The sequence below is a fragment of the Heptranchias perlo genome, chromosome 26 (assembly GCF_035084215.1).
Source record: "Heptranchias perlo isolate sHepPer1 chromosome 26, sHepPer1.hap1, whole genome shotgun sequence".
Classification (NCBI taxonomy): Eukaryota; Metazoa; Chordata; class Chondrichthyes; order Hexanchiformes; family Hexanchidae; genus Heptranchias; species Heptranchias perlo.
The window spans coordinates 23,523,694-23,595,782 of NC_090350.1; the positions used below are offsets into that span (position 1 = coordinate 23,523,694).

A 72,089-nucleotide genomic window follows, 5' to 3' on the forward strand; every position below is an offset into this window, starting at 1 on the left:
TTCAGCTTACTACTTAAAAGCCATGTAAAGCAGCTGAGGTCAACCTCAAGACCTTATGCAAATCAGCAGTGGGATCACTGCAGTATATTGCCTGATTGAGACTGTGAAAGACAATCTTACAAATAATGAGTGACATTTTGTTTAATCTTTTTAACCTAATTTTGATCAGTCGATCTGATGCAATTAATAGGTTGACAATCAATCTCTTGATTCTCTGATTAAAATTCTGCCACTCTAATGACAAATGAATAACTTCATCCAGAAAATAAGTGAAATAAATTTTATTTGCAAGGAGTCTGCACATTTCTCTGACCTGCAGCAGAATAAAAAGAAACAAATGTGTAACATTTTATAAATTTTATTCTAATAGAAAACATGTGTTCAGATCTTCAGTAAAGTTGGCTGGATCCAGCACAACACTGGGGAAATCGGGCGAGGGGCGCACCCGTCCATTGTACAGTGCAAATGTAAAGATCCTCTTGCCTCATTTAGTGAATTTCAGTTTTAAAGCTTTTATGTAATTGTGAAGAATGAAAACTCTTTCCAGTTGCTTACCTACGTGTGTGTGATAATGATAGAGTATGATAACATTTGAAAAATTGACTTCAGTAAATAAATTTGGGGTGAGTTTTATGCTCAGCAGGATGCAGGTCAATGTTCAGCATGAAAATATTTCTTCACTTTTTGCACATGTCCAATCATCAAGCACTCCTAGGTAAGTTTTCGTTGCATGGATCAGATACAAAGTTCACTTTCCTTAGTGCTGCTGCAATAATGCATCTTAACACAAGAAATGCTGATCTACACTCAGAATGAGCTGAGTAAGGCATTTGCCCCCACCCTCCCCTGTATTGTTCATGAGAGAGATAGATGCAATTCAAATAATTTAGCACACAAAATCAGAAAGATACTGTAAACTAGCACACTGTAATGGTTCTGAAAATTCTATGCACAGCATTTCAGTAATAAGCAATTTACAGAAAGTGAAAAATTAAGAATTTTCTACTTTCAAAATTCACATGACTAAGCAATTTTGTATTATAAATGTGAACTAAGTGTGTAAATTGTGTGTTCATGCATGAGTGTGAGACTATATTTTTAAGCAGACTCCAGAACTTAGTGAGAACCTCAGGCTTTATTCTGAGCTCATATACATAATAAATTTCAGCAAGTAAAAAAAAAAGCCAAAAAATACATGTCTGAAAGTTACATTATATGTCTGACACAGAAATCTGCTCCATATCATGAACACCATCTTTATCAATGATCCGAACAGTAAAGGAGGGAAGATTCAGAATAAATCGTTTTTGGATCTGAAAAAGGACAAAACAATTACAAGTGAATCCAACAAAACTAACATTCTGATGAGTGATGATTGACAATTAAAGCATTTTATCATATACAGGTTCAATACAGAAATAATTTCCTGCTGCATTTATGAAATCTGTAAAGATGGGCCACAATGGAGTAACAGGACACAAGTTCAGTTGCTATTCCTGATCTCAGTTGTGCCCGAAAAGCAAGTTTATACTGTAGGAGGAATTCTTTTAAAGCATGAACTCTGTCTTCTTGCCCTGTACAGAATTTTTTTCTTAAACAAAATCTGTTAATAGATGGATCACAGCTACATGCTGAAGGGAGAGCACGCAGTTCAGGTCAGGAGGAAACCCACATTCCCACTCAATTGATGTTAGGGAAGCACTTGCATAATATGAACACACTTGAATGCCTATCCATAGCAGACGATAATTTCAAAACCCAGCAACAGCCAACACTGTGTTCAAAAATAATGTCTTGCTCTGCTATGAACACACCCACTGCTGCCTGATCAGGGAGCAGCATTACAAGGGCAATGTGGGGACCATCATCATCAGCTAATGTCATGTGTGAAAATATAAACATATGCAGAAAATTTCAGAAATCCCACAGCTGAATATTGTCCTTTGTATAAAACAAATTTTTCTATACAACTGTATTCAGATTTGGACCTCACCTCTTGCAAGCACTTCTTCAAGAGCTCCACTGCCTCTTCGCGTGTGAGATCTGCAAACACATTGTTTCAATTTTTGAAATCTTCTCAAATAAAAACAACCCCCCCCCCACATTAAATAAAGTCCAGACTTGAAAACAGAAGTCATCTGACTCACAGCTGAACACAGTCCATATGTAAAGCAGAGGTTTTAAACAGAGTCAGGCCCACTCAAACCGCAAGCTGGAACGAATCAATTAGTTTTTGGAAATCGAAGCGCATCAGAATCCGCCTCCTTTTCCTGGTCCAAACTCGGGGAAGAGGACAGGCACCTCTTAGATTCAATTTATTACAAACAAACAGTGTGAAAATGAGCTCCATCTGCAGATGCCGGCTGCAGTTAGCGCACTTCTTTCACCGGCCTCCCGCTGAGCATTAGATTCATCAATGCAAGTGACACGTGCTTTTTACTTCTAAGAGTGCAGATCTGTGCTTCCTCTGCCATTAGGATCTGCGATACAGTCAATGCCACTTAACACAGAGAGCAAGTTTATTCATTGCACGTTTTAAAAGAAACTGCAAGGTTTTTGACTCTTCAAGCACGAGTATTTTTTTTTAGAATGGAGTGCAAAAACATGACCTTTGCTAGTTAAAATTCCAGTAATGGTCAAATTCTAATGTGATTCTAGAATTCCACTTTAATTGGGCTAAAGCTTTTCTGTACATTTTATTAGCTGATACATTTTTTTGGGTATGCACACTCAAATCTAAAAGATTTGTTCTTCCGTTAAAATTGTTTCAGAAGGATTATGGCTCATAGATGGACATCTTAAGTGGTTACAATGTGTTTTGGAATTTACAAAACAAGATTCAAATATAATTATCATGGGATTGTAACTTGTGTTCAAGAGGGTAATGGAGGAAAAATGACCAGGGTACAAGTTTTAAACTCGTTCTTTCCCTCTTTCTCTCCCCTAAAGAAAAACAACCTCTAACTCACCTTAATGGCAGGGATGTCTACACAATCTCAGTTTCAACTGAACTGTATGTTGGCAAAAATTAAATTTAAATCGCTGACTACAACCAAATTCACTTAAAAAAACCCTAATGATTCATTTTACCCTAAACAGTTTAATTCTTAAATTGTTTAGTACATAGAAAGTTCATTTCAACCAGTTTTTCACAGCTGGCTTCACTAAATGTAAATTGGCTGCTCCAGAGGAAAGAGTTCACCTCCTACTTGAGTTTGACTCTTTGGACCGACTCAAAGTTAACAACGGAGTCAGAGAGCAGCTCGGTTGTTGAATATTAAAATAGAGATTAAGTTTTTTAAAAAAATCAATAAGCCATAGAAGAACTAGACTGATTCAATCAAACAATCAAGAAGCCAACATTGACTATATCAGCATAATTAAATTGCCAGCCAACACAGAACTTAAGGGACCTCGGTGACTGACATTAGCAAATTGCAAGTCTACTAGTATAAACAGGACAACTGCACATCACTATTGTAGTGTAAACCAAGGTTTTTTCATGTTCAGAAAAGCATTTTCAGTCCTGTGATGCAAAGTAGCTGGGAAATAGGGTAAGTACATATGAACTTACAGCGATTAGCATGATTCTAATGTTCTTTTCACCACAAATCACACCCACCTGGTTTATAGTATCGGTCCAAGATACTGAGCGTCAGAAAAGCTCCATATCCATGAGCAGCGAAAGGTGTTTTAGCCAGAGCTGCCAGATAGTCCATATAGTACAGTGCAGGGCCCTCATGTTCATCACAGCCAGCTAGAAGCATGTTCACGTGGTAAGGTGTCTAAAAAATAAAGTGGGTTAGACTCAGGAGCAGGGTAATCACCACTCAAAACAAACGGACTCAGCCTTCTGAGAAGCAGCACTTTTAAATTCTGGAAATAAATTTCATATGTATTTCTCGCATCCTGACATCAATTGGAGCTTGTAAGCAATTTTTTAAAAAAGGAAATGAACTAAAATTTAGGATTAATAAGGTCCGTTATCAGACAGATAGAATCATAGATGACCAGAATCAAAACACTAATGTACCAGCAACTACAGTTAATCAAGCACATGAATCAAAACTGTTATACAAGTATCCTTATCAGGCTTAAAATGTCAACGACATATTTGAAGAGCACCGTACAAGCATACACACAGCTACAAATTAGTTCAAAAAAAGTAGCAAATGTTCTGAACTCACTTGTGGACATGGCTCCCCATCCCAAAAATTAAAAAATTGTTCAATTCCTGAACATTCTGATATTGTGCAGTCATTTTGACATAAATGAATAAAATTGAACCATTATTTGATTTTCCTTTGATACAAGTCAATGTCTGGCAAATATATAGCTGGTTTTCTGCTAATTCATTGACGGGGATTAAACCTTATAATGCTACAGCACTGCTAACATAACATGGGGTCTGAATGCATAGTACACTGCGTTACTCGTGTTTCATTGACACCATACCACTGTACTGTGGCTGCCTCATAACGAAGTTTAAAAAAATCAATATGAAGACGAACAAATAACTGGCATTTAAAACAGTTTGTAATTCTTGAGTTTTGTATACAGTCACAACTGCTTAAGCCTGACTTGTGGTTTATGTCTGTTCAATATTTTCTGGAAGAAAGGGAGGCTATCTTTTCCTTTGTAAAAAGATGGATTAGGAGCAAATTATTAACATGGTCCAGAGTTGTTTTAGTCCTGTACATTGACAATTGGCACAGCTACTCTCGTACATACAAATCAGAGACCAACAATCTCATACATATCCAATTTAGTCCCATACATGTAGTTATTTTGCATTTGTCCAAAATATTTTCCCGCCCCTGGTTTCAGCTTGTGACAAATGGCTGATGGTGAACCACAGGTGAGTGTGTAACTTTAGGTTGTCAGTAATCAACAGTGGGCTTGTGATGTCAGTTGTGCAGCCGAACAATAATTATAGAGAACTATAATTACAAGGCAATCAAGAGGGGAATGGGAAGGGGGTGTTGAATGCACCATGTGCTACAAAGCAGTACAAAATGGACACAAGTCATGCTCCTCAGGCTATGCATGTCCCATTGGCTTAAAGGGTCACGCGAGGCAGAATAGCTAATGCCAATCTGAGACAAAGGGAAAAAGTCCAGACCATGCACTCGAAAGGCATATGAAACTTATCCCACTGAACAGTTTTCAAAAATGGTCACTGCACAGGTCTTAAGGTGGTTTCACAGAGCTTCCAGCAGTTCTAGATTACTGCTTAAAAAAAATTTGGACAACCAGTTTCTCAATTTATTCTAAAATATAGCTTTGATGTTAATTAAACGATCTTAATATGTTTAAATGATGTTTTTATATCCTGGATGCTGGGGACTGTACTAAATTCAGTGCATCCATAGAACAGGTGGAAGTTGCACTGAAGAAAGCAAGCAGAGTCACCATATGAATGACGGATAACAAAATAATCTTTAAGGTTTAAGACAGCATCAATTGAAACTCAAACTAAGGTCGAAAAAGCTGCCGTTACATCTAAATCTCACTGGATTATCAATGTATCAATTTCAGGACAGTATTATTTCTAACGGATTTACTATCAGTCACAGCTTTAAATAAAAAACTTCAAAATTGAGCCGCTGAATGTATTCAGTTTTTTTTTAAAAACACTGTTTTTCATTATCAATTCTTTAACAAATGCAAGGATTTGTTAGGCTTGATTAAAGTAAAACAAACACCAGTAGTTATTAAAAGTTAGCAAGCAAACTGTGTGAAATTACACAGGCGCAGCAGCCAAGCTAACAGAGTTTAATAAAGAAATTTAAAAAACAAATAGGAAGAAAAAGAGAGGCAGGTTACTGACGAGTTTCTCTGCGACATCTGGTGAAACAAACTCACAGTTCGGGCAGAGAGCAGAGAGTGAGGAAGTATCCCACCGAGCAGGGGAGTGGGAGCGTTAATCTCATATTGGACCTCTTCCAAACCCCAGCAGCCATAATTAAATCTTTAGAAACTCGCACCAACAGCCGGCACAACTTGAGAAAGAATAAAATACTGACGAGGAAAGTTTTACTGACTGACTTGCTGACCAATCACAGCACACCATTCCAATGTTGCAAGAAACACCCATTTACTGTGCCAATCTATCTACTTTCTAATGTATCTAACATGGCAATCAAACCTCTTAAAACAAAACAAAGGCACATCAGATCTTTAGCCTCCGCCTTTTTTGGGTGAGAGATGAAGAGAGGAAAAAACAAAATCATAATCAAGGGCTGCATGTTCAGGGTCAGAGAAAACCAAGTGACCTACAACAGAACTTTGAAGTTGCCACTTTACCTTCGAACAGAAGGTAATGACAAAAGGTTTGAAGTATTGGCTCTTCAGCAAGGATTAATCTTAGTAGAAGAATTGGAATAATTAAGCATCTGGAATAAGCAGCAATAAAACCTGTTCCAAGCTGTAAGTTTTGATCATACCTACATCTGCTTTAGGATCAGTTTCACTTCCTGCCTAATCAAACACTAATATGATTTCAATACGTTTAGCATGTTACATATCCTGTATCAAAATATTCTGCAAGTTGGATTTTAAAAAAAATGATTAAGTTAATTATACCACTAACAGCTGGTAACCCCAACTCTTTTCCCAGTTTTCTCTGATTCCTCCACTCCTAAATGAGGAGATTCATGCAGGGCTTGGTGCCATACCATGATGTGCACCAATGGGGAGTTCAAACTCCTTTTTTTGAATTTAGATTTATTCCCCATTTTTCTCCAGTAAGCACTACCCATCTATACTGGGCCATAATTTGCAGGGCATCTAATGGTGTTCATGTTAGTTAGACTTGCCCTTGCACATTTAGGTTTTAAAATTTTTTGCATGGCAAGTTGCTGAAAGTGCGAGCTGATAATGTTGCAGCGAGGGAAACAGGGCATCTGGGACCCAAGTCGACAGGGCAAGCAACTGTGCATCTTCTTAACCAATCAGATTGAAGGATTGTGAAATTAACAACACAAGGACTGAGAAGGATGTGTAAATTAAAGTGGGTGATTTCAATGTCAAATCAGGGACAGAAAGAGGAGGGATTAAGAGAGAGAGAAAAAAAAGACAAAAGTAAAAAAATAAAATTTACATTTTTAAAATCTCCAATTAAAACATGAAGGTCTGAGACTCCACACTTGTAATAGTTAATTTTCAGTGCCAGAGGTTGATTGGCAATAATTAACACTTAGCATGTCATTTAAAGGCTACTTAGCCTGAAATGGACAAGACTTAACTTTCTGTGGCAAGTTGAGTTCGTATCTACCGCGCAAATATAGCAACTTCGGCGTTCAAAGCATTTCAACGATGAGGCAGAAAGCGAGATGCCACTTTCGCGAAGCTAATGGCGGGGTGGTGCATCTTGGACAGCAACTTTTGGATATTTATGTTTAACCACGCACCTGTCCCTCGCCTGAAGTTGCTGCACCATTTGCGCATAACTAATAGTGAGTGTTATTAGCCTCAATGTTATTTTGACAGCAAAATCTGGACCATGATTCTTCTTGGTTGAAAAAACAAGTTGGCTCAGCTACAGATATCCCATGGAAACAGTCAATACCACTTCTTGGTCAACTAGGTAGCAACGATACCCCCATGCAGTATCTGAAGGAACCTGAACTTTAGTCTAACAGGCAAACTTGCCTCCATGGAGAAGTTTGAGTGGAAATGCCAGTCAAGATGGAGATTTGAACCCAATGGTCCAGCTTCATAATTAGGAAACATCAGATGTTTTGCCCCTCAATATTTGGTGGGATGAGAAGAGGACAAAATACATGCTTAATGTCCTTTATTATTCTCTAGATAAATACAAGTAGCTTTTACATTGCTCAAGACCCACACCAATGCCACAGATTCCAGAAAGCATAGGTCTCGTACAGCGGGCTGCAAGTTCAATACAAAACTGCTGGGATTCGTTAAGATCCCCTAAACACGTGTCTTCCTGGCAGCCAGCTTTAATGAGTCCTTGCAGTTTTACATTTGCCTTGCGGCCAGCTGCACAAGACCCACGCTTCTGGGAACTAGTGGCACTAGCACAGGATCTCATAATAGAAAAGCAGCTACAGTTTCAACACAGCTTGCCAATTATATTGTGTTGTTATAGTACAATATCCTTCTCCCAGATGAGATCCACTCCTGTTACTATTTGAAATCAGCAAACAGTTATAATAGATGTACGCATTGGTGACATTACAGGTATAAATGACCCAGACACTTGGTCTTTCTTCAGAGTCAGCACACATGGTGACATAACTAGGCCAGTGATGTGGGAAGAAATCAACATTTGTAAACAGTAAACAAAGTTGATGCTATTTATTATTGTATAATCATCCCTGCTATCTTGCTCTTCCACTCTCCATAGTAGCAACCCAACCGCATTTTGTTATTAAAAAAAGCTAATTCAGCAGACTTAACAAAAGAAAAGACAAACCCAATTTTTACCATTAGGGAAGCTAAGACACCCTTCTCTTACCCCATCACATCCAGTTTGACGGGGTAGGGCAAGGTCAACAAAGTTTCCTACTTTTTTTTAAAAAGAGAAAAAACTCAATTCATTGAAACGCACGCACATACACAAGTACCTACACTTACCTCAGAATTGGAAAAATGAAATACATTCACAGAAGTTAACAATTTTCCTCATCAAAAAGGGGCAAACTACACAAGAAAATAAATATGCAGACCCTCAGAAATGAGAGGGTTCCTGCCAAATCTGTAGCCTTATTTTCAGTATTAAATTTTACAGAAAGCTACATTTAAAACAGCTTTTCCAAACTAAAACTAAATTATGAATATTCAGTAGCATTATTCCTTATGCAGTTTATTTGTTTTAATTGCAGAGACATTAATCTTGGAAGCATGCTAAATTTACTTTGCCTCATGAATGTCTAAAGCATCCTCAGTCGAGGCCAGTTTCTAGACTTCGGACATTAACATATTGTCCCTCAAAAGAAAAAAAATTTCCTCACAGTACAAATGAATTTTACAATTGTTGGGAAATAAACCTTCATTCAAACTTGTAAAAAAAATTCTAATAAAGTAAAAGTGAACCCTGAGAGTACAGATTACTCTCCCAGCAACTGAATTAACACTTCTCTCTAGAAACTTAACTAACTGTACTTTACTTCTGAACAATTAAGCACAAAGCAGCACTCGCCTAGATTGTTCTGAAAGAATGATGTGGAGATGCCGGTGATGGACTGGGGTTGACAAATGTAAAGAATCTTACACCAGGTTATAGTCCAACAAACCTGGTGTTGTAAGATTCTTTACAGTTCTGAAAGAACACCAGATGTGTCACAGAACCTGTCCCCATTACAGTAAACATGACTGTTCAATCACTGATGATACTGCTTTCAAAATGGCAGATTTGTTGAAATTATTCTGGATGTGTGATTTTTAAAATCAAGAATAGAGTTTCAAATATGCCCATGGTAGCTGCTGGGAACAAAGACGGACTTGCAGAAATTGTTTTTCGATACTGACAGACAAGTCAGGTCTTCCTATAACCTAATGCATGCTTCATCCTCTACATTTGAAAATGTGCACAAAAGGGACAGAGTTCCAGAAGCAGGAGAAATGGTGGATGAAGCTTTGCAGGACCAGGAGCTTGTGTTCCTGGCAGAAATAGCAGCAATTCAGAGTGTTGCACCAGTTATAATTTTGTAGACAAATGACAACCGGGACACATCTAGATTATAAGGTTGGATTCTGACATAGTATAGGCTCATTCATATTAACTCATTGTTCTACTGGATTTTGCATAGATGAACTGGGGACAGCTTGTTCCTCAGGTAGGGCTTTAAGAATTGGAGCAGTTCCCTTTCTGAATTGGAAAAGGTTTACCTGTTTCTCTCAAATTACCATGGGCTTTTAGAAACTGGACAGTTTAGTTTTCAAAACTAATTGTAACAGATTTAACAGGAATGCACCTTTAAAAGATGCAGAAGATATTCAGCTTTTAAAAAGAGCTAAAAGTAACCATAGAGCCAAGTTGTAGTAATACCAAATGGCCCCCCAAAATTTCTTACAGTAGGACAACCCCCACCCACCCACTCCAAACCCAGTGGACAATGGAAAAGAGTGGACAGAGGAGTCCTCAGATTTGGTCCCACATGTAATATACAGTAAAACCTTAGGCACAGGAATGAAGACAAATACATCACAAATAAACTGAACTTAATTTTTTGGAGGTTGAGGCTGATTTATGACATGAAGGAGGAAACGGGCCTTCCTGGGCTTTGCAACAAGGGGATGTTTCACATAAGGCTTTGTTCCGCAAAAATTCTGGTAGATAAATTGGGAGGATAGATAACTGGAGCAAAGATAATGGACATTCAATTATATTTTATTAATGTATTCAATATTTTTACGTTAACCACTGTACAAACATTGAATGAATACACATACAGCATCAAATCACACCATCTAGTACAGTGTGACAGTTCCTCCTGTTAAACATTCTTTCAACAGCTTTTAATTAAAATGGTTATAGTTAATGATTCTCTATGTGCCATGGATTACAGGCGCCTTGTTATCTCGACACTTTACACTTACTATTTTCTGTGAAAATCAAAATCATTCATTTCAGCAGTGTTTTCGAAGAGAAAAAAGGGGCCAAGTTAATAAATGAGAACGTTATTACATATCATTATTCAGAGTAAGGATTAACCGTCAGAAGACTAATTTGTTTCTGACAATGAATGAGTTTATAGTCAGGTTTTCAGCCAGATTCAGAACAGAGATGAATACAGCTGAAGCCTGTTAATTGGGACATAATGGTGGAAATTAAATGAGAATTTTTACAAATTCAAAGTTTAATAATTAAGATAAAACTCTAATCTTTGAAGTTATTATCTGCTAGAAGCTTTGTAAAATCGGTTGTTTAGACTTTTGAAAACAAATTTTCCTGGCATTTACTGTACTTAAACTCTCTATAGCTTCAAACTGTATTTTATAGTAGTGTATTCAAGTACGTCCTTTGATGGGTCCAAGTAAAATATTTCGTGACATTTTGGAGTCTTAAAAAAACAGATCAGAACTTCGTGTAGAAGCTGCAAAGTTTTCTTCCATTTACACCATAAAAAGGCTATTCATACCATCCATGAGGTCTATGAACTGTAAATAGTTCTTATTTTTCCACACCAGTGATATATATTTGGCTGTAGGGATTGGAACTACTTTCCAACTTAGTTCTTCAGCTCCCATAACTTTGCCCCTCTCAGCCTCTGCTGCAGCTGTAATTAAGTAGTCACAGAGCACAAGGAATTTAAGGTTCCAGAATTCAATGTGAACGCATTTAAATACAGGTTCAAATTCACTATCAACTGTCACAAGGTAAAACCCACGATCACCACATTCCGTAGCCACCCTTAAAAATAACACGAGTACTATTAAGTACAAAATACTGGTTTCCTGTATGATTTGACTTGCAGCCACAAGTATTGCTAATACTTCTCTACAGTGGCTGATGGTAAGCTTTAAAATGCATATTTTCTGCAGAACCTATCAACGTTGTGATTCACTGCTGAATCAAGATGTATGTGGATCTCAGACTCCCCATACATTTAATACTTAATCTCCAGTTTCCATCTTGAAAATCCCCTGGCCAGAACAATCACCTAAGACCCAAAAGGCTGCTCGGGGTATTAATGTTCCTTGGCAGTCACATTAATTCTCATGAACATTAAAAATATAAAAAATGTTCAAATAATATTTAAACATGATACAAATCACATGAAAAGTTGATGTGATAATATATTTCTACAAGGTGCTGAGTACCTTTTTGTGAAATATTTATCACAATTGTCCTCCATATCTCTTTATGCTAGATATCATAAAATGAGCTGAGAGTTAACTTGATGAACAATGAAAAACTGAAAGGCTACTATTTTTTTCAGATGCTAATAAAATCACAACTATTTCATACATTGAACCTCTATGACTGCAGTTAAAATTGTCCTTAAAAGTGGTCTTTAAAATGGATGCTTTGATGTCACGGGAGTAGGTGTAAGATACAGAAATTAAGTGGTGCAGTACGTTAAGGGTACAGCAAGAGACAACTGCAACAAGATGACATCTCATGAAATTGACCTTGGTATTTGCGAACATAAAGACTGGAGAATTTACAATTAAGTCAATGGGTAAGTGACTTATACCACCGTTACCATACAAGATTGACTCAAACTACAAAAGCACTGGAGGAGGCAACCCGATAACAAACAACCCTGTGTAGGAGGTACCAAAATCCTCCTTGGGAACGGATTTTACTGTGTGCCTGACAGCAAAACTAAATGGCAGGTATGGTGGAATTTATGTTGAGTGTAGGGCTCTGGCTGAATTTTTGATATTGCTGTCCTGTATGGATCGTCCCCGACATTGGCGAAGGCCCCAACCACAATAACAAAGCTGGGAATGTAACTCTAACAACTGCATATGCACAATTGCTTCAAAGCTGCATTCGTGAGTTCTGAGTAATTATGCTGATGGCAAATTTGTTTCACTGTACAGGGCCATTCAGCAATGGGAATTTGTACAATTACAGATTTGGAAGTGGTTCCATAGAAAAGGTACTAATGTTTCGTAACTATTCCATCAAAAGAATACCAAATAACAAGCTTCACACATCCTATAGCATTGGATCAAAACTTTTCTGAATAGGTTTACATAAGCACTCGGAGACCCTGAATCAATCCCTCAAATTTTAAATATCCTAGGAGTCAAATGGTGCCAGAGGAAAATTATTCGAAATAAGAAAACCTTCCCACTACTTGGAATCAACATTTTCATTAAAATGGTTCCAGGCCCCAAAAAAGGACACATGGAAAAAGATAGGCATAAATATTAAATATTATTCATGAAATAATTGGAACAAGGATTTTTTTTACAATACAGTTGATGGTATTTTCAATTCTTCATGTCTTAATCAAACACACTGACTTTTTTGTAGCTTTATAAATGGGAGACAAATGCTTCAATTATTGTCTAGTAAAAGTCAATTTTTCTTTTATTTAATAAAAAATAAACCTTATGGTACTGTAGCCAGAGATTACAATCTGTCATCAGAAATCAGTTTTCAGGCTTTCAATGAAACTTTATTACAGTCTTACTCATCCTGAAACAGATGAATGCTAAATACATTGAAATTAAAGCAATATTAAACACAACAAATGGAGCAGAAATGTTCCTGCAGTGTTTTAAGATTGGTGTTGAAACCAAACACTGCTTAAATTTTGCATTTATTTATATTTAGTAATCTAAACAATTGTAGCTTTGGTCATCTCAACGTATATCAGGAAATAATAGCAGCTTCACTGGGTTAGACTTTGTTCATAGATGCTATTTAACTTGTACTTTCTAAGTGGCAGATATGAATAAAGTTTCGTTTTTTTGGTGTTGGGGGTTAGGGGAGAGAAACTGGGAAAATGCAATTAGTATTAGTAAAAAAAAAATAGTACCACAGAAATTAATGGGACTGACAGTCGATAAATCCCAAGGACCTGATGATCTACATCCCAGGGTTTTGAAAGAGGTGGCTATAGAGATAGTGGATACATTGGTTGTCATCTTCCAAAATTTTATAGATTCTGGAATAGTTCCTGCAAATTGGAGAGTAGTAAACGTAACCCCACTATTTAAGGAAGGAGAGAGAAAACAGGGAACTACAGACCTGATAGCCTGACATCAGTAGTAAGGAAAATGCTAGAATCTATTATAAAGGATGCGATAACAGGACACTTAGAAAATAATAATAGGATTTGGCAGTCAACATGGATTTATGAAAGGCAAATCATGTTTGACAAACCTATTGGAGTTCTTTGAGGATGTAACGAGTAGAATAGATAAGGGGGAACCAGTGGATGTGGTGTATTTGGATTTTCAGAAAGCTTTTGAGATGGTCCCACACAAGAGGTTGGTGAACAAAGTTAGAGCACATGGAATTGGGGGTAATATACTGGCATGGTTGAGAATTGGTTAACAGACAGAAAACAGAGAGTAGGAATAAATGGGTCTTTTCAGGTTGGCAGACTGTGACTAGTGGGGTACTGCAGGGATCGGTGCTTGGGCCCCAGCTATTCACAATCTATATCAATGATTTGGATGAGGGGACCAAATGTAATATTTCCAAGTTTGCTGATGACACAGAACTAGGTGGGAATGTGAGTTGTGAGGAGGATGCAAAGAGACTTCAAGGGGATATAGACAGGCTAAGTGAGTGGGCAAGAACATGGCAGATGGAATACAATGTGGAAAAATGTGAAGTTATCCACTTTGGTAGGAAAAAGAGATGCAGAGTATTTTTTAATTGGTAAGAGATTGGGAAATGTTGATGTACAAGGACACCCAGGTCCCTTTGAACTTGAGTCACTGAAAGCTAACATGTTCGTACAGCAAGCAATTAGGAAGGCAAATGGTATGCTGGCCTTTATTACAAGAGGATTTGAGTACAGGAGTAAAGATATCTTATAGCAATTATATAGGGCCTTGGTGAGACGGTACCTGGAGTATTGTGCACAATTTTGGACTCCTTACCTAAGAAAAGGATATACTTGCCATCGAGGGAGTGCAACAAAGGTTCACCAGACTGATTCCTGGGATGGCAGGATTGTCGTATGAGGAGAGATTGAGTAGACTGGGCCTGTATTCTCTGGAGTTTAGAAGAATGAGGGGTGATCTCATTGAAACATTCAAAATTCTTATAGGGCTCAACAAGGTAGATGCAAGGAGGATGTTTCCCCTGGCTGGGGAATCCAGAACCAGGGGTCACAGTCTCAGATTAAAGGGTAGGCCATTTAGGACTGAGATGAGGAGAAATTTCTTCACTCAGCGGGTGGTGAATCTTTGGAAATCTCTACCTCAGAGGGCTATGGAGGCTCACTGAGTACATTCAAAACAGAGATTGATAGATTTCTAGATATTAAAGGCATCAAGGGATATGGGGATGGTGCAGGAAAATGGCTTTGAGGTAGAAGATCAGCCATGATCTTGTTGAATGGCAGAGCAGACTCGAGGGCCCGGATGACCTGCTCCTGCTCATATTTCTTACGTTCTAATTAATTCTCCTGCTCACTTTCTTGCCTCAGTGTTGTTTTCCTCCAGAAGACTTACGATAAATGGATCACTGACTTCTCCAGCACTACCATCAAAGCTGCTTTACTATCCAATGGGAAGCATCTTGGTAGGCAGGATTGGTCCATTTTCTGGTCTTCCAAAATGAGTTGGCTGATTACGATGACATAACATACCCAGAGTTTCAAACAAACTCGCTGGTAGAGACAGATTTTGAATGACAACTGAGATTAGAATTTTAAACCAGGATCTCTACATGAAGTCTAATGCTCTACCACACAACACAGCCATTCACTGGCTGCCAGTTTGGTGATTTCTCACTTCATGTCATGTTTAACTATTCAAGTGGCAAATACATTACTTTTTTGATCAAACAGGCCAAGAATTTTTGGATTTGGTAACTAGCTTGCAACATGTTTGGTAACAAGCAAAATGTTTCTGGCCAGCCGTGAAACTATTCTTACCTCATCCTTATAAAGTGAAGGGCAAGGCTGGTAGAAGTAGGGAACCTTGGATGACTCGGGAGATTGAGGCCCTAGTCAAAAAGAAGAAGGAGGCATATGACATGCATAGACAGCTGGGATCAAGTGGATCCCTTGAAGAGTATAGAGATTGCCGGAGTAGAGTTAAGAGAGAAATCAGGAGGGCAAAAAGGGGACATGAGATTGCTTTGGTAGATAAGGCAAAGGAGAATCCAAAGAGCTTCTACAAGTACATAAAGGGCAAAAGAGTAACTAGGGAGAGAGTAGGGCCTCTTAAGGATCAACAAGGTCATCTATGTGCGGAACCACAAGAGATGGGTGAGATCCTGAATGAATATTTCACATCGGTATTTACGGTTGAGAAAGGCATGGATGTTAGGGAACTTGGGGAAATAAATAGTGATGTCTTGAGGAGTGTACATATTACAGAGAGGGAGGTGCTGGAAGTCTTAACGCGCATCAAGGTAGATAAATCTCCGGGACCTGATGAAATGTATCCCAGGACGTTATGGGAGGTTAGGGAGGAAATTGCGGGTCCCCTAGCAGAGATATTTGAATCATCAACAGCTACAGGTGAGGTACCTGAAGATTGGAGGGTAGCAAATGTTGTGCCTTCGTTTAAGAAGGGCGGCAGGGAAAAGCCTGGGAACTACAGAGCCTGACATCTGTAGTGGGTAAGTTGTTAGAGGGATTCTGAGAGACAGGATCTACAGGCATTTGGAGAGGCAGGGACTGATTAGGAACAGTCAGCATGGTTTTGTGAGAGGAAAATCATGTCTCATGAATTTGATTGAGTTTTTTGAAGGGGTAACCAAGAAGATAGATGAGGGCTGTGCAGTAGACGTGGTCTACATGGACTTTAGCAAAGCCTTTGACAAGGTACCGCATGGTAGGTTGTTATATAAGGTTAAATCTCACGGGATCCAAGGTGAGGTAGCCAATTGGATACAAAATTGGCTTGACGACAGAAGACAGAGGGTGGTTGTAGAGGGTTGCTTTTCAGACTGGAGGCCTGTGACCAGCGGTGTGCCTCAGGGATCGGTACTGGATCCGCTGTTATTTGTTATTTATATTAATGATTTGGATGAGAATTTAGGAGGCATGTTTAGTACGTTTGCAGATGACACCAAGATTGGTGGCATTGTGGACAGTGAAGAAGGTTATCTAGGATTGCAACGGGATCTTGATAAATTGGGCCAGTGGGCCGATGAATGGCAGATGAAGTTTAATTTAGATAAATGTGAGGTGATGCATTTTGGTAGATCGAATCGGACCAGGACCTACTCCGTTAATGGTAGGGCGTTGGGGAGAGTTATAGAACAAAGATCTAGGAGTACAGGTTCATAGCTCCTTGAAAGTGGAGTCACAGGTGGATAGGGTGGTGAAGAAGGCATTCACAGCATGCTTGGTTTCATTGGTCAGAACATTGAATACAGGAGTTGGGATGTCTTGTTGAAGTTGTACAAGACATTAGTAAGGCCACACTTGGAATACTGTGTACAGTTCTGGTCACCCTATTATAGAAAGGATATTATTAAACTAGAAAGAGTGCAGAAAAGATTTACTAGGATGCTACCGGGACTTGATGGTTTGACTTATAGGGAGAGGTTAGATAGACTGGGACTTTTTTCCCTGGAGAGTAGGAGGTTAAGGGGTGATCTTATAGAAGTCTATAAAATAATGAGGGGCATAGAAAAGGTAGATAGTCAAAATCTTTTCCCAAAGGTAGGGGAGTCTATAACGAGGGGACATCGATTTAAGGTGAGAGGGGAGAGATACAAAAGGGTCCAGAGGGGCAATTTTTTTCACTCAAAGAGTGGTGAGTGTCTGGAACGAGCTGCCAGAGGCAGTAGTAGAGGCGGGTACAATTTTGTCTTTTAAAAAGCATTTGGACAGTTACATGGGTAAGATGGGTATAGAGGGATATGGGCCAAGTGCAGGAAATTGGGACTAGCTTAGTGGTATAAACTGGGCGACATGGACATGTTGGGCCGAAGGGCCTGTTTCCATGTTGTAAACTTCTATGACTCTATATAAAAAGGAGCTGACCAAGTTGCACAGAGCAAGTTTGACTGACTAGAAACCTGCTACACAGCTTGAATTAAGGCCAATGGCCGTTAGAAGAGCTCCAATCCACTTGGCCGTTACATATGGCAGTTTACAAAAAAAGATGACAAGCTTGCTCACTACTAAATCTTATATTCTAGCTCTGATAGATTACAGTAAATTTGGATTTCAGTTACCCATCTTGATAGTTAAGGATCTGATTTTATGGGGAATGCATAAATAACTGCATCAATGTGACAAAATATTTGACTGTTCAGCTCAATTTCAAAAAACGCTGTTTTCAAATTATGATTGTATGGAGTGATTTCTATCCTCCACAGTATTTCTAATGTACCACAACTTGAATGCAGATGTTTCACGTGTGGCAACAACTTGTTGCCCAAGATTCAGTTTTGATAATACTATTTAAATTCTACTAAAAAAGGTTGAAATCTTCCCCAAATTCCCTGAAAGAAAACCCCAAATATCCTGGCTGGTTTCTGGACTGGACCTTTGTGTGTGTCTAACTGTTGCCACTGAGACAACATAAAATGAACAATGACATGTTTTTAACCTTGGTCTATTAGCTGGAAGATTGACATACGTATCAACTGAGATACATAATCTGAACGAGCTGGGACTTGTTCAGTGTAATGTCATCATGTTACTGTTCACAACTCTGTGTGCACATTTAACGAGGAAAGAGCACCATTTTGTCGATAGGTTAATGTAATCCAAATATTTCATCATTTTAATAAAGAATGGAATATTTAAATCATAGTTGCCAATCATCATCACCCCAAAACGTCTTCTCAAATAGTCACTGGAAGACTGGTTTCACATCAAATCCACAAAATACTTGTTTACTTGGATAACCGAAGCACCACTTGGGGAAAAATGCCATATTGTGCTGACATCAATATATTTCAAAAATTACTGCAAAAATATTAAATCTTAGTGTTGATTCCAATCATGCTTACTGTTCCAAAAATACAAATTTAAGACTCCAGAGGTTAGGACCCTGTCAAACATATTAAGTATCATGAATTTTATCACTCACGGGGGTGGGGTCAAGTTAATAACTGCAGCTGGTTGTGCCATCTAGAATCCAGAGCAGGCAGCGACCACAGCTCTGGGAAATAAGTGCCGTTCCATCCTTTAGCTCACTCTAAATACATTCTTCCATTGAAATCACAGTTCCAATCCACCAGGGAAAATTAAACAGCTGGCTAACTAAAAACGTTAGGTGTCAAGGGAGGGCAAGGTTCAGTGCCAATACAACATCATCAATTATGGATAATTTAATTGGGATGTTTTGCCCACCCTTCTGTGCACAGTGCAATGGGGGGGCTGATGAGACTAGCTGATTAGGTGTCTGACACTGATCATGTGGTTTGTAACATATGGCACAGGTAAATGCAGCGAATGCTTGAGTCTGTGCTCCCTTGCCAGAGCACCGCAATCGTGACTTGTTACAAGTGATTAAAATAAAATCAGTGATAAGGTAATTAACAAGGTTTTGGTTAGTGGAGGTCGCAAGGTGCAGCCGAGGTCCCCAGTGTTTGATCCCCGCAGTCTGCCCATGCCTGGACTTGCCCGACAGCGTGCCTGCTCCAGATGGACCACATAGCAGGGAAAGTACTGGCACAGGCAGATGTGTTTTTCTGGAAGGGGGGGTGGCATGTGGTTAAAATACTTGCTCCTGCAGGTGGTGATACCTTGAAGCTGGTGCTGAAGTCGATAGCAACATAACAAAACTTGCACATCACAAAGACCTTTTATCAAGAGAACGTTACAGTTTTAAAAAAAAATTCTTTCCAAAATTCTAATTTTAGCACATGAAGAGGCACAATAGATTTTTTCTATCTTTTCATTAGCCCCATTAAGAGCACTTTTGGATATCTTTTCAAGAACTCCATGCACTACAATAGCGTACTTCCTTGAATGAAGTCTTGGCATTGAAAACACCAAAAAGCACATGGAGAGCCTGCTATAGCTATCCATGTAGAATTTTCCTCCTTCAAATTATAAACATCCTCCATGCACTGTGAGAGAACCTACCATGATATGTGCATGCTTTCTCTGGAACCTAAAAATATCATGACACTGAAAATAGGTAGTACTGCATGTGGTCTCCTCCCCTGTGTCTTATAAAGCCCTAGGACCTGTATCACTGTGCCAGTTCATTTCGACCTGGAGATGGACTGAAACTCACTTAACTATAATCCCTCCTTCCCTCCACAGCAACTAAGCACCTCCAGTGCCTGTAGGGATGGACGGGTAAGATTACGTGTGGAGTAAGCATGTTTTTCAAAGAATAAAGACGACCCTAATCTATCTTTGTTTGTTTTGCATCTGCCATATATCGTAGCATATGATAATTACGTAGCATAGGGCAATTTTAGGATTATAGGTGCTAAGTAACAGCTGTAAGGATCATGGATAAACACAAAATGACAACAGGTTGCAACATTTTCAAATGCAGTGATACAGGAACAGCAGCTCACTGACTTGTTATATAGTCATAAATTGAAAAGTTTTACTGGTAAAACAGACTGATTAAAAAAAACTAAGACAAGGAAACACTGGAAATAACAATTTGGAGTGGCATTCTGCAATTCAATGGTAAATGGATCTAAATACACAAATGATAAATTAAATGATGTCCCCTGGGTTTTTTTTTGGAAATGGAATAAAAACATAAAATTCAGATCTTAAAATCTTTAGAGATTACCCTCCCCTAATCATCAATCAGGAAGCTGTGATGATCTAATCTGATAGCATCACTCAACATATCATCAATGTTACTTCTCAGTCAACTCCCAAGACAGCACATGCTTGAGTAGGACATTTACACACCCATTTCCTCCAACAAATCAGGTGCCATTACCAAAAGCCAGCTCTCTGGGAAAGCTGCAGTATGAATGATGTATGAACTAAATCTGCATTTGGCACTGTAAGATTTGAACATCCTTGTTACCAGACAGTCCATGCTATAGTACTTCGGGTAAATAAAGTTGCTTGAGTAATTCTGTGAATTCCCATAGGTTGACATTTTGTGACAAAATGGAAATTACTCAATGGGCCTAATTAGCTACAAGATCAGAAAGAGAATGGAAGCTCCCTCTCACACTCAACGAATCCAAATCAGCTGATCTTCAAAGAATGTTTTATCTACTCACAATTTAAAGTAACACCCAGAGCAAGATTCTAGAATCGTCTTTCCTAAAGTTACATAATATTTATGTAGCCCCATATTAATCTATTGTCATTTAACATTTTTCCTTTCTTTGGCAGTCTCCAGGACAGCAATACCAATTCCCCCGCTTCTAGACAGGCTACGGTATCTGAACATCATTTGTTTGAAACAGGGAGGTTTCTGCCAGCAATTACATGTGGAAAACAGGTCAGATTTAAAATTATTTTTTATATGCTTAGCTTATAGGGAATGATTAGAACTGAATGTACGGATAATACGTATTGCTTGACTGAGTCTTAGGCAAAACATACATAGTGGGGAATAAAAAGCATTTCATGTAATGTTTCTTAGGTTGAATATGTGAATACCTGCAATTGCTTACTTGGCAAGTTTCTGAATGCACCAAATAGAAAGCAACAGTAATTATGCATCACGATATGGTGTATTATATGGTATGAACAATTCCTTTGGTCATCATTGGCAGTTGATGGGGTGGACAGGAGGGCTATCAATATTGTTAATGATGAAGAAGTCATGAGTTTAAAAAAAAATGAAGAGTTCAGCTCCAAGTTCCACTCACCCAACACTCCTGTCCTGACTGACCTATAATCGGTTCCAGGTCCTCCAATACCTCCAGTTTAAAATTCTCATCCTCATATTTAAATCTTGGCCTCGTTCCTCCCCATCTTTAACCTCCTCCAGCTAGACAACCCCCTCTGGCCTCTTTATCTTGGAATTCCCACCCTAAACCCATCCCCCTCGACATCCTTTAAGATCCTCCTTAAAACCCAACTCTTTGACGAAGCTTTTGGTCACCTGCCTCCCCCCCCACCTCCTCCAATATCTCCTTCTTTGGTTTTACATCCATTTTTGTCTGATTACGCCTGTGACATTTTTACATTAAAAGCACTACATAAATGCAAGTAGTTGTTGATGCTTTTTAAATTACTACGCTTTTACTTACAGCGCATATCGTCAAACAGATAAGCTTGCCATGTGAAGGTTGCAGCGGTATCCAAAACGTAAAAACATTTTAAAACCTCCTGGTGACCTATAATCTATTTATTTTGATGTTTCTCATCTTGTATTATAAACTGAACTGAATGATCATGAGTATTGCTTTTCATAGTGTTTAGCTGACGAAAAAGAAATCATTTAATGATAATGGGATCTGTACTAGATATTTTAAACAGTTTTATTAAAAAATTCACTACTGTTGTGCCACAATATGCAGGTTTACAAATTCAATTCCACAGGAAGAGGAAATCACACATCTGGTTATCATTGACCATGCTCACTCTTTTCTCTATGACCTCTTTTGGAACTGCAGAAGCTTAGGAACAGACTATCATAACTACCTTTTTAAAGATATTTTCTCCTATTCCTATGCTGTCATTTGTGTTACTCTAGCTCATCGACCCGTAAGCTTCAACAATGTTATAGCGCAGGAGAATGGCTGCAGATAAATATCTCTTTCCTTTCCCTCCCCTCCCACCTCCAGAAGCACTAGGATTTCATTTGGCACCTCCGTATGGCACTTTCTCCTACACTGGGAATTCACTGCTTGGGATGAAAATGGCAGGCATATATCTATGTTTCACTACGCTATGCTACAAAAAGAATGATATTAGAAAGGATTCCTTGACATGTTGGTTAGAATGTGGAAATCTCTGCTATAAACCTTTGTTAGAGTCCATTAGGATTTTTAAAATGGAATTTGATAGTTGGTTGAAAAAAAGGACTATTAAAGGGTATGGGGAACGAGCAGGAGATTGTGATTATGGACCAAGTGGTTCATGTGGAGAAAAACACTGGCATAGGTGTGTTAGACCAAATGGCCTGGTTCTGTGCTGTAACATTCTATTCTATAGATCACAGCAGCTTCAAAGTTGAAATTATAATGGATTCACTCCTTCAACAAAAGTCTAAATTCATTCTTATAGGAAGTCTGCAACACACTGCAAGTTATCCATTGCAGTCATGCTCCGTTCACTTACCCGGCTTCGGAGGTACTCTGCCAGGTTTTTGCGAGTGAAGTTGGCAGCTGCTGAAGGAGACAGTTCATAACCTGCAAGGATGAAACAAAGATGAATGGTCTCCAACTTCCTTGCGCATTTTATCACTAAATCGATATTTAATTTGGAACAAACCACACATCAAACTGCACTCATTGTAATTTTTTGTTTATAAATCCAGATCTCCTGTGGCATTATTCGTGGTAAATCAAAGACGACACTGTTTTGTAATGAAAGCAGCATTGTACCATGTAATGCACTGTGTTATATAATAAAGAAAGGATAAGTGTATGTGTTTGGGTCAGTTGGTAAAACAAACAAACCTGTTTTACCAACTGAGCCAAACAGACACAATCATCCTTTCTTTATTATATAACAGTGCATTACATGGTACATGGTAGCAGAAGGTTGTGGGTTCAGGCCCCACTCCAGCACTTGCACGTCATCTGGGCTGACACCCTTGTGCAGGACGGAGAGAATGCTACATTGTAATTTGGATGAGATGTTAAACTTACATCCCATCTGACAGTTCAACTGGATGTAAAAGTTCCGATGGCATTATTCAAAGGAGAGCAGTGTCCTGGCCAATATTCCTCCTCCTAACACCCCAAGCAAAAACAGATGAACTAGTCATTTATCTTATTTGCTGTTTGTGGGATCTTGCTGAGTGCAAATCTGCTGTTGCGTGCAATTGCATAATACTAGTGAGTACATTTCAAAATTCATAGGATATCAGGCACTTTGGGAACAACCCATGGATATCATAATGCACTGCATAAAATGCAATTTCTGAACATCTTGATAACCCTTCCCCACTGAGGTAAGCTGTTGGCCTTTCCGTTTAGGTCAGCAAAAGCATAGAAATGACATTCATATGGCATTCCTGTGTCAGGGGTTCTAATAGCAAACAGAGGAACATCATAGAAGTGCATTACGCATTTATTGGCTACAGTTGATTCTAAGTGGGAAAAGATTCTGAATAGGCACATACTGCTATTGCTGGAACTTATAATTCCTCAGCACAGTGAGAGGTTAATTGCTGCTCAGAAAATTACCATTGTCCAAATGTGATTTGTCGGTGTTTTATAAACACATTCAAAACTAACTAGTTGAAAGTGCGACACATTCGCGTTTGAGTAACGTAGTCATAATACTTATATAAGTAGGTATTATTATAGAATTTTATTGTATCAATTTGAATTTTTTTTTAAAATTCATTCATATGGGATGTGGGCGTCGTTGGCGAGGCCAGCATTTATTGCCCATCCCTAATTGCCCTTGAGAAGGTGGTGGTGAGCCGCCTTCTTGAACCGCTGAAGTCCGTGTGGCGAAGGTTCTCCCACAGTGCTGTTAGGTAGGATTTTGGATTTTGACCCACCAATGATGAAGGAACGGCAATATATATCCAAGTCAGGAGGTGTTGTGTGACTTGGAGGGGAATGTTCCGGTAGTGTTGTTCCCATTTGCCTGCTGCCCTTGTCCTTCTAGATGGTAGAGGTCACGGGTTTGGGAGGCACTATCGAAGAAGCCTTGGCGAGTTGCTGCAGTGCATCCTGTGGATGGTACACACTGCAGCCACAGTGCGCCGGTGGTGAAGTGAGTGAATGTTTAGGGTGGTGGATGGGGTATCAATCAAACCAGCTGCTTTGTCCTGGATGGTGTCGAGCTTCTTGAGTGTTGTTGGAGCTGCACTCATCCAGGCAAGTGGAGAGTATTCCATCACACTCCTGACTTGTGCCTTGTAGATGGTAGAAAGGCTTTGGGGAGTCAGGAGGTGAGTCACTCGCCCCAGAATACCCAGCCTCTGACCTGTTCTTAAATACTGTGGCTGGTCCAGTTAAGTTTCTGGTCAATGGTGACCCCGAGGATGTTGATGGTGGGGGATTTGGCGATGGTAAAGCCGTTGAATGTCAAGGGGAGGTGGTTACACTCTCTCTTGTTGGAGATGGTCATTGCCTGGCACAAATGTTACTTGCCACTTATCAGCCCAAGCCTGGATGTTATCCAGGTCTTGCTGCACGCGGGCACGGACTGCTTCATTATCTGAGGGGTTGCGAATGGAATTGAACACTGTGCAGTCATCAGCGAACATCCCCATTTCTGACCGTATGATGGAGGGAAGGACACTGATGGAATCACAGTTAACAAAAAAAGCTGTTATTAACAGACAAAAGCAGCATTTGGAAATTATGTCCAAATCACCAGATCACTACTGTTTTGAAAGCTGTATTTGAGAAAAAAAATTAACCACCACTTCCTCCTGAAACTGAGCAAGTTGTGAACGGCAAGCTGAATCTCTGGACACTAATCCTGTTCAGTTATTTTGGCAACCCTTAGGTTTTGTTACTGATTGAAATCAAACTTTTCTGTGCATTGGCTATTAAATTAGAGCAATAGGGCAGCGCTGGGACTGGGCCAGATAGTGAGCAGAAATCACAACAGCTTGGTAAAGAAGCATTTCATGCACACGGAATAGAATGTCCCACGACTCTGAGCAGAAACCGTACAATATGGATATACCATGCAGTTTCAATACATAATGCACTTTGAGAGATCCCCACAAGCCCTGCTCAAGTTTTATGGAAAGCCACTGGGTGAGCCTGGTGTTTTGCTTAAATGTTCTAAAACTACAACGGAGCAGGTGTGGAAAAATGTTTTACTTGTGTGGCAGGGGACGGGGTTAAAATAGAAAAGACAAAGGAACCCCATAAAAATATGCAGCTTCTGTATTAATTTTATACTTGTGGTGTTCTATAAGATGAAATGCATAGAACAAATACAATTTAGTAGGAAATTTCAGTGATTAAGATAGCTGCCCATCCACCTGCCTGATCGACGAAAAAGAGATATGGGTTGCTACACATTTAATTGCAACTCTCCGACAAATATCCAGCTCTGATCAAAAAAAAATCCAACAGGAGACAGACTGAAATGTGAATTGAGATGGCAACATAGGAATAGGAGTATGCCATTTAGCTCCTCGAGCCTGTTCTGCCATTCAATGAGATCATGGCTGATCTGTGCCCTAACTCCTTATACCTGCCTTAGCCCCATATCCCTTAATACCTTTGGTTAACAAAAATCTATCAATCTCAGATTTAACATTAACAATTGAGCTAGCATTAACTGCCGTTTGCAGAAGAGAGTTCCAAACTTCGACTACCCTGAGTGTAGAAGTGTTTCCTGACTTCACTCCTGAAAGTCCAGGCTCTAATTTTTAGGCTATGTCCCCCAGTCCTAGACACCCCAACAAATGGAAATAGTTTCTCTCTATCTATCCTATCAGTTCCCCTTAATATCTTGAAAACTTTGATGAAATCACCCCTTACTCTTCTAAATTCCAGGGAATACAACCCTAGTTTGTGTAATCTCTCCTCGTAATTTAACCCTTGGAGTCAATACATCATTCCAGTAAATCCACACTGCACTCCCCCCAAGGTCAATATATCCTTCCAAAGGTGCGGTGCCCAGAACTGAATACAGTACTCCAGGGTGTGGTCTAATCATGGCTTTATATAGCTGTAGCATAACTTTAACCACCTTGTATTCTAGTCCTCAAGATATAAAAGGCCAGCATTCCATTAGTCTTTTTGATTATTTTCTGTCCCTGTCCATGACATTTGAATGATCCACGTACCTGGACCCTTAAGTCTCTTTGGACCTCTGCTGTTTCGAGCTTTTCCCATTTGGAAAGTACCCTGATCTTCCTTTTTAGGTCCAAAGTAGATGACCTCACACTTGGCTGCATTGAAATCCATTTGCCACAGTTTTGCTCACTCACTTAATCCATTAATATCTCAAATTTTATGCTTCCATCTACACTGCTTACAATGCTACCTATCTTTGTGTCATCAGCAAACTTGGATATGTGGCTCTCTATCCAGTCATCTAAGTCATTAATGAATACAGCAAATAGTTGAAACCAGAACACATATCCCTGTGGGACACCACTAGTCACATCCTGCCAATTTGAGTACCTGCCCATCATCCCTACTCTGTCTCCTGCCGCTCAGCCGATTTCCTGACCAGGTCAATAATTTGCCCTCAATTCCACGAGCTTCAACTTTAGCCAACAGTCTCTTATGAGGGACTTTATCAAATGCCTTCTGGAAGTCCATATATACACACAACATCCATAGACATTCCCTTGTCCACTACTTTAGCCACCTCCTCAAAATATTCAATTAGGTTCGTCAGGCATGACCTATCCTTCACAAATCCATGCTGGCTCTCTCTGATCAGCTGAAAATTTTCAAGATGTCTCATTATAGACTCTGGTAATTTCCCAACAGAGTGACATGTGCAATTTTCCAATGTAAAGGAACGGTTCCTGAATCGAGAGAACTTTAGAAGATTATAGCTAGGGCATCTGCAATGTTCTCACCTATTTCTTTTAAAACCCTGGGATGGAAACCATCTGGTCCTGGCGATTTATCACTCTTTAGCGCCAGAGGGTTAGTCATGTTCTTAGTTGAATGTGGGACTAAAGACACTTAGGCCAGATGTTTTCCAAACTAATTCTCCCCCACAGCATGGAAAATAGTCAACATTCAAAGCAGACTTCACAACTACCAGAAAGTGGTGCTGTAAAAGGAGATTCAGCAACTGCAACCAGTCAGTGAAGACAATTGCAAGTAAAAAAAAATTAAGCTCACTGACAATTCACAAGCAATTTTCATCTCATAACTGTGCTGTATGCCGAAACTTGATGACCCTTTGGAACTGTACCCCAGTTGAGTTGCCTTTTCCAAAATGAGTGAAACTTGGCAGTCCTTCGAGTTAAGAAACCTTGCCAACAGAATATTGCTGGTGGTTAAAAATGAAACAAAAATGGATCTAAAACACTGACAAAGTTAACAATCTCCCATGGCAACAGGAACTGTCATTTAATAACACAAAATGTGTAAGTACGAAAGGACGCTTGTGATCGTAACAAAATTTGATGCAATTTGCTGAGTTACTTTTATTTTTATAATGAATCTTTGTTAGATAAAACTTAAAGATCAGTTTCTCATCAAGATTATAAACAGAGATGGACGTCATTAAAAGATTTCAGTCTTAAAAATCCAAGAAAGATTAACTCTTTATTGTAGCTGGACTGGAATCAAAAATTGTAAGTGCGATTATGTAGTTTATCGGGGACAGCAGTATGCATTAGTCTTCAATAAGTGCATTCCAAATTTGCCCAGTTTACATCGATTCCAAGTACAGATGCCACCTCTGGTCATTTGAGATGCAGCAACAGACAATACCCAAAGCCAGCAAGCTGAATGCAAACTTCCTAATATGTTCCTAAATATTGCAAAAGATGAAAAGTACTCATTTTTCACAATGAAGCAGTGAATTAATTAACCTATCAAGTCAATCAGCATGGATACAGTGCAGTATTTTATGCATATTTTTCCCTAATCCTTGGATACGCAGCAAAAGAATAAGGGATTCATGAACTACACCTGATTTAAAGGTCCTATTCTCTTCAATTAAAAATTTGTGGCATGGAAATAACAACATGTGCGTGATCACAGAGAGACTGACCAAATCTATGGAACATTTTAAGAGAAGAACCACAAAGTCCTGATTCGGGAAAAATATGGAGAATAATCTCTCTATTCTATATGGAACATAGCTTGAGAAATTAAATTTCAGTCTGAGTTAGCTGAATTGTTTAAACAACTTTTTCCTCATTCATGTTTTTCTCACCATAATGAGTAACATGAATTCTACACCAAATTAGTTTATTAGCTGCAAAATCAAGCCTGTATGAGCTGATGATGGTGTATCATCACAATATTAAGTGAATGGAAAAGAATGTTGCATGCACGAAGTTTAATGCAGCAGGAAACCCTTTATGCTTGCATTTTTTTTATAACACTAAACCTTGTGTATATCAATCTTACCCTTCAAACACCAATTCAACAAACAAGGGCAAAATTAAGATGGACATTAACTTTTCTAAATTTAGTGAAAACAGACCCAAAAGAGTTATCTAACTGTATTTTTCCTCCCCCAATTTCCTTAGCCTTCACTTTGTGCCTGCCCCATTCTGACTGGCAGAGATGAAGAACTCACTGTGTGGAAAACAGAAGATAAAAGAACCCACACAACATTCTGGTACACCAATGTGAAGTGCCACTGGCTTGCCTGAAAACTGATGCTCATGCTAAGTTTACTGCATACCAAAGTGGGTATAGAGCAGGTAATTTTGAAAATGTATATCTGTTACAGTTTTATGTAACAATTGTGTTCATGAAGCTCTACTGCAAGAAAACTAATTTGAATCACATTCTTTTACTAAAAGTATCTCAAATTGCTATGCAATATCAACAAGCTCCAGCCCAGCAAAGTACCTGAATTTTTGATTGGTTCAGTAATCAGTGAAATATTCAGTTACCAAGCTAATTGGTTGGCACTGCCCTAATTTCAAACCCCATGCATAGAAGTGATTTAATGGAGTACAGTGCAAGTGTGTTAACAGAAACTCAAGCTCTCAACTGTCAGATACTGTGCTGCAACGAATAATTGAAACAAGGTTATATTACACCAATGCATTCCTCAAGGTTGAGCAAATTTTATATTTCAGAGCTAGAATTAAAATACCGACAAAAATTAGGTACCACCAGAATTTTGGCACCAAATAATTTTCTACACTTTCATCATGAATAAAGAAAAAATAAAAACACACTGTTTGCATTCTATTATAGCAAAGCAATGATAAGGCACAAAACATCATATTATTTTATATATATATTATGTATCCTAAGTCGATTATTCTGTCGGCGCCCTGGCTGTTGGACATTTTGTAATTTAATATCCTAAGAATGAACAGGTTTCAATATAATTTTAGTCGCAGGAAACAATTAGATTTGACAATTCTAAGATAGTGGTCAGCGAAAGCAAGTTTAATGACCATGAACAATGTCACAACAAGAAAAAAATAAACAGGTGCATTTTATTGATGTAGCCCAGGAAGTTAATAATGTCACCTAGGAGTATTAACTCCCTTAGTTTGCAGCAGTAGCAGAGGCTGCCAAGAACTGAGAAGTCGCACCTGGAACCAAAGGTGACCATTTCAGAATTTTTAGATTTCAACAGAAAAAAAGCATTTTGATGCACAAAATCACAGCAGATTGAGCACCGCGACGTAACAAGTTTAAATGCAACTTTTTATTTTATCTGGGACTTCTTCAGTTGCCGAGCATATTGATCAGCCGATACTCTTGTAATTTTGAGACAAAAACATTACAAAAGCATACAAATTTGGCCCTTTAAACAGAGAACTTGAAAGAAATACACAGTGATGCAGAACTGTGCAGACATTTTTAAAAGACCATTTGCAGTTTGACAATAGTATAGATTCTGTAAGGATATTATCTGACTTAAGAATTCTGTTGAAAAAATTTAAATTTAAATTTTTGCATTCAAAACCTTGGACACAGAATGCCTTTTAACAGACAGTGCAATTGTAGTACAACACTAGGTTCATTAGAGACAATACTAACATAAAGCACTGCTCTATGAATATTTCAGTTGCTCTTTCTCCAACAAAAACATGTTTTCTTTTTAACATGAGCAGAAATTATGATTTAAAATCTTGACAAGTCCCAAAAGAGGTGTGTGAGGCACACGAATTACCCACCATTTCTCATTTTGTAAAGCTGTACATTTTTCTGGATGTACTCCGCAAACTGGACCGTGTCTCCAGCTTCTCCGACACATAGCAGCATGATCTTCTCACTCAGTTTAAACATTTTATCATAATCTAAACAGAACAAGGAAAACAAATTAGAAACCACAAAGCAATAACTGACAACAGAATCTGGAAATCCACCCATCAAAATCCAAAGATTTTAATGAGCAGAGCAACTAAAATGTTGCACATGCACTTGGTCATCGAACAATAATACAATATATGCAGTAAGGACAGAAAGTGACTCGCTCTAAACTGACCACCAAGCAATTTTCAAAATGCACAAGCAATTAGTTTTATGTAATTTGACATGCACACAATAGATTCGGACACTGAAATTAATTACTCTCTCTCAATTATATGGTTCCCTGTACTATTCAAGATCTATAGGAACATAGGAATATAGGAACAGGAGGACACCATTTAGCCCCTCGAGCCTGCTCCACCATTTGATAAGATCATGGCTGATCTATGATCTAACTCCATATACCTGCCTTTGGCCCATATCCCTTAATACCTTTGGTTGCCAAAAAGCTATCTATCTCAGCATCAACTGTCATTTGCGGAAGAGAGTTCCAAACTTCTACCACCCTTTGTGTGTAGAAATGTTTTCTAATCTCACTCCTGAAAGGTCTGGCTCTAATCTTTAGACTGTGCCCCCTCCTCCTAGAATCCCCAACCAGCGGAAATAGTTTCTCTCTATCCATCCTATCTGTTCCCCTTAATATCTTATAAACTTCGATCAGATCACCCCTTAACCGTCTAAACTCTAGAGAATACAACCCCAATTTGTGTAATCTCTCCTCGTAACTTAACCCTTGAAGTCCGGGTATCTTTCTAGTAAACCTACGCTGCACTCCCTCCAAGGCCAATATGTCCTTCCGAAGGTGCGGTGCCCAGAATTGCTCACATAATCCAGGTGCGGTCTAACCAGGGTTTTGTATAGCTGCAGCATAACTTCTGCCTCCTTGTACTCCAGTCCTCTTGATATAAAGGCCAGCATTCCATTAGCCTTATTGATTATTTTCTGCACCTGTTCATGACACTTCAATGATCTATGTACCTGAACCCCTAAGTCCCTTTGGACATCCACTGTTTTTAAACTTTTTACCATTTAGAAAGTACCCTGTTCTATCCTTTTTTGATTCACAGTGGATGACCTCACATTTGCCTACAATGAATTCCATTTGCCACAGTTTTGCCCATTCACCTAATCTATCAATATCCCTTTGTAATTTTATGTTTTCATCTACACTGCTTACAATACCACCAATCTTTGTGTATTCGGCAAACTTAGATATGAGACTTTCTATGCCTTCATCTAAGTCGTTAATAAATATTGAGAGTAATTGAGGCCCCCAAGACAGATCCCTGTGGGATACTCATCCATATTAGATGGTAAGTTCAACAGACAAAAAAAAAAGAACAATTCAGAAAACAGTGCCTGATCAGGGAGAAATTACTATCACTGCACTTTGGGATGTAGTGCATCAATAAGCCTTCACCTTCCATTCACTAAATCAGGTTGGTTATGGGCAATGACACATCCAACAGTGAATGACTCCTGGATCTATCCCATGATCTGTAGGGACTCAGATAGTAAGCATTTTGAATCACAACTCATAAGATGAAAGCATAAGAACCACCAAAAATGTGGGGTTAACCAGTTAATTCCCACCCCCCCATGCTTGGATGGAAGGTTTTACTTCCTTGGTTGAAGGCAAGCAGTGAAGTAGCTTTGATAATGATATGTTTAACTCCATTTTGTCCCTTTCAAATTGGTAGTGCACTACTCTTGGTTTATACTTTCACTTTCAATTTGCTGAATAAGGCTGAATAATACTGTGAGCCAAGGCAAGGCCTGAAAGAACAGACTGAAAAAAATGGAACTGTAGTTGGATATTTGAAAAGTGATTATTCTGGATGTAAACCTTGAGAGAATGCAATTATGAACATCTCTCACTAAAACCTGAAATCCACACTGCTTGAGGACTGTAGTAGCCTTTGTGCACCACATTTTTTTGTACAAGGAGCTCATCTAAGCATCAAATTACAGTGAGCAACTCACATTAGACCTACACAACTCCAGCTCAAAATACATTACTATAATTATCCAGTTTCCTCAGCTTCAACTAATACAGGCAGAATTTTCAATTTTCTTTATAGTTTACTAGACACATTCCAGATGTCTACTTTTTCATCGTGACACTTTTTGAAAATAACAAGATGGTTTTCTAAAATGTTTTGCTGCCGTTAAAAGGAGCATGATTAATAAATATTAAAATCATTTTGCTTTGGGGATTATGAACAGTATTAGCTCTATTCCTGCACATGTTTAAATGCTATCCTCTTTAGTGTTCAGATTAATGTTGAGTATTGTGGGAGAAAGGAACAAACACATTGCTCTATTTGAACTATTTATTCTTAATCACGTGCCCAAAAGAACTTAAGAGGATTTAACAAGACTCTTGTTACTGTAATTACCAATTACATGTGAATTAGATTTAAGGTATATTTTAAAGTCATGTTGGAATGATAGCCTGCAGGCAGTGTTCCAATCTGTTTCTCACCACAATAAACAGTACAGAGGATACTGTTTGCCATCACTGTGATCAGTATTTTAATCCACTATTAGAAGTGAGAGAACCCAGTTCTTAGTGACTTAAAATAAAACACCAGCACTGATCACTCACCCAGTTATGCCACTGATAAGATTACACATATAAACAAATGGTATATAAAGTTATATACCACAGGATATATCATAAATCAAACAGCCAGAGCCCACCAAAATTTGACAAAGGATCACACTATACAACAGACTACATACACTGGTTAATGTAAATAACTGCAGGAATAATGGCAGCAAGAACAGTATAATTCCCCCATTAGTAAGTAGATTCCAGTGATATTGCTAATGTAATTTGTGCCAATACTCCATCTTAGTGTTACTGAAAATCTACTTATTCAGTTTTCTTCCCTTTAGAATAAATTCCAAGCCAGGCTCCAGCTTCAGTTGGATTAAAAACCCATGGCCTGTATAAATCGACAGAAGTATGGTGCTGGAAGTCTATGAAATCTAAATTGATTACATCAGGCTTTTTAAAATTCCAATTAAAGACAATTCTCAGCCATCAATCCTGTTGAAGTGCCATTTCACTGAAATTAGGAGAAAGTCGTTTTATGCATCGAGTTATGATGATCTGGAACACATTACCGGAAAGGGTGGTGGAAGCAAATTCAACAGTAACTTTCAAACAGGAATTGGATATACACTTGAAAAGTTACAATTTGCAGGGTTAGGGGGGAAAAGAGCAGGGAATGGGGCGAATTCCTGAGCTTTCAAAGAGCCAGCACGATGAGTCGAACGGCCTCCTTCTGTGCTGTATGATTCTATGATCAATCTTTTCTCTTTAAATGCTGACAGACCTGCTGAGCATTTCTAGAATGTTTTATTTGAGATTTCAAGAATTTGCAGCCTTTCTTTTTTATTGCACTACGATGCTCAATGGATTGGAGGCTGCTCACGCTCATCGCAATGGCGGGACCGACCCACAGAAGAACCGTTGCCCATCCATGAGCGTTTCATTTTGACGCTGCTGTTTGTGGCAAGCGCAGCAGCTCCAACACCTCTTCCCCGATAACGGGATTTATGGCTGGTCCAGGCCAAGGCCCACCTGCGGCCTTCCGCCGGCTGACGAGCGCGACACCCCCTTCGCCGCCTTACCGTGCTTCATGGCGATGATGTTGCTCGCGGCCACCGTGTCGGACGCCACCAGGACAAAGTCCCTGCCCTGCATACCAACCAGGTACTCCATGGCGCGGCCTTTGCTGAGAGTCCGGAGAGTAAATGAAGAACCGACACACCGGCTTCCCTCCTCACCACGGCCCCTGAGACAGCAAATCTCGCACTCACTCGCCGGCGCGCGCCACTGACGTCAGGCACCGCGAGAGACAACGGGAACTGAGTCCCAGGCGGCGCACGTCACTGTGGCGCTGCACCGTCAGAAGAGTTTGTGCTGCTGGAACCGTGAGACAGTAACACCGGGGGGAGGGTCATCATCACCATCACCGGGGGGAGGGTCATCATCATCATCACCACCGGGGGGAGGGTCATCATCATCACCACCGGGGGGAGGGTCATCATCATCATCACCACCGGGGGGAGGGTCATCATCATCATCATCACCGGGGGGAGGGTCATCATCATCATCATCACCGGGGGGAGGGTCATCATCATCACCACCGGGGGGAGGGTCATCATCACCATCACCGGGGGGAGGGTCATCATCACCATCACCGGGGGGAGGGTCATCATCATCATCATCACCGGGGGGAGGGTCATCATCATCATCATCACCGGGGGGAGGGTCATCATCATCATCACCGGGGGGAGGGTCATCATCATCACCACCGGGGGGAGGGTCATCATCATCATCATCACCGGGGGGAGGGTCATCATCATCATCACCGGGGGGAGGGTCATCATCATCACCACCGGGGGGAGGGTCATCATCATCACCACCGGGGGGAGGGTCATCAACATCATCACCACCGGGGGGAGGGTCATCATCATAACCACCACCGGGAGGAGGGTCATCATCATCATCACCACCGGGGGGAGGGTCATCATCATCATCACCACCGGGGGGAGGGTCATCATCATCATCACCACCGGGGGTTGGGAGGGTCATCATCATCACCACCGGGGGTTGGGAGGGTCATCATCATCACCACCAGGGGGAGGGAGGGTCATCATCACCATCACCGGGGGGAGGGTCATCATCATCATCATCACCGGGGGGAGGGTCATCATCACCATCACCGGGGGGAGGGTCATCATCACCATCACCGGGGGGAGGGTCGGTCATCATCATCATCACCGGGGGGAGGGTCATCATCACCATCACCGGGGGGAGGGTCATCATCACCATCACCGGGGGGAGGGAGGGTCATCATCACCATCACCGGGGGGAGGGTCATCATCATCATCACCACCGGGGGGAGGGTCATCATCATCATCATCACCACCGGGGGGAGGGTCATCATCATCATCACCACCGGGGGGAGGGTCATCATCATCATCACCACCGGGGGGAGGGTCATCATCATCATCACCGGGGGGAGGGTCATCATCATCACCACCGGGGGAGGGAGGGTCATCATCATCATCACCACCGGGGGGAGGGTCATCATCATCATCACCACCGGGGGGAGGGTCATCATCATCACCATCACCGGGGGGAGGGAGGGTCATCATCATCACCATCACCGGGGGGAGGGAGGGTCATCATCACCATCACCGGGGGGAGGGAGGGTCATCATCACCATCACCGGGGGGAGGGAGGGTCATCATCACCGGGGGGAGGGAAGGTCATCATCATCATCACCATCACCGGGGGGGAGGGAGGGTCATCATCATCACCACCGGGGGGAGGGTCATCATCATCACCACCGGGGGGAGGGAGGGTCATCATCATCACCACCGGGGGGGAGGGAGGGTCATCATCACCATCACCGGGGGGAGGGAGGGTCATCATCACCATCACCGGGGGGAGGGAGGGTCATCATCATCACCACCGGGGGGAGGGAGGGTCATCATCACCATCACCGGGGGGAGGGAGGGTCATCATCACCATCACCGGGGGGAGGGAGGGTCATCATCATCATCACCGGGGGGAGGGAGGGTCATCATTACCGGGGGGAGGGTCATCAACAGTAACACCGGGGGGAGGGAGGGTCATCATCACCATCACCGGGGGGAGGGAGGGTCATCATCATCACCACCGGGGGGAGGTAGGGTCATCATCATCATCATCACCACCGGGGGGAGGGAGGGTCATCATCATCATCACCGGGGGGAGGGAGGGTCATCATCATCACCACCGGGGGGAGGGAGGGTCATCATCATCACCACCGGGGGGAGGGAGGGTCATCATCATCATCACCGGGGGGAGGTAGGGTCATCATCATCATCACCACCACCGGGGGGAGGGAGGGTCATCATCATCACCACCGGGGGGAGGGAGGGTCATCATCATCATCACCACCGGGGGGAGGGAGGGTCATCATCATCATCACCGGGGGGAGGGAGGGTCATCATCATCATCACCGGGGGGAGGGAGGGTCATCATCATCATCACCGGGGGGAGGGAGGGTCATCATCATCATCACCGGGGGGGGGGGGGGTCATCATCATCATAATCACCGGGGGGGTGGGTCATCATCATCATCACCGGGGGGTGGGTTATCATCATCACCGGGGGGAGGGAGGGTCATTATCATCACCGGGAGGGAGGGAGGGTCATCATCATCACCGGGGGGAGGGAGGGTCAATATCATCACCGGGAGGGAGGGAGGGTTATCATCATCACTGGGTGGGTCATCATCATCATCATCATCACCGGGGGAGGGAGGGTCATTATCATCATCACCACCGGGGGGAGGGAGGGTCATCATCATCACTGGGTGGGTCATCATCATCATTATCATCACCTGGGGGAGGGAGGGTCATTATCATCATCACCACCGGGGGGAGGGAGGGTCATCATCATCACTGGGTGGGTCATCATCATCATTATCATCACCTGGGGGAGGGAGGGTCATCATCATCATCACCACCGGGGGGTGGGAGGGTCATCATCATCATCATCACCGGTGGGTGGGAGGGTCATCATCATCATCATCACCGGGGGGTGGGAGGGTCATCATCATCATCACCGGGGGGGTGGGAGGGTCATCATCATCATCACCGGGGGGTGGGAGGGTCATCATCATCATCACCGGCGGGGTGGGAGGGTCATCATCATCATCATCATCACCGGGGGGGTGGGCGGGTCATCATCATCATCATCATCACCGGGGGGTGGGCGGGTCATCATCATCATCATCATCACCGGCGGGGTGGGTTATCATCACCTCCGGCGGGGGGGTATTGGGTTATCATCACAACCACTGGTGGTGGGGGGAGGGTTATCATTATCACCACCGGTGGTGGTGGGGGGGGGAGGGTTATCGTCACCACCGGTGGGTGGAGGGGCGGTGGGGGGTGGGTTATCATCACAACCACTGGTGGTGGGGTGGGGAGGGAGGGTTATCATCACCACCGGTGGTGGGGGGTGGAGGGTTATCATCATCACCACTGGTGGGGTGGTTATCATCTTTGCTGGTGGTGGTGGGGTGTGTGTGTGGGGGGGGGGGGGTAGGGATATCATCATCACCACTGGCTGGGGCGGGGGGGAGCGTTATCATGACCGGTTTAGGTCTTGGGGGTGGGTTATTACCAAATGGAGGGGTTGCTCTGGTGGTGAAGCTGAATTCTTTTTGATATTATAGTAAATGGTTTATAAATATATTTTACAAAAGATTAATTGGTTAATAGGAGATAAATGGAAAAAAAATGTAAATTAACCCAAATAAAAACAGAACATTCTAGATATACACAACAGGCCAGTATGGATCAGAAAAGAGGAATGACCAGTTAACATTTCCAGTCGAGATCCTTTGGCTGATACAGATATACACCTGAAACATTAACGTATCTTTTTTCTTTGCAGATACTCACAGATCTGGTGTGCATTTTCAGCAGTATATATCTTTATTTGATACCAGCAGATGTTCCATGATGTTCTTCATGAGTAGTTTGGGGTATGGAGCACAGTTTTGATCTTTAGCTGCTAACCTGGCCTGTACCATTAAGGCCACTGCACTAAATACGCAAATGCAGGTAGTTGAAGCTACTCAAACTGCTGAAGTCAATCAGAGGGCATTTGTAAGTGCTTTCAGGTCAATGACTAGCTTTTTCTGTGTTTAAGATGGAACAAAGGCTGACAGTTTGAATTGTGACTTCTGGATTGTGAAGAATGCTCGCTAGATGTAAAACTTTGAATATGTCACAGACTAATGGATCTGCTGTGATATTGCTCACAGTAAATTGAATGATATGTAGTGGTATTGGATAACAGGTCATAATAGTAATTATCAGATGTTTTACAATGATAGGAATATTATAATGCATCATGTATTATTCTGTTGTTAAAGTGGAGATTTATTTACACTAGTCTGCCGCTTTAAGGTTAGAAAGTTTAATTGCTGTATGCAAACAGAGCCTGAGGGCACTCAGAGTTTAATTGCTGTTTATGCAGGGAATTTTGCAGACTGGAATGTGTGGTCAATTTCAGGTTGCCCCTCAGAAGTACCCAGCATTTTAAGATTGTCTTATCTGTAACAAAGTGTGATGTCTGGACATGTTGACACGATTTTTAACATTACCAGGAAATGCCTATAGTTGGTTGATTATGTAAGTTTTTTAAAATATACAAATCATTCGGAGGTTTGGGACAGACCTCAAAAACTCAGCCCCAGAGCCACCTAATGTCCAGATCCTGCAACTACATCATGACAGTTGACATAGCAAAATTGAATGGGAAATGCTGGCACAGCAATTGATAATGTTAAATGTTGACAGGAAAGCATGGCCAAAATTCAAGTCGACGGGTTGTGAACAGGAAGTATGTGTCCTACACAACATTTTTAATTATAGTTGATAAATGCATAATATAGATGGACCATTATCTTTTAGTTGCCTGGTTTATGCCAGATTACTATAAGAAAATTGTCATTTAAAGTGCTATTTTCTGGCAGTAAAATGTCTGAGTAATTTCACTGTTATATTTACACACCTGACGCTCAATATTTTTAATATAGATTATGAAGTACATAACCCACAAACCTAGATTCCAGCATCTTAAATTATTTTTGTATATCCAGCTGTTGCAATATAATTTATACCTCAGTGTGCTGTTGTACTTTAAAAATAATTGAATAAATGCAACAAAAAGTGTGTTATGGGGAGTTGTTTATAATATTGCTAGCTGTTCCAAAAAACAGTTCTTTATTTCTTTTAGCAATAGAATGCTCCAGTTCTGTCCTGATCGCCCTGATATCTGATACAGTGAAGCCTCTATTTAAGGTAACCTTTATAAAATGGCCACCTGTCTACAGCTTTCATACTTTGCCGTTGCCACCAAGAGTAATGAAATGTTGGCGGCCTGTAGCATATAGGGGCCATTAATGTGGTAGTTTTGTTGGGATCATGTTCTCCAGCGTTGACCCTGCTGCGGCACCCATGCCATTGCCTGTGCATCTCCAGTGTCTACCTGCCCCATTCAACTGGAAAATCCAGTGCCAACCAACCACCGGGAGCCGTTGGCCAGGCCCCCCTCCATACTCCAGTTATGTCCCTTGGCCCCTTTGTGTAAGGGGACCGATCGTGAAATCTAAAAAGAAAATTCTATTCTTTAGGAGTCTAGGTCCCTTACTGACCCCTTTCCTGTGCCCCTACCATGGTGGGGCCAACTTACTCCCATTTGAAGGCTGGTATGCCCCATTTCACTCGGCGTATTGGACTCCAGAACAAGGCTAGGTCCCGAATGAGCTAGAGAACCAGGAATTCCCGGTGTAAGGAATCTGCCCCCTCCTGTCTGTGCTGTTTGATGACATTTGGCGCGTAAGGGTGGAAAGTCCTGGAAATGGCAGAGACCTGTTGCAACTGGGCCGCTGCTGTTGTCTGCTGGGTTCCACCGGTCGCCCGCTGGAGTTATGCTTTGTTCGGAAGAACCTTTGAGCAGACACCTGTGCACTCTTGTCACTGAACTGCACCTGCATGAAATGAATGCCCCAGCATTGAATGAGTGTTGGAGCTGGAGACGGAGGCCAAGTTTTCTTTGTTTCCTGTCATCGCAAAAGGCAGGGGTCCTGTCAGGATCTAATCAATGGAATTTAGGAGTGTGGATTAAACAGCCATCTGTGAATTATGGCCAATTTGTTGCAGGACCTGTGTGTGGCATCAATTGAGAGGCTCCACTATGATCAATTAACTGATTCATTAGTACTGCTTTTTGTATGATACTTCTGTTTGTATATACTAAACACTGGAATGTCCCCAAGCCAATATTTAAATGTATCTAAGTATTGGAAAGTTTACACTCCAAAGCTGCATAAAGCCTAGTGCAATCAGTCATGGTGGACTGGCTGGCAAGCATAAGAATGAGAGGTGTTAGGTGTCTGGAGACTTAAACCAGTGTGGATCAGAACTGCATTTATGTAATAGTTACAGTTGTTTTGAAGGTCTGCAGTGTAGACTAGGTTCTGTTTTTGTCGTGACATTGCTACAATACTAGACTATTGGAGTCCTGAGTAGTAGCCCTGAGTTTGAATCTCCTGTGGGGTGAATCTCGACTGGGTTGTCGTGCAGAAAGGAAACCTCCTGCATGGTTGATCAAGAAGTGACATTCATGTCGACTATTGAAAGGACTCCCCAAGATTCCCATTTGACAGACTAAGGTGTGTATATAATTGTAGGGGAGAAAATAGAGGAAAGTTAAATGACAGAAGAAAATTATACTACAAAAAATGTACAAATGAGCCTTTTGTACAGATTTCTTGCTTAATTTAAGTGATGAGGACCCCAATCTATTGAATTCAAAGCAAGATCTAAGTGACTGAAACTATGGGTCTGGTACACTATTTATACTGGCAGGTTGAAGCTGGGATGAATTGACAAGAACCACATTCTAGCACAACAGTGTAAATCCTCCTCAATTACTCAGTCCAATCTCATCCTGATATGGCAGTGCACTCCTTTGGGGGTTGCAACTTGCTAACATTTTGAATCTGCGATTTGAAACCCAGCTGCCTGCAGTGCTAGTCGGCAGATTCTTCATTTATTGAACAATTTCAGCAGCTTTATCTTATTCTGCAGAGTGCTGATAATTTTTGACTTAAGTATTTATTAAAAGTTTTCAGGTAATAACATATCAATATACAGTGAACTAATATACAAAATCGCAAAGAAAAAATTCAAAACACTAAGATAGGTGGAGGAAAGAAAGGTTGAAGTGGAGAAAAAAGGACACAGATGTCTCGTGTTATCTACACCATGACTACAAATATCGAAGCTACAAAGGACCAGTGGCTCATTCCAAGAGCAGCAAGTAGAAGGGCAAATAACTACACAAAGTATGTTCAGCCTTATGGTGCAATGACTACAATGCAGGAATCCCTCAAGAAATTCATAAATGAAGAACAGGTTTCCAGTACAGATCCTGGCAGAGCTTAAATAAACACTAGATCTGCTATTGTCTGGAGTTATTCAAAACTATGACTGGTAGAGTGATTGGGAGTAATTTTAACTTTTGGCGATAATCGGATTAGCCGCCTGTTATACACGATTTTCTCCTGATTTTCCTTTTTATTGAAGTGTATACCGTGCGGCCAATCTAATATCGCCTGTTTCACACTTTCGCCTAAAGTTAAAGTTACCCCCGTGGGTTTAGAATCATAAATTAGTCACTGGAATCCATTCAATCGATGGTTCAAACACAATGGGCCCGATTTTAGCACCCGGTCTCGGGTGCGTTCTCGGCGGGTGGGGCCTCTAAAATCCCGAAATCGAGGAGCGGGACCGGATCGCGCCTCGATCCCGCCCACTTCCGGGTTCCGCGCTGACGTGCGGGGGTGCGTGCGCAGCCCCCGCTGGTGGGAATCCCGCAGGCAATTAAAGCCAGCGGGGTTCCACTTGAGTGTATTTATCTTGGTATTTCAGGTCATTAAATGACCTGATTGAGCTGTTTATTTAACAGGTGTGGGATTTTACAGTGAAATGAGACTGTTTCCCATACTGGGGGAAACACTCACACTCCCAACGGACGTGTTGCAGCCAGCAGCCTGTGGCAGCTGCCAAGGTGCATTCCACAGGTGGGGGGGGAGAGCCTTCACCAACGCAGGAGGACACTCCGTAACATTGGGCAACGCCTGCCCTCCACCACCCTCCTCCAAGCAAGAAAATTCACCGGCGTGGAACCGCAACCCCTGTGCGAGGACACACTTTTCTACCGTGCACAACCCCGCAGACCTACACCTGCCAGATGGGTGCTGCGTTGACATCCTCGGAGGACGAACAGCATCACCAGCCCCAGCAGCGTCGCAGTCCACGCCGTCCGCCTCAGAGACGTGGATCCCCCCAACACGGTGCTGTGGCACATCCACCTGCACGGCAGGAGGGAGGGCAACCGCAGAGAGAGATGCGTCACAGGAGGCACTACCCTCCGCACAGGGTCTACAGACCGAGGCTCAGCTTCATGGACCTCTCTGAGCAGCAGTGCATACGTAGGCTCAGAGTCACTCGCCAGGTAGTCGCCGACATCTGCAGCCTCCTTAACGACGAGCTGCTCCCGGATGGACCAAGCAGCATCTTCTTACCCGTCGCCGTCAAAGTCACCACTGCCCTCAACTTCTTCGCCTCCGGATCCTTCCAGGGTGCCACGGGGGACATCACCGGGGTCTCCCAGTCATCTGCACACAAGTGCATAAGGCAGGTCACCGATGGGTTGTTCCGCAGGGCCTCGACCTACATCAACTTCGCCATGGATGAGCGCAGCCAGACGGAGAGGGCGGTTGGATTCCATGATGTGGCTGGCTTCCCACGGGTGCAGGGTGTAATCGATTGCACCCACATAGCAATACGGGCACCTCCACATGAGCCGGGGCTGTTCATCAACAGGAAGGGGTATCACTCCATGAACGCCCAGCTCATTTGTGACCACCGCCAGAGATTCCTACACGTGTGCGCCAGATACCCTGGCAGCTGCCACGATGCCTTCGTCCTCAGGGAGTCCACCGTCCCGCCCCTCTTCCACGCACCCAACGCCGGCAACGGCTGGCTCCTCGGCGACAAGGGATATCCCCTGCACACGTGGCTTATGACACCTCTGAGGAACCCCATCACCAAGCCGCAGCGTCGATATAATGACAGCCACATTGCTACCAGGTCTACAATTGAGCAGGCTATAGGGCTGCTCAAGATGCACTTCAGGTGCCTTGATCGTTCCGGGGGAGCGCTCCAATACACGCCACTCCGAGTGGGACGAATTATAGTTGTCTGCTGTGCCCTGCACAACATGGCACTACAGAGAGGGGTGCCGCTGGAGGAGGCCCCATGCACACCCGCCACCCACATTGAGGACGACAATGAGGAGGAGGAGGAGGAGGAGTACGAGCGAGAGGAGGAGGAACGACCCATGGCCCGAACACTGGCTCACCTGCGTGCTCGTCAGGCCATTAGGCACTCATATGCCAACGGTTCTCCTAACATCACACTGTGTGAGGCGTTCACATGTCATAACGTGCACAGACGAGGGTCCATACAGGCTCCCTCCACAGTAGAGTGGTGCCTGTACACCTGCACCCACTGTATTATGCCCAATGGGTGGGACAGGGTGGTCGTCGTCATGATGAGGCGCACGGAAGGGACATATTGCACAAGCCGCAGAATTATGGACAAGAGGTGGCAGCATTGGTGAGAAAAAGTGAGTTTATTTCGTGTTGCCATTCAAAGACTGGAAATAAAAATATAACAAATAGACCAACACCCTGGTGCAATCCCTGTGTGCTCACGGAACTTTGGGTTTTCGTTTCCTGGTACCCCTACGTGGTGCTACCCCTGTGGCTCCAGCAGAGGTGGTGGCAGGTTGCTCCTGTTCGTGCCCTGACCTGGTAGATGCTTTGGGCCGACGTCCCCTGGGTTTCGGTGGGGCGAAAACGCGCCCGGTGAAATTAGTGGGTTTCCCGCGCGATCGTAGCAGGCAACCCACTAATTGGAGCCACTTACCTGCTCCTCCGGGTTCCCCGATGCTGATCTGCGCGTCGGGCAGGCTGCGCATGCGCAGTAAGATCTGTCAGATGGAGGCGCTCTATTTAAAGGGGCAGTCCTCCACTGACAGATGCTGCCACAAACAGAAAAAATTACAGCATGGAGCAGCCCAGGGGGAAGGCTGCTCCCAGTTTAATGATGCCTCACCCCAGGTATCATTAGATGGGGTGAGGAGGAGGGGGAGGACAGAGATCTTCCTCCCGGCGGCCGGGAGGAAGCGGCCTGCCTCTGCCACCAAGAAGGCCTGGCTCGAGGTGGCAGAGGGGGTCAGCTGCACCACCAACATATCGCGCACCTGCATACAGTGCAGGAGGCGCACCAATGACCTCAGTAGGTCAGCCACAGTGAGAACAGGCTGCAACCGGGGACATCCCCGGTGTCTCTCAGTTGTCTGCGCAGATGAGCCCTGCAAATACACCTACACCCACTCTGCAGTGACACACTGGGTGGCATCAGTGGTGGGTCCTCATAGGGATACCCAGGAGCGGGCATTATTGCACAAACCGGACAGGATTCGCGAAGACATGGCAGTAGTGGAGCCAATATAATGTGTGATGTGAGTTGTTCTTTAATTCAATAGAAGTAAGAACCATGACAAACCCTCAAACACCCTTGTGCATCCCCTTCATGCTCACGACACATTTGCCTTACGCTGCCTACTGCACATATGTGATGCATGCCCTGTGGCTGCAGCACAGGTGGTGGCAGGTTGAGTGAGGCTGGCCGTGAGAGAGATGCACGAGAGGGTGAGTATGGGATAAAGCCATGAGATTGTATGAGGATTGGGTTGCGTGGTAGTGGCGGGGTGAGTACTGGCGAGGTGAGTAGGTGCAGGTAAGATGAGGATGGGGTTTGAGTGGGTATGAGGGGTGATGTGACAGAGTAGTGTTGGCAGTGCCGAAGGAGATGTGGGGTGGGGGCAGTGTTGTGGCAGGCGGAGTGTAGGGGAATGAGTACGTGTACTCACTGTGGCTGACCTACTGAGGTCATTGGAGCGCCTCCTGCACTGTATGCAGATGGGCGATATGTTGGTGGTGCAGCTGACCCCCTCTGCCACCTCGAGCCAGGCCTTCTTGGTGGCAGAGGCAGGCCGCTTCCTCCCGGCCGCCGGGGGGAAGATCTCTGTCCTCCCCCTCCTCCTCACCCCATCTAATGATACCTGGGGTGAGGCATCATTAAACTGGGAGCAGCCTTCCCCCTGGGCTGCTCCATGCTGTAATTTTTTCTGTTTGTGGCAGCATCTGTCAGTGGAGGACTGCCCCTTTAAATAGAGCGCCTCCAGCTGACAGATCTTACTGCGCATGCGCAGCCCGCCCGACGCGCTGATCAGCAGCGCGGAACCCGGAGGAGCAGGTAAGTGGCTCCAATTAGTGGGTTGCCTGCTACGATCGCGCGGGAAACCCACTAATTTCACCGGGCGCGTTGAAAACGCGCCCGCTGGCCTACCCCCCGGGAACCCGCACCCCTGGTAAAATCGGGCTCAATATGTTTTCATTAACCTAACAAGATAAAATGGTGGGTTCAAATCTTTATAACAAGAGCATATATTTACTATTGTCAAATCTACACTACATTCCTAACATGGGGAGTGGGCATGCAACGTCCATTAGGGACAGTCCCAGGCTTAGATAGAACATCTGAACATGACATCTTGACATGTTACAACTGAGCACATGTTCCATAGTTATTGTTCCTACACATTCACAGGCTTGTCACATTGGTAAAATGTTACCATCCTGGAGTAGCGCACATGATTAGGGTTGGAGTAGTACACTGGTCCCAGGCCTGCCTCTGCCACCAAGAAGGCATAGGTGTATTTTGCATTGTGTATTTTCCTTGGGAAACACTAAGAGGGGAATTTCAATCCCCCACGAAGGGCAGGGGTGTGTGGGGGGAGTTAAAAATTCGAAAAAGGGAAACCTGATCGCAATCCACCTCCGATGCGTACAAAGAAACATAGAAAATTGGAGCAGGAGTAGGCCATTCAGCCCTTCTAGCCTGCTCCTCCATTCAGTAAGATCATGGCTGATCCTCAATCTCAATACCATATTCCCGCTCTCTCCCCATACCCCTTGATGCCTTCTGTGTCAAGAAATCTACCTATCTCCTTCTTAAATATATTCAGTAACTTGGCCTCCACAGCCTTCTGTGGTAGAGAATTCCACAGGTTCACCACCCTCTGAGTGAAGAAATTTCTCCTCATCTCAGTCCGAAATGTCCTACCCCGTATCCTGAGTCTGACCCATCCCGTTCTAGACCCCCCCAGCCAGGGGAATCATCCTCCCTGCATCCAGTCTGTCTAGCCCTGTCAGAATTTTATACATTTCAATGAGATCCCTTCTCATTTTTCCAAATTCTAGTGAATACAAGCCCAGTCGACCCAATCTCTCCTCATATGACAGTCCTGCCATCCCAGGAATCAGTCTGGTGAACCTTCGCTGCACTCCCTCTATGGTAAGTATATCCTTTCTTAGGTAAGGAGACCAAAACTGCACACGATACTCCAGGTGTGGTCTCACCAAGGCCTGGTTTTAATGGAGACGGGTTGGGGGGTAGGCGACTAACCTACTTTCCAGAGGCGGGCCCATCATTTAAATATTTAAATGAGGCTGCATGCCTCAAATTTTAGGACAGTTTTAAATTTAACAGCTGCAGGACGGGTTTCACAGGGTTCAGGAAACCTGGCAGCTGAAGGCAGGCGAGAATGGCCGGGTCCAGCAGGTAAGTGCTTTGCCAGCACTACTTGTAGGGCAGGAGGAGCAGGAGTGCTTCCCCCCGGTCCACCAAGCAAACCTGCTTTCCGCCCCGCAATCGGACCTCTCCCACCCCGAGATCTCCTCTCTGCCTCTATCCGCCCCCCCCCCCCCCGACATTCTCCCTGGCCCTCCACGATTTCCCCCCTCGACCCACTATCTCTCCCTCCGTTCCTCCTCTCCGCTCCCCGCATGCGGCCTGGTGCCGCAGGCTTTCCCGCCGAACATCCAGCCGGCCTCTCAATCTGGCTAGCTGCCAGCTGGGAAACAAAGTCAAAAAATTAAAATGAGGTTCTGCCAATAAATTCGTCAGGACCTCAGAGAAACCCACCACACCTCCCTCTGGCTCGCTTCCCGTGAATATTGGGACCTAAGATTCAATTTAATTGAACTTTTTAAGATTCTCCTTCCTAAAAGACCTGGGTGTGCAATTGGTCTACACCGAATCGACAGCCCGTTTTACACTGTGCCCTATTTTCTTTTCCAACAGTGGAAAATTCTGCGTGGTGTAAAACGGGCTGCTCATCCGCTATGAGCCTATTTCGTGTTAGTGGCTTAGACCAATTTCATCCCCTGGTACCTGAGTGAATGCTGGACTCGCAAACAAAAAAAATCTCAAATCCTTATCTTAGGCTTTCCCTGAATTCACATGCTCATTGGACAAGCATGGAGACACAGTGACTGTAAAGATAGTAGATTTGGAATGTCCCGTGAAACTTTTCTTCATGTTTTTAAGCAGAGCAGCAGTGTCAAATCTAGACACTAACTGTAACCAATATGTGGAATTTTAAATCAGCTCTATCTCAAAAAGCAGGACAAATCCAATCCGGCCAATTACCGCCCCATCAGTCTACTCTCAATCATCAGCAAAGTGATGGAAGGTGTCATCGACAGTGCTATCAAGCGGCACTTACTCACCAATAACCTGCTCACCGATGCTCAGTTTGGGTTCCGCCAGGACCACTCGGCTCCAGACCTCATTACAGCCTTGGTCCAAACATGGACAAAAGAGCTGAATTCCAGAGGTGAGATGAGAGTGACTGCCCTTGACATCAAGGCAGCATTTGACCGAGTGTGGCACCAAGGAGCCCTAGTAAAATTGAAGTCAATGGGAATCAGGGGGAAAAGTCTCCAGTGGCTGGAGTCATACCTAGCACAAAGGAAGATGGTAGTGGTTGTTGGAGGCCAATCATCTCAGCCCCAGGACAATGCTGCAGGAGTTCCTCAGGGCAGTGTCCTAGGCTCAACCATCTTCAGCTGCTTCATCAATGACCTTCCCTCCATCATAAGGTCAGAAATGGGGATGTTCACTGATGATTGCACAGTGTTCAGTTCCATTCGCAACCCCTCAAATAATGAAGCAATCCGAGCCCGCATGCAGCAAGACCTGGACAACATCCAGGCTTGGGCTCATAAGTGGCAAGTAACATTCGCGCCAGATAAGTGCCAGGCAATGACCATCTCCAACAAGAGAGAGTCTAACCACCTCCCCTTGACATTCAATGGCATTACCATCGCCGAATCCCCCACCATCAACATCCTGGTGGTCACCATTGACCAGAAACTTAACTGGACCAGCCATATAAATACTGTGGCTACGAGAGCAGGTCAGAGGCTGGGTATTCTGCGGCGAGTGACTCACCTCCTGACTCCCCAAAGCCTTTCCACCATCTACAAGGCACAAGTCAGGAGTGTGATGGAATACTCTCCACTTGCTTGGATGAGTGCAGCTCCAACAACACTCAAGAAGCTCAACACCATCCAAGATAAAGCAGCCCGCTTGATTGGCACCCCATCCACCACCCTAAACATTCACTCCCTTCACCACCGGCGCACTGTGGCTGCAGTGTGTACCATCCACAGGATGCACTGCAGCAACTCGCCAAGGCTTCTTCGACAGCACCTCCCAAACACGCGACCTCTACCACCTAGAAGGACAAGAGCAGCAGGCACATGGGAACAACACCACCTGCATGTTCCCCTCCAAGTCACACACCATCCCGACTTGGAAATATATCACCGTTCCTTCATTGTCGCTGGGTCAAAATCCTGGAACTCCCTTCCTAACAGCACTGTGGGAGAACCGTCACCACACGGACTGCAGCGGTTCAAGAAGGCGGCTCACCACCACCTTCTCGAGGGCAATTAGGGATGGGCAATAAATGCTGGCCTCGCCAGCGACGCCCACATCCCGTGAACGAATTAAAAAAAAAATGTCCTTTTGAAATAAATGGTATTCTTGATTTTTCTGATTTCCCCCATTTTATCTTTTTGAAAACTATTTGCTAATTTTTCTCAAACACTTTTCTTACCTTTTCTGATGGCTTTGACTGTTTGCAGGTTCCAGAGGTACCATTCACCCTCCAGAACCATGCCCTGTCGTCTTTATTCATGATGTGGAGATGCCGGTGATGGACTGGGGTTGACAATTGTAAACAATTTTACAACACCAAGTTATAGTCCAACAATTTTATTTTTAATCCCACAAGCTTTCGGAGGCTTCCTCCTTCCTCAGGTGGTGTGGAAATTATTCATGTGCGAACTTTGACAAGTGCCAGCAGACTATGCAACCATGGGGTGGGGATACCATAGCTGAACCTGACCCTTTCCTCTCCCAACATCCACACACATGAACTTCCAGCCGGGATAGCTGGATAGCAGTAATTCTGGCGTTGTTTTTCCTTCCTAATCCAAGGGACAGTGAGGCAAATTTTAGCTTTCCTAACTCTGCTTTGGCTGAAAACAGTTAACAGAGCAAGATCACGGAATGAACCTGGAACCTTCCCTGTCTATATCCCTCAAATAGTCATGGTTAAACTTGCTGAGCCTTAAATCAAGAGGGTTGCACAATTTGGTCTGTGGTTTGCTTTACAATGACAGTCACTGTCTCCATGATCATATAATAAGCATGTGAATTCAGCTAAGGAGTTGAGATTTTTTTGCTTGTGAGTTTAGAATTCACAAGCAGAAGGAGGTGAAATTGGTTTTTCAAAATGTAATCCCGAATTCCAACCACAGAACATAGATTTTCTCAATGAGAGGGTGAAAATTACTAGTAAACCAATATAATTTAATGTATCTGATGTCCAGAATCCTACATGGAAAGTCATGATACATGGTAGGGACTTTACTTCTCAGTCCCCTCAAACTTGGTCTGTGCCTGCCCGGTTCCACGAAAATACAACGATTTTGTGCAATGTCTGGATTATCTGCAATGTCAAGTAGGTAAAATGGATAGATTACATTTTATACTTCAATAAAGAATATAGATCTGATTTTGTAATTATATGAAACTACAATTGCCCTGTAAGGAAATAAATGATTTTAAGGTAGTTTCTACTTTGATATCTGTATGGCAAAAGTCACTAAAAAATCATGTTGCCCAACCCATCCTGCCATAGGCTTATTTTAAAAAATTCGTTCCTGGGATGTGGGCATTGCTGGCGAGGCCGGCATTTATTGCCCATCCCTAATTGCCCTTGAGAAGGTGGTGGTGAGCCTCCTTCTTGAACCACTGCAGTCCGTGTGGTGAAGGTTCTCCCACAGTGCTATTAGGAAGGGAGTTCCAGGATTTTGACCCAGCGACGATGAAGGAACGGCGATATATTTCCAAGGAAGAACCCTCATGCTGACATTTTCTGTGGTGCTCATGTGTGGTATCACACAATGGGAATTTACAGAAAATCATCTGTACAGAGGTTATATGTTAGGAAACAGTTGCTTGCCTTGAAAGTTGCAAATGAAATTCAGGATGATGTCAGATGTCGAGCTATCACATAAAGTCTATTATCCCAAACTGAGTAGCAATATAGGACACACTGCAATTGGAGTGGGAGACTGGGGAATGAACAATAACAGTTTGTATACAGTCAATAACCTACCACAAAACATGTTAAAGTGCATCTAGAAAAATTAATCTGAATGATGCTGTTCTTTAGAGTGTGTGAGTCACTGATTACTCTTCACAGTCAAGTCTGTATCTGTGAAAGAGTTATTTGAGTGTAATATTGCAAAGGAAACCATGGGAAATCGATTTGTATTTGAAGGTGAAAATGGACTCCAACTTGCTGTCTGCAGCAACAGCCATGTGATTATCACTAACTCTCTCTCCAATCGATTGATCTGCAGGCGTGAATGCAACAGAATATAGCCGGGAAATCTGGAGAGACTTGAGGAGCAGCACACTGCCCCCAACCTCAACCAGCACCATTACGAGCAGTCAAAAAATGATACCCGCTAATTGAACTTGTATCCATGGACAATATCTTTTCAAATGTAACAAAATTATTAAACCCAGCAATGTTTAAAAACACTCCACTCTCATAGTATTGTCCTGAAAGCTGTTTGCATATAATAATGAGGTGTACACTAAAGTGAATGGGCGCTAAATTGGGCCATGTAGAGCCCTTTGTTTCAGCGCTCTATGGCCTCTCTAACATCCAAGATGGCATCTTAGCTGTGCACACACGTTTCCAGTGTGTTGTGTGCCGGATGCCATCTTGGTATAGGAGTTAGCGCATGCGCAAATACCGAACGCTGGAAACATGTAAAATAGGGAGAAAATGCGTGCAGTATTTAAAGTGATAGACACCATTTTGGACCTTAATGCACAACTCAATGCACAGTCTTAACCCTGACCATCTGAACAAGTCTTACAGTGCCTGGAGGACCACCCATCAGCGCTATTTAAAGGGGCCGTGCAGGTGTTGCAGGTTAGTTGCTGGATTATTGCTTCTGGCTGCTGGTGGAGTAGGAAGTGTTTTTTGAAGCTCCCTATGTTTTCTGAGAGCTCCTAGAGTACATTTGAGTGCGTTTTGGCAGGTACTGCCTTACGGTTCGGAAAGTTACAACCGTGGTTGAACAACATTCCTGGCAACCATGGGTGGTCTGCTAGGGCTCCCGCTGGGCATTGAGCACGACTGGGAGTGTGCAGAGAGGCCACACACAGCAGGTTGAGCTGCGAGGAGAGGGAGGACGAGGAGGCGCAGAGCACTGAGCAGGAGGCCCTATCCAATGAGGGCCTTCCGGGACCAATTCTCTTACCTCAGCGTGACCGACGAGGATTGCATTCGACGCATGAGATTCACCAAGGAAGCCATGACAGAGATCAGTTAACTGGTGCGGCCGCAACTGCATCCTCAGAGCAGGGCAAGGACAGCATTACCTGTGGCTGTGAAGGTCACCGTGGTGCTGAATTTCTACGGTTCAGTATCATTTCAGGCCCCTGCTGGTGACATGTGCAACATCTCGCAGTGTGCAGTGCACTGCTGCATAAGGGAGGTCACAGAGGCACTGTACCAGATGTGGAACAGGTTCGTCACCTTCTGTCCTGACGGAGACAAGCAGAACAAACGAGCATGGGGGTTCACTTACATTGCTGGCTTCCCCATGGTGCAGGGCACTATTGACTGCACGTACATTGCCCTGCATGCCCCGCATATCAACTCGGCCGTCATCGTCAACCGAAAGGGCTTCCACTCCCTGAACATGCAACCACATGCATCGAATCATGGAGGTTGATGCCCGTTACCCTGGGAGCAGTCATGACGCCTTCGTTGTGTGGCAGTCCAACATGCCAGCTATCTTTCACCCGGCTCGGCAAGTCAAAGGCTGGCTACTGGGCGACAAAGGTTATCCCCTCACGCCTTGGCTCATGACTCCGGTCAGGAATCCATGCACACGTGCACAGCAGGCCTATAATGAGACCCATGCTGCCACATGCAACATCGCGGAGCATACCATAGGCCTCCTCAAACAACGCTTCTGCTGCCTGGACCAGTCTCGAGGAGCCCTGCAGTACTCCGCTGAGCGGGTGGGCAGATTCATGGTGGTCTGCTGCATGCTGCACAACCTCGCCATCATAAGGGACCAGCCTTTGCCACCAATGATTGGAGAAGACCCTGAGCCGGAGGAGGAGGACGAAGAGGAAGAGGAGGAGGCAAGGAGCCGGAAGAGGAAGTCGAGGAAAATGCAAAGGTGCAACATGAACCACACGCCTTTTGTGCAAGGGCTCTGCGTGCTCGCCTGACCCGTGCCCACTATCAATAATGTCAACTACATCCTCCAACTCACCAACAGTCCTACACTTCCCACCTTTCTGCCCCCACAAGACAATCAAATCGCCCTCCATCTGATTGCACATTTGTTTCCCCCTCAGCTCATTGCACAAATAAAAACCACCACCAAATGCAAATTCAAAGTCTCATTTATCAATGAATAAATGAAATTATGCAAACAGAACAGAACTATTCACCCTTGTGCATTCCCTTAGTGCCTGTTTTTCGCGTGCCTTCACCTATCCTAGTGCTCCGACGCGGTGCTTCCCCAGTGGCTGGAGCATGGGTGTGGATGGCTGCTGGCCTTCAATGGAGGAGCGTGCAGATGGCCTTGGAGGACAACCTTGAGCAGCTCTGGGCCGGGAGATCCCGGCTTCAGACCATTTCAGCATGGGCTGCAGCAGTCTGGCCTGGCTGGCTGATAGGCAACAAAAGGGGCACTGGTGGAGTGGCAGGGGTGTGAGCAGGAATGCTGTCGTCTTGAGAGAGGACAGCAGGTCCGACTGCCATGGCGCCACTGCCACTCTCCCCGGGGCGGCACCTCAGCAATCCTGGTGATCAACTGGAGAACAGATTGCTGGACTGCTGTGATACCCCGGAAGCCCATTTCACAGTGGTTCCCAGACCCACAATCGCAGCAGTCTGAGCTTCAAATGCAGCAGAGAGACCTTGGATGGCAGATGTTTGTGCTGCAATGGAAGCTGTGACATCTATCATCAGACGCTGTATCATGGTGGGTTCCACAGGCGTGCTGACGGAGGTGACCACCTGTTCCATGTTGGAAAGGATGGGCTCCAAGCTCTGCGCAAAGCCAGTTGGAGCTGGACTCCTCCATGCCCCTTCTCATTGTGCGCAGGCTTTCTGGCAGGCTTTCCAGTGCCCCGAGCATTTGGTGGTGTACGCCCATCAGTCGTCTTCTGTAGCCTGACCCATTGAAGTCCTCATCTGACTCCTCTGCAGCAGAACAAGTGAGTGACGTTGCCCTCCGGCAAGCTGGCGTCCGTGGTATCCATTGCCCCCGCCCCGGCTCCTGCACACTTGTGCCCTGTGTCTCACCACGTGCAGATCCCTCCTCTAACCTAGCCTCTAAAGGACGCGCGGTGTCAGTCTCTGAGTTAGTGGAAGTGAGTGTCAGATCGAGTGATAGTGTGGCTTCAGTGTCCCCCTCCTCTTTCTCCTCCTCCTCCTTGGACAGTGCTGCCACGTGTTCTTGGGTATCTGCAATGACAAAGGGAAACAGGTTGATTTGTGGAGCGGGGAGCAGAGCAAGTAAAACGTGTGTGCCGACAGCATCTGCAGCACGTGAGTCAGAAAAGATTATGGGAGGAGGGAAATATGGGAAAGGAGAAGGAGTATTAGATATGCAGAGACCCCTTTCATTGGGACCTCCAGCGCGGCATGTTGTCATGGCTGCACCGTCGACCTGCCCAGTGATCCGAAGCAATGTCTCCTCTCGGGGGGTGAGGACGTGTATGCGTGCCCGTCCACCCTCTGGTCTCTCCTGCTACCGCCTGTTATGCACCACTTTCTCCTGCAGAGACAGAGGACAGTGTGTCAGTGAGTGTCCTGCAAGGTGATGTGGTCAAATAGCTGCCAGTTTGTGTGACCTGTGAGTGGTGGTTGTGTGACCTGCAAGTGTGGTACTATGTGTGGGTGAGATGCAGCATGCCGAGTGCAGCATTGCATATGGATGGGCAGTGTTTGTTGGTGGGTGGGTGACGGGGAGTGTGATGCATGGAGCAGTGATGCAGTTGGTAGGATGTGCCACTTGACACTTGCATTCACTCACCTTGACTGCTCGTGTCAAATCATTGAACTTCTTTCGTCACTGCACCCATATGCATGGTGCCATGCTCCTGGCATTGACTTCCTGCGCCACAGCCTGCCAATGTCTGTGGAGCTGCAGTCTGGAGGGTCTCCTGCCACCCTGCGGGTACATGTTGGCCCACCTTTCGTCCCCCCCTTCCACTAGGGCCTCCAGTGCATCATCAGAGAAGCACGGAGCCTTCTCTTGCACCAATCCTGCTATCCTCGCGGCCATCTTTCCCTCCTCCTGGTGAACTGTGTACCTGTCATTTGAAATGTGCACCTGCACCTTTAAGAGGTGCAGGCTGCTGATGACGTGCGCTGAGCACGCCCCATTCTCCGTGCAGCCTCTCAGCAGCACAGGTAGTGCTGGATGCACAGCGATATCATGACAATTAGCAGGCAGTACGAAGTTCACGTGCTGCCTGCATAGAGGCCATCGGGCACAGGGTACTCGCGTATCACGCTACCCTCGCCCAAAAAAGGCCCTTATCCAATTTTTCCCCCAATATCCCATAATATGACATAAAAAGATCACGGGGGACAATGCTGTCACTAACATCGTATAATCAAAGTGATGTGTATTGTTAGTCCTGATGTTGAATAGTTGTTGTGAAAATATTCTTGACATCTCACCCCATGCATAGAGTATGCTATTTATTAGCATGCAGTTTTTGTTACCTGCAAAAAATATTTTTACCATTATCTTTTTCTGTTTTTATCTTTACAGTCTATTCTTTTTACTGTGTTCTTTTCCAGTGATGGTAACATATCAACAGCAAGGAACGAAGGAAGAAAAATGGTGAATTATGATGAGGATTATGAAAGATTGCAGGAGGAGATAGGCAGACTTGCACATGGGCAGACAGAGGGCAGATGCAAGTGAATGCAGAAAAATATGAAGTAATATATTTTGCAAGTAAGGATAGTGCTCAGGAAAGGAAGAAGCTGTAAGATGAAAGACACAGAAAGCATCCAGGAGACAAGTAGGCAAGCAGTCATTAGGCAGAAGAGGGTTGTAATGGGTACAATAATATTGGAAAGGATTGTTGCAGCAGTTGCACCCCAGATCCTTTAACCAGTAAAGCAAGATTAGTAAACACACAGGTGTGTAACCATAGGCTACTGCATCTGTGACTGAATTACTGGTTTTAATTGATAAATATATATATGAATATATAAAAAAAGACAAGAAAAGACCATATGGTCTCTCAAGTCTGCTCCATCCAAACATATAAAGATAAAGTGTCATAAATTCTGTAACGATAAGTAAATCATGTAACACTCTCACACTAATTAATTAAACCTTAAACTCAATGTCACAGTGATAATATTCTTTTTAATTACATTTTTTTTGTCTTTATTGTATAATCTTTGTTTCCACTGCTGGAGCACAGGGATTTAAGTGTTTTGATTTAAGCCCGAATGCATTACTCTGTTTATTGCTTGTATATTCTAACGGATATGATATGTGTCGTGGTTATATTACTGGAGGGGTAATCCAGAGGCTTGGATTAATAATCCAGAGATCGTGAGTTCAGATTCCACCATGGCAGTTTGAGAATTTGAATTCAGTTAAATCAGTAAATAAAGTGACCATGAAGCTATCAAATTGTTTTTAGAAACTAACTGGTTCACTAATATGCTGAAGAAAACCTGCCTCTTTACCTAGTCTGGCCTCAATCAGTTCCACACCATTGTTGGTTGACTCTTAACTGCCCTCTGAAATGGCCTAGAAAGCCAGTTAGTTGTATCAAACTGCTACAGTGAATAATACGGACTACAGTTCAAGAAGAAGCCCCACCACCATCTTCTCAGAGCAACAAAGGACGTCCACATGCCGAGAATTAATTTTAAAAAAGCTGGCTGCTCACCCTCTCCAATATTTGGATCAAGTAACAACAGGGAAAAGTCCTATTCACATTACAGCAACTCCAATAAGAGTAATAATTAATGAGAAAACTTAACAAATCAGGGCAACTAGGGATGGGCAATAAATGCCAGCCTTGCCAGCAACGCCCACATCCAGAAAATAATTGAATAAAAAAAACAATGGGATGAGAAATATACAGTACAAATATCAGACACAGCATTTGAGAATGAGGACGTAAAAGAAGAGTACATTTTTTAAAAGCACAATCTCAACACAAATGAGCATCTGGGTTGTGTAGCCAGATCTCATGATGTTTTTGTAAAGGAAAATAACCACTGCTTTCCTTCATCACATGATCCAAGCATTTGCTGTTAAAAAAAAGTCATGGAGTGCAGACAAAAACATATTTATTTGATAAAATGGTCAGTAAAGATCTTAAAAACAACTGACGTTACAAGTGGAGCAGATTAGGATCAATAATTCTCCCAAATACTGTGAACATTGTTTTTAACTGCCTTCACTGAATTATTGGAGAAGGTTTGCATATTTAATTGTAATGGAGTGGTACCCAAATATGTAGAATGCAATTTTTTTTTAGATTTGTAAAACTTAGATCTATTTCAATTGTATTTTTAAATACTCTTCTTCCTTCCTTTATTTCTAGTGATTTTTTTCCTTCCTCCTGTCTTGTCCCTGGGGTTATTTAACATACTAACAGTACACGGTAGGAAAGATAACACTCAAACTAATACACTTTAATGTTGTGTGATACAGTACACTTCTTGTACGATACTCTTAATTCATTGGATCACATTGTTGCCAAAACTATCACCGGTGATGAACCTATAACCTCTAATATTTCAACCAGGTCTTAAACAGCTCAAAATACTCTCTCCAGACACAACCCGTGTTTGAAAGGACTAATTGCTGTACATCCTTCTCAGTTCAAGTATAAAAATGTTACATTCCTGCCATCACACTTCAATGAAATCTTGGTGACAACACTTATGTTAAGGTCCTTTCCGCATATCACATAGTCATGCTCTCACTAGCTTCTTTCAACACCGTTCTTTAACTGGATGCCAGGAGTTATAGACTGGACTTATCTTCTGACTTCACTTTTCCTCCGTGAGGAAGTGTCTCTCCTCCTACCATTGCGCCTTCTCCCCCACCTCATATAATCATGGAATCATACAGCACAGAAGACAACCATTCGGCCCTTCGTGCCTGTGCTGGCTCTTTGAAAGAGCTATCCAATTAGATCCAACTTTCCCCAAAGCCCTGCAAATTTTTCCTTTTGAAGTATATATCCAATTCCCTTTTGAAAGTTACTATTGAATCTGCGTCCACCACCCTTTCAGGCAGTGCATTCCAGATCATAACAACTTGCCGCCGAAACAAATTTCTCCTCATCTCCCCCCTCGTTTCTTTTGCTAATTATTTTAAATCTGTGTCCTTTGGTTACCGACCCTCTTGCCAGTGAAACAGTTTCTCCCTATCAAAGCCCCTCATAATTTTGAACACCTCTATTAAATCTCCCTATAACCTTCTCTGATCTAAGGAGAACAATCCCATAGCCTAGCTGAGATTGGAAACATTTTGGACATCAGAGTTTGCAGGTGCAAGTTGTGCTACTCTCTGGCAAGTGCATTAATACATGCTACCCCACTGGATCATCTGAAATACAGGTACTTTAAAATAATGCTATGGCAGTGATTACATTTTGCACAAAGCACAGAAGAAAGAAATTACAAATCACACAAAGATATGCTGAGTAGACCCAGAACACAAACAGGCAACAGTACAAATCGCTCTTTCCTCTAACCATAATAACACCGTTCCTAATCCATCAATGCCATCCTATCTTAACTGACCGCCACAATCCTCAAAACTTGCTCACTTGCAGATCACGGGTATATTCACAGGAACTCAGTTTTGGAGATGAATTTGATCAGATTGAAAATCTCTTCCCATATAAAATCTATACTTCAACACTCAACTGGCCATTTCTCAGCACTAAACGCCCAATTGGAAGAAGGTGATAATCTCACAGACATGCTTGTGCATCAATATTCAATTACTATTCAGGAATATATGTCTAAAAACATATCAGAAGTCCACGTGAATTGTTAACGCTCAGTGGTACTATAATCTTTTTAATTGGGAAAATGTTTCAGTTAATTACGAATGACACTATTTGGTTGTCAGGTTTCATCACTCAAATCACAATGTTAAAGGCAGTGATGAATCTTTGAGACATCTGCTTTACAAACACTAAAACCCACGGCACGTGGCTTCAAAGATTCATGGGCTCTGGTGCATAAAATTGTAAATTGTGAGTTTTTTATTAAGATCTCTCCATTTACATGGTAATTTAACCCCCTCCCTCCCCTCCCAGTATGAATCTATAACAGTCGGCATCTCGTCACACTGTTCTTTACTAGAGCTAATAGACTGTCAAGATTGCAGAGGGTCAGTTACTGGGATTGACCCTCAAAGGTTGAGGTTATCGGGGATTGTTTTCACCCACTTCTCTAGCCTGTGGTGAATGTAATCCAGATACAATAACCACATTTGACAGGTCCCTTCAAGGCATATTTACATGTAGGATTTTTGAATGTTTCCTGCCGATTTATGGTTACCCTGAAGTGCTGCTAGTTTTACCGCTTCATTGTGATTTTGGTCATTTCAAAAGTTCACAGAACGACCCCAAAATCTAATGCCAATGACAAATCTTCCCCACTCACCACATCAAAGGTTTGTGTACTAAAGCACAGTGGACGTGCAACAGAAAAACAAATCTGCTTTAAAACTGTACACAGTATCAATTATACAAAGCAGTTGTTTCCTGTGTCTTAAAAAAGATAAATGGTGAATAATCAGCCCCTACGTAAAGAAGTATAAAGAATTTTGGAACAACATCACATTAAACGTGAATTTCTGCCACATTGAGGAGTATGTTCCAGGCACTTTGGCTGCCAAAATCAGTAATTGCCTGCTCTCAAAACTCCACTGAACTGTAGTCAGGTTTGGCCCATGCTGTAACTAAAACGGTAATACAGTGCAGGATAAACTTTCTTCATTGCAAGTCTTTCTTAGTTTATACTTAAAGCTGTTAAAATTCATAAGGTCAAATTTGGTCAGCGATCTAATGGTACCATCAGAGCACTTGTTATGTCAGTGTGCTTCTGGTGTTTACAAATCTGATAAAGTGTCTTTTGAGACATTCTATCCCAACCATATCCTTTTAGCTCTGTATTTTGTCAGTTTTAATGGTACATTTGGAGATGATAATCCCATGGAAACATGACAGAACTAGCTGATGGTAACGCTCAGCTTCACCCAGACCTTGTCATGGATTGGGAGCAGGGTGGCATGTCCTGCGTGGTATAACCTGATGGGCCAAGATAGGCCTTGGTTGCCCACAGGCCAAGCTTTGAACATGGAGCAGATGCACATGTCAAAACCACAGACACTTGTTCGGAATTTCCTTGAGGGTTCGCCCAATCAGCTGCTGCAACTTCGACGCAAACCCTGGATACACCGCGTAAATGGAGTTTCCGTTGAGGTTACTGTGGCCAGTTGGGAGAACCCCCGGTGTCGGTTTCCGGCATGTGTGTGAAGACCCTTTGACAATGGCCCCGATATTAATGGGGAGGCGGGGAGACTGCGGGGGAGCCCGATAATGGGCGATGAACCCGGCATGGCCTAGAACGTGGCGGCCCTGGTGACCTTAATGGCAGGGTCTCATTTGAATAATTTGGTCTAACTCCCGCCTGATCGCCGGCCAGATTGACTGCTTGGCCGATGGATGGGAGCAGTAAGTAGTGGCAGGAGGCTGCAGCTGGGGATCCGTGGGGACATTCCCCAGCAGTCAATAAGGAAGCTGCAAGCTCCAGGCCATTATCAATGGCTGCCATTTCATACCACATTCTCCTGTTCTCAGTGGCTGCCAGGCAACAAATATTAATAATTAATTTTTAAGGATCTGGGGATAACCAAAATGGGCCCCATGAAACGTATTCCGCATGGCATTAAAGATATGAATTGAAATACAATCATCTCCGAACTGTAGCAACCAGGCAAGACCAGCGGTAAAAACCTCCTGGAATATTCCAGGGATCCCAAGGGTTGTGTTTTTCTGCTGGTTTGGATTATTTGTGGGTTGCTCACTTCGTGGGTTGCTGCCCAGAGGACCCCAGTAACACTCGGCTGTCTTTAAATGTAAAACAGAATGAAAGTCTCTTGCCCTGCGTATTCCTCAACAAGGCTTAGGCCAGACATCTAGCAACTTCCAAGATCTGTTGATCATGGCCGCAGGTGTCACCATGGTTACTGAAGTGATACTGCGTCCAGAAGGGACCCCCATGGGAAAGGGGCCTTCCCCGCTGGCGAACAACGAGTTAGCGATCGGAGTTGGCCTTTGTGCAAGTGAATCCAAAGAGTTGGAGCATCTCAGGAAGAATCCGGCTCTCATTCAGTGTCCGTGTCCCTGTTTGGATCTGACCAGAAGAACTGGCTTCACCATTTGCGAGAAGGCAGTTTAATCATGGGCCATGATCATGATCCAGACAGACGGTGAGCAAGGTGATGGCTCTGTGATACACTCTCTGTCCTCTTGTTTAGAATTGTTGGGGAGGAGAAGGCTGCAAGTTCCGGGCCGCGATCGGAGCTGGGGGCAGGGGGGGAGGGGAAGATTGAAAGATTGGGGCTAGAGGAGGCAAAGGCTTCCTTGTGAGGCTAGGGGAGATCACTCCTGCTCCTCCTGGCCCACAAGGAGTGTTAAAAGAAGCTGATCTTGTACTTACCTTAGGCAGTTGTCTTCTCCCGCCTCGGATCTGCTGCCGGGAATCCCACAGAGCGGGCCTCCCCCTGATTTACTGTTAAGTTTAGGTCGTGGTGCCTGCCTTTTGCAGGAACCTTGTCGGTGGTCTAATTGGATTTTTAAAAATTGAAATGGACAGGAATGGGGTCAGGTTGCTTGATCCTGCTATTTTAACCCCCTCTCCCTCTCCCGACCTGGGGGCGGGTGTTAAAATCGAGGCCACTGTTTCCACAGTAGCACTAACCTATGCGGATGTACATATAAAACAAAAACTTCTGACGTTGGTTACCCCACCAGCTTTATTCTCTCTACTTTCCCTTTTTTCTCTCTCAAGTCACCTTATTGCTATTAGCTGGTAAAAATTTAACTCAGATTCAAAAACATTTTATTTAATGCTCACAGATCCACTTTTAAATTCACATTTTCACTCCTTTCAGGTTATTGTGTAGAACCAGTTTGGAAAATTGAATGATCCAGACTTTTATATCCCAGGTTCAGATAGAAAAATCAAATATGCTTATATTTTTCCCTTCGATCCATATTTTAACCAATAACTTTTCTATTTTCTCATTTATTTCTCATTTTTCTCTTAAACGGCCCAATTTCTCGTTTGTATTCCTTGCAGCTTTCACTCAATTTCTCACTTTTAAACTTCTCTCTCTGTTTCCATCTTGTTTATTCCTGCTTTCCCTTGCTCCCACTCTTGGATCACTAGTCAAGCAGACAGAGCTCAGTAATGGAACAAATCACTGTTGTCTTTAGGTGACATTAAGCAATGATTGGGCAACAATAGTGTGATTGCTCACAACTGGTTTATTTCTACTAAATTTGGGTAAGAAAACAACACATTTTATTTCTATATACTATGAGTGAACGGAAAAGGATAGGGTGCATTATATTTCTATATATTGGGATTCATTTGGAAGGATTGGGGGTGAAATTGGTCATGGGCAAGGCGCAAATCAGGTGCTATTGCATCGGCCTCCCGTTATATGCCCCGCCCGATATTAAGTCCCATTGACTTCAATAGAACTGAACACCTGGTGTGTTGTACAATGGTCGGCAAATGTGATTCCACCTGTTTTGCATCCCTGCCCGTGTCGAATTTCACCCCTATTGTAATCCAAAGAACGCGAAGGGATATGATGCATTGTATTTCCATTGAGCGTGAGCTCTATAATACATTTAGTCCTATATAAGGAAAGTGAACGAAAGGCTATGATACATTGGAATTATCGATTTAAGTGGGATTTAAGCTGAGATCATATTTGCTTTTGTCTGGATCTGACTGTGTCCAGTAGATCCTTATAATGTGTCTGAATTCTGGCAATTTGTAATCATCTTAATCTAAACAGTTTCTTATGAACAATAAATATTGATTATAAAACGTTATTGCATAAAATATACAACAAAGTTACAAAGGACTCACCGTTATCAACATACTGGTAATTATTTCCTGGGATCGTAAGATTTAAAGTTCCCAGAGTGGAAGCCCTGTATTGTCTAATGGTGAGATGTGTATCAGACTGGATGTGAAATGGGTTTTACAGAATGGGGAAGATGTGCTGTAGAAAGGCACAGTTCAGTGGGTTGGGAGCTGTCAGTCATCATTTGACTTGTCACATAATCACCACTGACACAGAGTATAGTACAGGAACGCTGATGATGTCTCAGCCCTTAACAGATTCCATCTGACAATCCTCACGTCCAGTTGCTGGGCGATGCGCTTTCAGCTGTCATTGGTAATAAATTATAAGAAAAAGAATCACGGCAGCCACACAAAACTTGCTTCAGGAAAAACGCTGGAAAAACTCCTTCTGTTCTTTCTCTGAAGGTCAGTTTTGATCCAGTCAGAGTACGGGGACTTGTTTAAAAATAGCGACATCTGACTGATGTATTTTCTTTTTCCAGTTGATTCAGAGTCCTCTGCTTTTTGTTCTTCTCTTGACGTCAACCCTGATTGCTGTGAATTTTCTTTTTAACAGCATGTTTGGTTGATGGCGACATGAATGTCTTCATTAGAACTACCACTAATACAATTCTCTGTTCAGGTGACAAGCAATGTGGTTGTACAGTGTGAATTGGGAAATGTCAAATTTATTTCCTCCCCCTGCCCACAGGAACCTCTGCTTCCATGGGAACAAACAAAAACTTTAAAATTAGGCCTGATTTTAAACCCCCCCCCCCCAACCTGGCAGGAACAATGATGGCGTGGGGGGGGTTAAGATGGCAGGCTGGTTCCTGACACATTCCCACCACCCCTTTTCATCTTAACTTGCCTGAATTCAGGCAAGGTAAGGAGCAGGGGCCTAATTTAAATGGCGAAGTTGCGTCACCATGATGTCATCGGGATGCGCACGCCATTTTAACTGTAGGTCCAACTAAGGACTGCAGTCTCGAACCTGCCAGCAAGAGCTGGTAGCAGGCAGGATCCTGGCTATAGGAGGCTCAAGTAAGTTATTTAAAAAAAACTTTTTAAAGGTTCCTTTTGGGCCAGGAAGAGCAGGAGTACTACAAGAACACCATGGGCCTCCCCTGCCCCTGGCTTCCCTCCGAACCCCACTCCTGTAGCTGACTTATCTTGCTAGGGACTGTTTCCATGGGTCATCGGTGGCAGCCTGACCCCCTTTGAATTTTGACTCCTGCCCGCCTGCAGTGATGTCATTCCTGCCGGCTTTGGGTGGGAGTCAGTGTCAGAACATGCTAATAAGGCCTGGGAGTTAAAATCTCCTGAGCGTCACACTCGGTGGGGGCCAGATGGATCGCTACTCACTTCGGCCCCTGCACCCCTGATTCCTGCCCCAAGTTAAAATCGAGTTAAAATTGTTCCTGTAGTGCAATGTTTCAAACACCCTGTTATACAAAGGATGCAACGGGCAATACTTTGATGATTCCATCTTGGGTTACAAACTATTTTTGTAGTTTTAATAATCCTGAGATAAAAATGCAAACGTCCCATAAAAAGAATTCACACTGGTGCGATTATATTGCCTCTACCATGTGAACTTGTGAAAAGGCTGTCGTGTTTAATAGAGCAACAGCCACAGAGTTTTCACAGCAAACTATCCAACCTGCCTGCAGCCTCCCCCGTATGTTGATCCTGCCTCTTTAAATATACCTTCATATAAGCAAAGTTCTTGCTAGTGTCATTGAAAATTGCTCTTATGTTGCTCTTCCTTTAATTTGGATTTTGATGTCTGTGTACCGGCTCTCTGCATTTATGTTGTTAAATCCCCTTTCTGAAGACCAGTGGCTGACTTGTGGATCCAATTTTATCTGGGTCTGCAAGTCTGCTGCCAGTTTAAAAAATGGATAGAACAGCACAAATGTCAAGAGCCAGCATAAGATGCTGGGCTCCTGGAATCCAAATCAAAAGAAGTCTAATATAAAAGCCCCTAAAGATAAATTGCAGGTAGACCAACAGAAGTGTACTGATTAACTGAAAATCATCAAACAGTTTCATTATTCTGTGTCAGTGTTATTACAGACATGAAAAACAGACAACAAAAGAAAATGCAATTCCAAAACATGTATTTAAAATAAAATAAAAAAGTTGCACTTATATAGCATATTGTCACATTTCTCAGAAACCTCTCGCAGCACTTCACATACAAACCTTGAAATGGGGGACAGTCATTATGCTCATAGCAAGACCCTGCAATTAGCAAAAAGCTCGATACTATCCAGGACAAAGCAGTCCACGTGATCGACAGCCCATCCACCACCTGAAACATCCACTCCCTCCACCACCGGCGCACCATGGCTGGAGTGTGTACTATCTACAGGATGCACTGCAGCAACTCGCCAAGGCTTCTTCGACATCAGCTCCCAAACCAGCGACTTCTACCGTCTAGAAGGACAAGGGCAGCAGGTGCATGGCAACACCATCACCTCCAAGTTCCTCTCCAAGTCACACACCATCCTGACTTGGACATATATCGCTGTTCCTTCATTGTCACTGGGTCAAGTCCTGGAAATCCCTACCTAACAGCACTGTGGGAGTAGCTTCACCACACGGACTGCAGAGGTTCAAGAAGAAGGCTCACCACCATCATCTCAAAGGCAACTAGGGAGGGGAATAAATGCTGGTCCTGCTCACCCATTTCAGAATGAATTTTTTAAAAAATTACCAGTTAATCTGATTTTTAAAAATTATTGATTGAGGGAGGAATGTAGCCAGGAAACTCAGAGAACTCCCTGCTCTTTCTCGAATAGTGTAAAAGGATTTTTAACATCCACCAAACCATCAGAACAGGCAGATATGGTCTTGGTTTAACTTCTCATTCAAAGGCCAGGACCTCCAACAATGCAGCACTTGCTCAGTGTTAGCTTAGATTAGAGCTGAACTCCTGCTACCCCTAGTCTAGTGGCAAAAATACATTTGAAGATGTACATTTGTATAAGCATGAACACACCAAGGTCCCTATTAGTATTTAGCTTTACACTTCATGCTACAGTAGTTCTGACAAACGCACTTGTTCCAGAGATTGGTACAGATATTGATGTTTTCCGTTGGTCAAAATAGTCATGAAACAAGAAGTCTTTTGTTGCTGATGTTAAGTCATTGAGCACTGATTATCCTTTGCAATTTTGAAATCATGCACATTTCTGTGAAGAATTTTTTCTATATAATTCCAAAAGAAAAGTCTCCCTCAATTTTAAGATGATATTCTCCTCCATGTTCAGTCCCACACTGTATCATTATGCAACCCTTCATTAATAAGTAGATAAAGCATCCTCTGGTTCCTACATCTTAGGCTCGCGTGGAGCATAAACACCGGCATAGACCAGTTGGGCCAAATGGCCTGTTTTTGTGCTGTAAATTCTATGTAATACATCATAAAGGTGTTGGGGAAGATTTCCTCTGTTTGATACTTCTAGCAAAATTGTAAAAGTGTTCTTTCAGAGTGCGATTTTATTAGAAATTGCAGGAACCACTGAAAAGAGGAGGGTTATATTTTCCTTTTTGTGTAAAGTTAAAGAAAAATCCTTTTAGTAAACTGCCATTATAAACCAAGGATGCTTTAGTAAAAGAATTAATGGGCCAATTTTCCTCTGGAGATACGCCAGTTGCCCAGTGAAATGCCAGTGGGCTCCATCACCCACTGCCACCTCCAGAATTTTCCACCAGAAGTGACGTTGGGTGCCTGATACTTCCACTTGTATGGGTGAGCGTTTTGTGATGACATGCAAATGGCAGGAATACGTCATATATTGGTGGGAAAACTGTGCGTTTCTAATGTGCAGCATTTCTATTGTGCGTACAGGGGATTTAAATTTTAAATGTCCGGAAGGGAGTTGAAGCAGTCCTCAGCAACTCTTCAATCCTGTGACGTTTAACATTGTTTTTAGTAAAACTGACTCCTTTTCAGCTGCCCCAGTAGCACCCAGCCCTGTTACCCTGCAACAGGAGCCCGAGGCTTGTCACACTGATCTCCTTCCCTCCTCTGAGGTCGGCTCCCCAAAGCAGGTGAGAAATTTGCCGAAAACAGTAAAATGAGTCAGACCCGGGAAACTGGCTGGGGTGCAGGCTTGGAGCAGGGAAAGTCCCGTCCCACTGAAGTCGCACTGCCCTTCTGCCTGGGAGCAGAATCCACCCCTTTTTCTTTAAGTTTATACCCAGAGGCAAATATACCCTGAAATCTTCACCAACACATTTACAATGCTGCTACATAGAGTAACCATGTGAATTCTTTCCCCAGGGTGCGCCCAAGATTTTTCCAATGGTAAAGTGTAAGTAGACAAAATACCAGATTTGCGATATGAATATTAGAGATAAACATCAAAATTGTTTCTAAAGTGGAATTTACCAAAAGAGAGTTGAAGAGTTTCCCCAGAGAGTGCAGTTGGCCATCTTAAAAATCCTTAATTTTTCTTGTGGCTTGCTTTATTTTTAATTTCTTTTCTCTTCCCCTCCGGCGCTCCCCCGCCTGCCCCCCCAACCCCTTCCGTTGCACAACTTTCTTTTGTCCATTTCTAACAGTGCAGATTCTTGCTGGGACATGATTCTGAGGGCACGGGCTTCCCTATGGCACCTTATCCAGGTGGTCATTTTTTCATGTTTGAGGCTAAACCAGTATAATCAGAATGTGACCTGGGGCCATTTGTGACCTCTCTCTCTTTCATCTGAGGCCCTCAGGAGACCAACTGCTCCATATGTCTCCAGCCTACATTCATAGCTTCTCTGGCATTAAGATATTGGCCGAACTAGGAGTCAGCACAGTTTTCTTTCCTTATCTAGGTCTTCAGCAAAAGCTAGGGGGCAGGATTAACCCAGCTTCTTTACAGCAAGTGAAAGGGTTCTGTTAAAACAGAACTATTTTATATAAAGCTCATCCCCCCCCCCCCCACCACCTTTCCCTATCTAGTTCCCATGTCAACTGAAAACAGAATTTAACTGCATGGGAGCATAGATGTCTTACCTCCTAGTACCACTCCATTGTACAGCACATTACTGCATTCTTGACAATGGCTCTGAATCAAGGCATCGTTCATGATTGAGTCGCTTAATAAAAGTTGATGAGTAACATTGACTTAGACAATGAATGTTGCTATTTGACGACAATGGCGAGTCTAGAACTAGGGGGCATAGTCTCAGGATAAGGGGTCGGTCATTTAAGACTGAGATGAGGTGGAATTTCTTCACTCAGAGGGTTGTGAATCTTTGGAATTCTCCACCCCAGAGGGCTGTGGATACTGAGTCATTGAGTATATTCAAGGCTGAGATAGATAGATTTTTAGACTCATGGAGAATGAAGGGATATGGGGATCGGGCAGGAAAGTGGAGTTGAGGTCGAAGATCAGCCATGATCTTATCAAATGGCAGAGCAGGCTTGAGGGGCCGTATGGCCTACTCCTGCTCCTATTTCTTATGTTCTTATCTTATGCTCTTATGGGCAGCACAGCCAAGTCTGATCTTGTCCTCACCTGGTATCTGCAGAATCACACTTTCTAGCAGGAATCATTCGATAGCATTCAGGACCAGGAGCTCTTGCTGATTTTTCCTCCCGTGGTACAGAGTCACTGAGGTCAATTGTAACGCCCAACTGCTGTTTGAGATCAGCTATCACAGAGTGGGGATTGAACCTGAGACTTTATTGGTCTGAATGGCTCAATTCCACTTACCGATTGAGTCAGCAGAGGAGCTATCTGGGTGAATTTTAATGGTTCTCCATTTAGCGAAAGTGTCCTTATATCACACCACTTATCAGCCGTTATATGTAAAATTGAGTTTTAGTTTGATTTATGGCTGATTTTTTTTAATACAGTAATTATGTTAATAAGTTTATGGAATTGTACCATTTTCATGTGAACTTTAATAAACATCGTGAAATTGTGTTGGTTGTTCAGTAGCTGCAGATGATTAAATCAAACAAAACTATCCCTGGTGTGATATTACAGACCTGTTCTGTTGTACGATGTACACAGTACATAGAGGTCCCAAAAAAACCACGGGGTGCTATGCCAGCAGTTATACTGGAAACCTGCCATCCAGAGCTGACCCTGTCCGACATCATGGGGTCAGTAGGAGGGCACCCATACCACTACAGGTACATCTCCAGTGCCCACCCACCCCATGCTACTGGAAACTCTGGCACCTGGCTGCCATGATGGGCGGGGGTGGGGGTGGGGAAAGAGGTGCTGAGGCCCACCCCTGGAAACCCCATATAGACCTTTCCACGGCCCCCCAGGGAATGGGTCGGTGAAAAACTTTAAAAATCACCCTTCTTCAGGGGCCTTGGCTAATTCCCTGACCCCCGCCGTAGCCAGGTCCTGGACAAATTCTGGGCCATATCACTGCACTCCCACTGCATTTCAATGTGAGTGTGTCAGAAGATTAAGCAACTTCAACCTCAGAATATTAGAGTTAATAGTCAATAGGCCAATTTAATAACATTCTAGTCGCAGATCCTTCAGGGAGAACATCATCACATATTAGTGATGAAGAGCACATTGGCAGCCACTGTTTGCATAAAATCAGACTAAAACTTTCACATAAAATGGAAACACTGTTTATATTATATAAACAGTAACAGACACCTTGGAGTGATCATTTTAATACTGTAATCTAATCCTAGAGTTCATATCATGGTTATTAACTACATGAGCTTCACTGTTACAATGTATAATGTCTCCTGAGTCCCATGATTAAATTATTGTCTTGTAGCCATAGTCAGATGTCCATTATGCTCTATTTTTACAGTTTCTATTAGACATATGAGAGATGTTCTTGTATTTATGATGGTGTGTGGTACATGGTAATGTGCAATGCCCTCTTTGTAATACATAAAATGCATTGGATTTCCTGGTAGTAAGTGGTAAAATCAGACTTCAAATCATTTCAGTTTGAGCCAGGTCATATATACATAATTTAATTTCATCTGCATCAATCGTTTGCTAACTCCAAACTTCTTCCTTAAATCATGCACATATTCTGTAAATCTTTTAACTTTATGTGCTGTGAAGAATAACAAAAATAAATGATGTTGGGATTCATATGATATGTAGTTTAAATATACAATATGACAATACCATCTTTATTGGCAGGCACCACTTTCCAGAGGGTTTAATAATTCCAACCCAGACAATGGCAACATAATATTACACAGATGACAAGGGGACTTTGTATTAGCACTGCCAATACCACTGTTATCTCACCCGTGCTTCAGAGTATGACATTCATAATCTGTTCAAGCTTGTCTCTTAAGTTTAACAATATTATCTGAACCCCCTCAATGTGTATTGCTTTGTAGGTATCTGTTATCCTCTATTTATCAGTTTCTGGTTGAGAATGTGTTTGTATTTTGCTTCTTTAATCTCTATAGAAATTCTCACTACTTTTCATGATAAGGCTACCACACCAGAGATGGAGCATCACAGCTATTGTATCAGCTCATTCAACTCAACAGCAGCACAAGCAAGATAACAGTGGTACTTGGTTTATTGAGAAATAATGTACATTTGATTATTGAGAAACTCGTTATATCAAATATATATTCAAGAAGGAGGGTTAAAGGATACAGCCCAATTGCCGGGTTCAGATAACATGCGTCGACAGGTCAGTTTTGGTCTCACACCTCTTGACATATCTAAACCCCAAAATTATGTCACTCTCTTGCAAGTTCCTGCAATCATCCTTGTATATTATCATTATGGTGAAGTACAATAGTAGGAAGATACCAGTATTAACTACATAATAAATTAAATGTCTGTAACAGGACATCCAGTACTGCTAAGGTACAGTTTGTCCTCAATTGTCATTATGACAAGAATGGTTTTGCACTGTACCTCAGCTAAAGGGTGGTTTAGCAGGAGACCAAAGCAGAGACCAGGCAGAAGGAAAAGATTTTTAAAAAAAAATTCTGAGATGCCTGATGTGTTCAGCTTCACTGGCTCATTATTGTTCCTAATTTGCGTTAGGATTAATTAACTAATTACAGACAAATGTCTGAAGGCAAAATTATGGTTCTGCTTGTCAACTTGAAGTATTTAATTATTTTAATCATTTACTTTAATCTTCAACTTCATCCTGCACAGTTATGTTTCCAGGCATCGTGAATTATAATTCTGTGATTTGAAAGAAAAAATAGTTAACCCTTTCATTTGCCTCCTAGGAGACACAGTACAAATGATACCTTGTAAAAACGTGGTCAAAACCACATGTGCCGTATGCAGCTGGAATATAAGAATGCTCTCGATATAAGTAGATTTATTAACTAGACCTAAATTATTCTTGACTTAGTACTTCTGAAATTGCTAGAAAGAAGAAAGAACTTGCATTTATATAGCACCTTTCACGACCTCAGGACATTACAAAAGGTTTTACAGCCAATTTAGTACTTTAGAAGCATAGTCACTGTTTTAATGTTGGGAAACATGACAGCCAATTTATGCACAGCAAGGTCCCACAAACAACAATGAGATAATGACTGGAGAATCTGTTTTTTAGTGATGTTGGTTGTGGGATACATATTGGCCAGGAAGAACTGACCTGCTCTTCTTCGAAGAGCACCATGGGATCTTTTACATCCATCTGAGAGGGTGGACAGGACCCCGGTTTAATGTCGCATCAGAAAGGCGGCACCTCCGACAGTGCAGCACTCCCTCAATACTGCACTGAAGTGTCAGCCTAGATTATGTACTCAAGTCTCTGCAATCGGACTTGAACGCACAACTTTCTGATTCACAGGCAAGAGTGTTGCCACTGAGCCAAGGTTGACGCCTTCATATCTGTTAATTTTATATAGTTATTACACATCTGGGGTAAGCTATCTTTAACTCCCTCCTAACCTATTATGTAGAACAGGATTCCAATGTTTCCAAACAGTGTTGATTGTAAAAATGGTAGAATATACCCATAGGTGTAGATTGTCCATTATCAGCAGCCATTCCTGAGTGCCCCAGGCGATGAGTGAAATGATCTGCTGTTTTTAATAAATAGTTTAAATTCACTCTGGAGTAATGCCCCTGACTAGTGACTTCTACTTACTAATTTGGTTGAGTGGAGTTTTCATATTGTTTTCTTCTTTGTGGAGTAAATCCTTTGCATTTAAATGTC

At 42.9% G+C, this 72,089-nt stretch overlaps 1 protein-coding gene across 1 annotated transcript; it reads right to left on the reverse strand.

Moving 5' to 3' along the window:
• Window positions 1-266: 266 nt before the first annotated feature.
• On the reverse strand, window positions 267-34,448 carry psmb2 (proteasome 20S subunit beta 2). Its single transcript, XM_068006541.1, has 6 exons — window positions 34,235-34,448; window positions 30,457-30,579; window positions 22,803-22,873; window positions 3,623-3,785; window positions 1,994-2,043; window positions 267-1,313 (listed from the first exon to the last, which is right to left on the reverse strand). The coding sequence occupies exons 1-6, from the start codon at window positions 34,323-34,325 to the stop codon at window positions 1,212-1,214; spliced, it is 600 nt and encodes a 199-aa protein (XP_067862642.1). The 5' UTR covers window positions 34,326-34,448; the 3' UTR covers window positions 267-1,211.
• Between the last annotated feature and the right edge of the window lie 37,641 nt (window positions 34,449-72,089).

Coding starts and splice junctions, on each gene's coding strand:
- psmb2 (XM_068006541.1), bottom strand. CDS start 34,325: ATGGAGTACCTGGTTGGTATGCAGGGCAGGGACTTTGTCCTGGTGGCG. Junction 22,874..30,456: donor GCTTTACAAAATGAGAAATG/GTGGGTAATTCG, acceptor TCATCCTTGCAG/GTTATGAACTGTCTCCTTCA. Junction 1,314..1,993: donor TGAAGAAGTGCTTGCAAGAG/GTGAGGTCCAAA, acceptor GTCCTTTTTCAG/ATCCAAAAACGATTTATTCT.